The sequence below is a fragment of the Choloepus didactylus genome, chromosome 5 (genome assembly GCF_015220235.1).
Source record: "Choloepus didactylus isolate mChoDid1 chromosome 5, mChoDid1.pri, whole genome shotgun sequence".
In the NCBI taxonomy this organism is placed as follows: domain Eukaryota; kingdom Metazoa; phylum Chordata; class Mammalia; order Pilosa; family Megalonychidae; genus Choloepus; species Choloepus didactylus.
Window position 1 is genome coordinate 81879429 of NC_051311.1, and position 72089 is coordinate 81951517.

At 38.8% G+C, this 72089-nt stretch overlaps 2 protein-coding genes across 3 annotated transcripts; both read right to left on the minus strand.

Moving 5' to 3' along the window:
- Nucleotides 1-12853: 12853 nt before the first annotated feature.
- On the minus strand, nt 12854-25484 carry LSMEM1 (leucine rich single-pass membrane protein 1). 2 transcript variants are annotated; one of them, XM_037836349.1, is made up of 4 exons: nt 25331-25484; nt 19048-19179; nt 17212-17340; nt 12854-13685 (listed from the first exon to the last, which is right to left on the minus strand). In XM_037836349.1, the coding sequence occupies exons 1-4, from the start codon at nt 25347-25349 to the stop codon at nt 13555-13557; spliced, it is 411 nt and encodes a 136-aa protein (XP_037692277.1). In that variant the 5' UTR covers nt 25350-25484; the 3' UTR covers nt 12854-13554. The 2 variants fall into 2 exon arrangements, with proteins under 2 accessions (XP_037692277.1, XP_037692278.1); XM_037836350.1 differs by lacking the exon at nt 25331-25484 and adding an exon at nt 21933-22433.
- On the minus strand, nt 24094-53336 carry IFRD1 (interferon related developmental regulator 1). The gene is made up of 12 exons (XM_037836351.1): nt 53007-53336; nt 49008-49112; nt 48328-48412; nt 47464-47588; nt 45274-45431; nt 33742-33791; nt 33479-33658; nt 33284-33392; nt 30854-30988; nt 27919-28047; nt 27395-27490; nt 24094-25579 (listed from the first exon to the last, which is right to left on the minus strand). Exons 1-12 carry the CDS (start codon nt 53098-53100, stop codon nt 25490-25492), a joined length of 1356 nt encoding a protein of 451 aa, XP_037692279.1. The 5' UTR covers nt 53101-53336; the 3' UTR covers nt 24094-25489.
- Between the last annotated feature and the right edge of the window lie 18753 nt (nt 53337-72089).

Genomic DNA, 72089 nt, shown 5'->3' on the forward strand with positions numbered 1-72089 from the left:
GAGAGGAGTGGAAGCTAGTTAATCCCCCTGGAACAACAAATAAACAACCAGGAACAACTAGTAAATAATCTGGAATAACCGCTGGGGGACAACCGTGACTGTCCACACATCATACACCAACCTGGATTGGGAGGAATGCCCAAGATTGCAGCATAAAATCTGTAAGTAAAAACTGCGGCCCCAAGCCGAGAGTCCCCTCTCCCCATGGCAGCCCAAACTGCAAAGCCTTGCTGTGCTAGAGAGCAGCACTCTCTGAACAAGAGCATATACCTTAGCTCAGCTCCAGCTGAGGTTTCAATTAACAAATGTTCACCGCTCAATACAAACTGTGAATTCCCAACAAGCAGACAGAGGCTTTTGATGATGACTGACCTTGGAGAGCTGGAGGACCTCTTTTTGAGGGAGAGGTCATTCAGAGGACCAGGTGCTATCTCTGGCCAATGAGTGAAACTGAAATGGCCCTGAATGGCCCTGAATGGGGGTTTTCTGTCCCTTTTTTGGCTCAGTGGAGCAAGCCTCAGCCATTTTCAGTTCCCAGTGCTCTGACCCAGACAAGGGTGGAGATAGCAGAGTCTGAGAGACTATTCAAATGCAAATGATATCTCCCTAGGGGGTGTATCTTCCCTAAGAGGAAAGAGTTGGTGCCAAGCTCTACTGCCCACCTTCCATTCAGAACCAGACCTCAGAGCCTGGGGGAAAACAGCCATGGGCCACATCTCCTTCCACCAGTCTGGAGCTACAAGCTGACAGGCACCTCTTGCTGGGCAGGAAAGCACAGTGGCTCAAGGCCTCACAGGGTGTATCAATCTTCTAAGACACACCCTCAGGGAAACCTGATACTATTGCCTCCTTCTGAAACCTGAGCCCATTCTGGTCTGGGAAAACCCAATTGGGGTAACCAAGGAAACCAGATGCCTAGACAACAGAAAACTACAACCTACACTAAGAAAAATGAAGTTATGACCCAGTCAAAGGAACAAACTTACACTTCAACTGAGATACAGGAATTGAAACAACTAATATTAAATCAATTCAAAAAGTTTAGGGAAGATATGGCAAAAGAGATGAAGCACATAATGAAAACACTGGGCACACATAAGGTAGAAATTGAAAGTTTGAAAAAACAACTGGCAGAATCTACAGAAATGAAAGGCACAACATGAGATGAAAGACACAATGGAGACATACAACAGCAGATCTCAAGAGGCAGAAGAAAACACTCAGGAACTGGAGAACAAGATACCTGAAAGCCTACACACAAAAGAACAGATAGAGAAAAGAATGGAAAAATATGAGTGATATCTCCAAGAATTGAATGACAACACGAAATGCAGGAATGTACGTGTCATGTGTGTCCCAGAAGGAGAAGAGAAAGGAAAGGGGGCAGAAGCAATAATAGAGGAAATAATCAATGAAAATTTCCCATCTCTTATGAAAAACATAAAATTACAGATTCAAGAAGTGCAGCATACCCCAAACAGAATAGATCTGAAAAGGTCTATGCCAACATACTTAATAATCAGATTATCAAACATCAAAGATAAAGAGAGAATCCTGAAAGCAGCAATAGAAAAGAGATCCATCACATACAAAGGAAACTTGATAAGACTAGGTATGGATTTCTCAATAGAAACCATGCAGGCAAGAAGGAAATGGGGTGATATATTTAAGATACTAAAAGAGAAAAACCACCAACCAAGAACCCTATATCCAGTAAAACTGTCCTTCAAATATGAGGGAGAGCTTAAAATATTCTCTGTCAAACAGACAATGACAGAGTTTGTGAACAAGATACCTGCTCTACAGGAAACACTAAAGGGAGCACTACAGACAGGAAGGAAAAGACAGGAGTGAGAGGTTTGGAACACAATTTTAGGAGATAGTAGCTCTGCAATGTAAGTACACTGAACAAAGATGACTGTGAGTATGTTGGAAAGAGGAAGGTTAGGAGCATGTGGGACACCAGAAGGAAAGAGGAAAGATAAAGACTGGGGCTGTATAACTCAGTGAAACCTAGGGTGCTCAACAATTGTGATAAAAAGTACAAATATTTTTTTACGTGAGGTAGAACAAATGAATGTCAACATTGCAAGGTGTTAAAAATAGGATGGGATGGGGGGTAAAATACAATCAATGCAAACTAGAGACTATAATTAACAGAAACATTATATTATGCTTCCTTTAATGTAACAAAAGCAATAAACCAAAGCTAAATGCATATGGGGAGAGGATATAGGGGAGGGGTATGGGACTCTTGGCATTGGTGATGTTGTCTGACTCTTTATTCTACTTTGAATTAAGGTTATCTTTCCTTTTACTGCTTCTTAGCTCTCAGGTTTTTTTTTTTTTTCTTTCCTCTTTCTTTTTTCTTTTTCTTTTGTCTCTCTACCTTCTTTGACTCTTCCTTCTTCTTTGTGGAAGAAACGGAGATGATGGTGGTGAATACATAAATACGTGAATATACAGGGAACCATTGATTGTTTATTTAGGATGGAATGTATGGTGTGTCAACTAAACCATCTTAAAAAAAATGGGTTGATGAAGAAAGCTTGGGGGCATTATATTGAGTGAAATAAGTCAGACACATAAGGACAAATATTGCAGAGTCTCACTGATATGAACTAATTATAATATGTAAATTCATAGACATGAAATATAAGTTACCAGGATATAGAGCAAGGCTAAAGAATGGGGAGCAGTTGCTTATTATGAGCAGAATGTTCAACTAGGGTGAACTTAAATGTTTGGAAATGGACAGAGGTGATGGTAGCACATTGTGAGAATAACTAACAATGCTGAATGGTCTGTGAATGTGGTGGAAAGGGGAAGCTCAGAGTCACATATGTCACCAGAAGGAAAGCTGGAGGTTAAAACAGTGTATAAAACAGTGAATCCTGTGGTGGACAATGTCTGTGATTAACTGTACAAATATCAGAAATCTCTCTCATGAACTAGAACAAATGGATGACACTGTAACTAGAAGTTAATGATAGAGGGGAATATAGGAAAAAATATGTACCTATTGCAAACTATATACTACAGTCAGTAGTATTTTAACATTCTTTCATCAACAATAACAAATGTACTATACCAATACTATGAATTAATAATGGAGGGGGGTAGTTAGGGATATGGGACAACTTGCATTTCCTTTTTTGTCTTTATTTATTTATGGAGTAATAAAAACGTTATAAAAATTGAAAAAATTAATTTTGGTGATGCATGCACAGCTGTATGATGGTACGATGGACAATTGATTATACACTTTGGATCTTTGGATAGTTGTATGATATGTGAACAATATCAATTAAAAAAAAGGTCCCCCTCTGTGTCAGTCACTGCTAGGCATGGAGGATTCAGAGATGAATAAGACAGATATGATCTCTGCCCCCAAGGTGATTACATCCAGTGGATGCTGACTGTGTGCCTGAAGCTGTGCTAAGGGATGGAGAGATTAGAAAGGCTGCCCCAAACAGATGGTACACTGTGAGCAAAGGCACTGCAGTGAGCTACAAAGCAGAATTTGGGAACTACTGACAAGTTTTGACCAGAGAGGGGATGGATTTACATCTTTAGAAAGATTATTCTAATGACCTTGTAGAATGAGGACTTGAAAGAGACAAACTGGAGCCTGGGAGACCAGTCAGAACACCAATGCGATCATTCAGGCAAAAGACAACAATGGCCATAAGTAAGGCAGGGATGATTGGGATAGGGAGGAGGAGATGAAATTGAGAAGTGTTTTAGAAGGCAAAATCAAAAAGCCATGGTGACGAGTTGGATGTGGTAGGTAAGGGAAAGGAAGTAGTCAAAGGTGACTCCCAAGTTTCTGACTTGGATAATCGGGCAAATGGTGGTGTTCCCAACTGAGCCAAAGAATACAGGAAGAGAAATAAAGTAGTGGGGAAAGGCGATTAGTTTCATATTGTATATGTTGAGTTAAATGCTAATGTAGGAGATCCAAGTCCAGATATTGAACAGGGCATTAGTTCTGTCTGATGCACAGTAGAAATATTTGCACTGAAGAAATAAATGTCAGATTCATCTATATATAAATGGTATTTGAAACCATTAAATGGATGAACTAACCCAGAAAGAGTATATAGAGATAGAAGAGCAGTGGGCAAAGCCCTGGGGAACAGCAATATTTAAGAGGCAGGCAGAGCAAGAGGAGCCCTAGAAGGAAACAAAATAGAAACCCTAGAATTGCAGAAGGAAAATCAGGAGAGGTCAAGTGAGTGAAGAGTTTCACGTAGGGAATGATCAGCAGTGTCAAATGCAACAAAAAGTTTGACATATAAATCTGACCATATCACCCCCTCTTATAACCCTCCAGTGGTTTCCCGTGGCACTCAGAATAAAACCCAAACTCCTTTCCAGAGCCTGCAAGCCCTCCCTCGTCAGGCCACTACTATCTCTCTACTGTGATTTAGCCACCTTCGTCTTGCTGACTGTGATGATCAGTTTTATGTGTCAACTTGGCTACAGTCCCCAGTTATTCAATCAAGCACCAATCTAGTTGTTGTAAAGGTATTTTATAAATGTGATTAAAGTCCATAATCAGTTGCCTTTAATTAAGATATATTAGGTAATCTGAGTGGGACTGATAAAATCAATTGAAGGGCTTTAAGAGCAGAGCTGAGGCTTACTGAAGATGACAAAATTCCATGTGTGTACATCAGCTTCTCTCCATGCCCAAGAGCTCCAGCCTGCCGTCTGAATTTCGGACTTGCCTAGCCAGACCCCACAAATGTGTTGGCCAATTCTTTGCAATAAATCTCTTAATATCCATCAAAAGAAGACAAGAGAAAGAAAAGAAAAAGTTTGAGAAATGACCATTATAACTAGCAAAGAGGTCATCAGTTATAATCTTAGCAAGGACAGTTTCAGTAGACAGGTGGGGGTGGGTGTCAGATTGCAGCAGAGTTTGAAGAATGAGTGTGAGGTTAAACAATAAGAGATAGTGAAAAAAAACCTATTTTGAGAAATCCAGAAAGGAAGGAAGGGAAAGGAAAAGATGGTGCTAGAGGGGTAATGAGATGACGGTTTATCAAGGTCAGAGAGACTTGAATAGGTATCAACAGGAAAAGGAGCTAATGGAAAGGGCCAGATTGACTGGATGGAACATTGTTCCATGTTAAGAAAAGGAGGCTGGGATCAAGATGAGAGGGCAGGTCTCTAACAGGTAGTCAACGTTGATCTGAGCCTTGTGGAAAAGCCGTAAGTTGAGATTGCAGGTGAGTCTATAGAGAGGGAAGGTGGATATAAAGAAGAAACCCACCTGATGGCCAACCTTCCCAGTTAGCCAGGGACTGAGGAATTCCCAGATGGTTGGTCAGCCTATTGCCTGCTAAATGAAATGCCCTCCCACTTAACCATGCCTGATGATTCATTTTGCCATTGCATGCTAACCTAGTCTCCCCATGTAGGGGTGATCACCAGGAGAGAAGCATATCTGTGGGCAGCATGGTGTAAAGACACTGGAGCTTTATAAACTCCTATTGCTTCACCCCAAGATATTTCCCAGAAGAGGTCTGAAAATAAGGTTCCCTGGTGCAGACTTTCCTAAAAGTGGGATCAGAGAGGATTCTTCCAAAGAAATTCCTGTACTCACCAAAGGAACTATCAGCTCCACATCCCAGCCAGGAGGAAACCTCTCCTTGGCTTCACACCCTGCTCACCCTTTCTTTCTGTGAATAACAATAATTGAGTGCTTACCGGCTGCTAGGCATCATCTTGGTCAATTGTTGCAGCAACCCAGTGAGGTAGATATTATTCCCATTTTATAGATGAGAAGAGCAAGACTCAGAAAATGTAAGTAGCTTACCCAAGGTCAGAGAGCTTGTGAGCAGCAGAGCCAGATTCAAATGCAGGTCCTTCAACTCCAAAGCACACAGTCTTCACTGTCTATGTGGCCTTGCAGCCTGGTGTTCCCCAGGTACAGCCCCCAGATTACCTGTGCCTGATGCAATATTCGTTTTCCCTCCAGCATCACGTACACTAGCTGTATTTTTTCTCTTCCCTTCTTTCTTCCTTTCAAATTGACCTCAACCCCTGAAATAACCAACAGCCACCAGGTGTCCCTCCTCTCCTGTTAGTGAGCATGACTTGCCTCTTCTAATTTCAAACCAGAGGCAATGCAGGCAACCTGGAAACTCTTCCCAGTTTAATTCAACTAAACAAATTCACATTATTGGGCAAGGTAGTATACCCTGGGGATGCCTAGACAAGAAAGTCATAAAGGGTACAACACAAACACACAATTAGAAGGCAAAATAGGAGAGGCTCAAATGAAAATCTGTGCTCCAAAGAAGAGTAGATTGCATCAGGTTGGTGAGAGAAACTATTATGAAAGATTCCCTTGTGACTTCTACCAGTAATATGGAAAAAACCTTGATTTCCTATCATCTATACTGAATGAAATGAAAGTATATAAGATAGTAGAATTACATTAAAGGCTGCCTCATATCTTATCCATCAGTGTTTTTTCTGAGTTTGTAAGAAACTGTTTTTGAGTCCCTAAATGAATTTACAGTAAATCAGAATTGACCTAAATCCATAAATTTGAAAGAAGTTTGCTAGGTATGGGAGGAAAAGGAGAATTCTAAGTTAGTTCATTTGTGGCAATATTTTAAAATCATTTTTGGATATGAGAAATTAGACATCTTTAGTACTTGAGGAGCCACACAAATTATTAACTGGTTTTTAAGTTGACATGCTCCATTTGTTCAGCAGATAATAAATGCTCTTTGGCAGCAGCACTCCACATTCAGGGAGGATATCCCTGATGGAATGAGCTTGTTACAGTCTATTTCTTTGTGGATTCATGCATGAATAACGAATCATGTTTCTAAATTTAAAAGGAGACATGAGAGTCAGTAGAGGCCAGAAAACAAAGAAAAATTAGTATCATATCTTCCGTTCCCTTAAATTCAGTTTTGTTTCTAAAAGCCCATTCATTCTTCATCTACCCAGGAAGACATGAAATATTATCTGTCTTCCTCCATCTGGGAAGATTTCAAATGCTGCAGCCTTACGGGAAGGCTCTGTTTCAAGCAGCCATAGCTTCTTTCTCTGCCTTGACTCACCTTCACATCCTACTCCCCACTTTGCTGGCCTAAAAGCAAATGTCTGCAGAGAAGCCCCTGCCTATTCTATTGGAAGCATCAGCTTGAAAGAAAAAAATGAAGAGTGGAAGAGGGAATGGAGCAAAAGTAAACACTTCCTTGAATTTCTTTCTGACCATTTATGTGACTTCTTACAGGTCCAAATTGATTTCTATCAGGTGTTGCATATAATTCAGATGTAACACAAGTTTTAACCAAATTGATTCTTTTGAAAAGACAGAAAATTCAACTAAATTTGACATGTTTTGTTCTCTTTGCAGTTTTTATGAGTTGCACTGCACTGGCTGATAGCCGAGTCACTGCTTGTTTTAATCATATTTTGTCTCATTGATGATTTCCATTGATTATTGAATATTTTGATTTTGCTTGGGTTTTATTTCTTTACTCCAGTAACTCTGAGGAGTTGTTGTTTCTATGTTACCTATGACTATTATATCAAAGAGGAGGGACATCTGATCATTTGTAGACATTCTTCTCAATTTCCAGGGAAGTTAATATTTTCTTGTCAAAGGAACTACATATAAAATATCTTCAGATGAAGACCTTCAGGACAGGAGGTTTCCACTCAAAACAAAGACCTGGTGGACTGTGATGTAATTGATGTGAGCCAGGCTCAGTGGGGTTGGTTCTAATGTGCAGTCAGGCAGGGCTCTGGGTAGCACTACTTTTCTCAACCTGCCTCTCCCAGGCTACCTTTTCTGGCTGCTCCTCAAATCCCTTACCCTTCCACATTCCCCAGGTTCTCGCGCTTACCTGTTGCTGTCAGAATTGCCCTCAATGGTCCTTCAGAAAAATTGAATCTCCCCTTAAACTGGGGCCCAAGCCAAGGACAGTTGAAGCGGATGGGACACGTGGGAGAGGAGGTAAGAGATGAGATAGGAATGAAGAGAAAAGTAAGGTAATTGAAGGAGGAAGTGGAATGTTCCTCTGAAGACAGTTTATGGGACCTATGACAAGAGACTATTAGTATTCCCTGGGGATTAAAAATAATGTCTACGAATAGCCAGATGTCCCCTGTCTTTAGCAAGATGTCCCCCGTCTTTAATAGACAATGTATAAACCCTGCAGGGCTTCCTTTCAACTTCCCTAGTCTCACCCTCCCATGTTACAAAGGAAAGTCCTGAAAGTCAGGGAGGTTAAGGAACATGCTCAAGGCCGCACCATTACCCACCCATAGACCAGGATCCCAGCCCAAGTTGATTCCAAATCCATCCTCTGTCCAGCCACTGAACAGGCTGTGCATCAGAATCTCTGCAGCAGCTTTGTAAAACTATGCATTCTCATGCCTGCTAAATCAGAATCATTGAGGCAGGGGTCAGGAATCTGTTTTTATGTTTGCTTGCTTTTTGTTTTTGTTTAAGCCTCCCAGTTGAGCCTTAGAATGGCCTTTGGGGAACTGCTGGCTCCCATTCATGGCTACAGGCCATTACTGGTTCTTCACAAGTCTTCCTTGCACCACCAGATGGGAAGCCCCTTTGGAGAAGGGACGATGCCTTAGCCTCCCCTTGGATCCTCTGTAGCGTGCAGCAGAGAGCCGGGCACGGCATGTTGAATTGTTTGTTCTGAATTATTTTTCATCACTTTTAAAAAAATGTTTTTGTCTTCATAAAAAGTGTAATTACATCTTAGAATGGTTTTCCATATGTCAAAAAAAATAAAAATAAAAATAAAAAACAACTGAGAAGCTTTTCTCTTCAACAAGTTAGTGGAAACATAGCATCCAATAAGAAAACTTTCATTTTTCCCTTTTTTTTAAATACACTTCCTTACCTCTGTGGAAAGATAGCCAACAGTCCTAATGTTCCTTTTCCTGACCATGACTTCTTTTGAGCAAAATCATTCACAGAGGAGTTAGATTACCAGTGTCTTCTGATGGTTTTGTTTTGTTTTGTTTTGTTTTGTTTTGTTTTTTAGCTCATCCCTTCTCTTCTGAATATAAATTGGGTCATTATTTTCAGCCGGAATAAATTAGTTGATATACTCTGACTCAGAAAGATCTTGTTTCCATTAAAATTTCTGAGCAATTAGAAATGGTAATAACATGATGGCTTGTGCAATATTTTCCAAGACACTTCGAGTAGTCCGAATAACATGCACACCAAAATCGTTCACTTTACCATTGGCTATTGTTAGCAAGAACAAAGCAATTGTTTTTATGTTATTTTTAAACCTGCTGCTTTGCTTGTTCTTGCCCAAAAGCCTTGCTTTGGAGATTGGAGTCCACTGACCTAGAGTCAAGGCCAGGTGGCCCTGGTTTATTCCCAAGGTCTAAGTCTCTTGTGCCCCTAAACTGCAGCTCAGTAGCAAGACCACCACACTGCCCAATGACCTCCAGGTGTCACCACAGCATGTGGCGGACAGGGCTGGGCCAGGCTCCCCTGCAGGTGGTTGCCAAGACAAAACAATTGGAGGGGCTGTGACATTGCATCTGAGAAAGGAAGACGTGTGTAATCCTTGTATCATGGTGGCAACATCGAGAGAGGCATGCAGATAGGTCCATTGCCAGAAAAAAGCACCATCTTTTAACCCCTAGTGAACACATTCAAAGTCCAAAGAATGGTGCAAAACTTTCTTTTCTTTTCCTATCAGGACACATCTCAGTTCAGTAGTCCCTTCTATTCCTTTTTCTGGCTGTTCGCCTTACTCTTAGTGTCCTTCCGTTTCACCTCAAGGTTAAGGACAGATAAACAGGTTCCTGACTCCATCTCGAGTACGTAAATGTGTGGATCCTTACATTCTTTGTACTAGATCATTTGGAAAACAAATATTTCTGCTTATGTTGGTCACCTCTTATAATATGATGATTTTTTTTCCTAAAAGGTTCTCACCCCATCATCCTAGATCTTAAACAGAACAACAGAAAAATACTTTGGCCCTCGTGAATGGTGTAGTCTGCCGGGCAACCAGTGATCCTATAGTGTTTTTCCACCATTCACTACTCAATTGAATGAAATTCCAGAGGGTGGGGTTGTATATCTGAAACGTCTTGCCCATCCACTGAAGATGTCTCTGTTCACTGCATTTGGTCTGATTTTCTTTACTGCTGCTTCCCCTTTTTTTATTGACATCAATATTGTTTTTAAAGTTCAAATAAATAAATTTCTGGCTGTAGGTTCCTTCTTAGGGGAAAAAACAAAAGATGACTTTAGTACACATTCAGAGAAACTGGTTCAGTTCCAAAGCTGTGGTCATTCCAGCACTTCTAGGGATGGGTTATCTTGTCATTAAATATTGGCATCAGTTCTCTCCAGCTATGCCATGGTTCTCCTATGCTTCTGGATCTGCCTTTTGTTTGGTTCATGATGTTTGTGACTGACGCTCAGCCAAGGAGGCTGTGTGTGTTCTTGGCATACCGAGCCACATATTCTGAATGAGTCCACTGAGGCAGTGTGGGGCAACTCTGGAAAGACCCTTCTACCAGCCGTTTGTTTGTGCTCCACCAACTAAATTGCCTCTAGAATCTGTATTTATCCCTTTTTTAGTTCTTGCAGAAAAGCCTGAGTTAAAGGGTTTGTTGGAAATGGCATTTGACAACCAAGGATACTACTAGAGTGTTTGTGCTTTGATGTGTTCTGTGATGAATAGGAAATATAGAGTTCCAGAAAGCCAGCTGTGTGAATGTGAGATGGACTTAAAAACAAACAGATCCTCCAGGACAAGAAACTTCCAGTGTTAGAGAAAGACAGATCTGAGCTCTCTGGAAACCCCACTGACTCCCAGCCGTGCTTGCCACCAGGACCACAAGCATGTATTTGGCTACAGTGATCCTCCAGGTGCATTGGATCTGCTGTTCACCCATTTTCCACCCCTGCTTGGTGGCCACGAAGATGGTAGCAGTGTCCCCAGGTCCCTGTCGTGAGCATGTTAGGAAGCCTTGGAGTGGAAATTTCTATTAATGCTCTGTGTTGGCGACTTTCTTCCATTGTTTAAAGGGGATACTGTATTCTTAAGATTTTAGCCTCAGGCCTTGCATAGTAAAAAGGGTTTGGGGGTTTTTTGTTCTGTTTTTGAGAGTTTTTTGTTGTTGTTCCCTTTTGTTTTTGTTTATTTTGGCCTTTCCTCTTTGTCTTTTCATGTAGACCAGATACTTGAAAGGGCAGACGATGGCTAAAAGTGTAACGTGTAACTCGTTTATACATTATTTTTGGGAAACTTGGATGGGAAATGGAATCATGAGTTCTCCGGACCAGTGGTGGTACACTCACCCTTTGACCTTTCCCTCCGGTTCAGTACCTATTATTTCTCCTTTCAAATATGTGATTGTATTAGCTCTTTCCATATGAAAGAATTCTCCTTATTTAAATAAAAAAAAAAGTTAAAAAAAAAAATACTTTGGCCCTAAATTCCCACCAATAGAGGTTTAAATGTAGTGAGTTATTTCCACCAAGCCACACCAACCACTTTAAATAACAATAACAACTAGCATTTATTACTTACTTTGTTTCTGATACTGTTATAAACCCTTTACATTTATTACTCTTTTAAGCCTCACAATACTATAAAATAGATTCTATCACTATAGATTCTGTTTTACTGATAAAGAAGCCAAGCGGTTAATTCCCTCAAAGCTACAGTAAGTGGTGGTGCCAGGACTTGATCCAGGAGCTGGGTTCCCAAGTCCATGTTCTTAACCACTTATTTCTGCCTTCCATAACACGACATGAAGCCAACCAACATTTTAAAGCAGATTCAGTGGAACTAATTAATCTACGAATCCAGGCATCAGAAGCCGTATGCCTGTGATCCTCCAGGCTGAGTGACCAGTGGAAGGTCAGAGCTGTCACCATGCATCATAAAAGATGGACCCAAAACGACCCTTCAATCACTACTTCATGTTGTAAGATAATCTGTTTCTTGGAATAAAGCTCCTTTATTACTGTGTATGAAATACATCAGTTGTGTAGAAAGGGAGGGGAGCATAAGAGCAAGCAGAGTGAAAGTAATGAATGTTTTTCAAGAGTTCTTACATCAGATCCTCAGTGGTTTCTGAAACAATGTTACAACAAATCCTGATAATAAGTGATTTTGCCACAGCCCATCAACAGGTCAACAAGTATTCTCCAGTAAACACAAACTTCATGTTTTAAAAATGTTCTGCATGATATCTATCAATTTCTTTAAAATGAATATGCAGGTACAAATGTGTCTGAATGCAAAAATGGATAAGTAAAATGTCTCCTGCTTGCTTCTTTAAATATTTAGGGTTGTAAAATGAGTGCATATATGTATGTGTTTAATTTTTGGGTAACCCCAAATGTTTTTGAACTAAAATGAAAGAATCACAGTATATTCTTCAGCTGGCTTGCACGATAGATCTGTATTGAATAAAAGATTTTCTAAGACTCATGCTGCTTTTAAAACTCATGTATTTTGCACCATATCTTATACCATGTACCATGTACCTTTTGTATTAAAATAAGTCAGGTTCCCAAATACTCCAAATAAACAATCTCCTACTGTAGTTTAGTATAGTCCACAAATGGGTCAGATTTCTTCAAAATTAATCAGTAAGTACTGAAGGATTCTTTTTTCATGAGGAACAAAGTAAACAAAACTCACATAATTATACTATTAAAATAAAATGCACATCTGCCCTTTAAGGCCTAGTTCAAAAGCCATTTCCTCATGAGGTCCTCCCTTATCCCTCAACCCCAGCCCACCCCCCAGCCAGAATTCTCTCCTCTGAACTCCTAGTGCAGTTTCTTGACCCCTTTCTTAAAGCATTTACCATTTTAATCTCATATTTTATTTATGTACATTTCCTTTTTTCCCTACTTGAACTTCCTCTAGAGTAGGATGGTTTGCACAAAATAGGAGCTCAATAAACATTAGTTAAATCAATTAACTAAGCTTTCTCTTTTGACTCCTCCCTTTCCACCACCACACATCTATTTCTGCCAGCAAACACCATGTGACAACTAGCTCTGAAGTCCACCAGTCCCCTGTCCCTGGGAAAATAAGTGCCAAAGTCCATTCACCTGAACAGAATCCCTTTTATTAAAGAGAATGATCATCTAAGTCTAATTAGAAATATTCATTGGGTTTTCACAGGAATCTGTGAAGGTGCACAAGGCATCATAAACGTGATTGACACAGTGATGTTCTAATAACAAAGCTCCTTCTGTAAGAGAAGTTGTAATTATGCAGCCACTCTTTTGCATACTACCGATTCCCCTCCATGCCAGCCACTTGTTCACACCACCCACATTTAGCCCCATTAAAGCTGCAGGACCATACCATTAAATGAGGCTGCTATCCCCAAACCCCCATGTCTTGAAGTTGCTCCCATCCCTGCAGCGGTAAGTAGGCCCCAGAGCTGGGTTCACTATCCAGAAAATCTGCTGCCCGGGCAAATGCACTTTCTCAGTTCTTAACCCTGTACAGACACAGTTAACATGTTAGCAGTTACTCTTGAAAGAGAATTTCTCTAGTTCTGTTCAGAGTCCAGTTGGTTGAGTCGCATCAAGATCATGCTGTTGATTTTCTTAAGATCGTCTATGTCCTTTCCCTCAGCTGTTAATCTTCTTGACACATCTTCCATCTTGCTTCCAGTTTGAACTTCAAAATGCAAAACAGATCGTGTTACAAAATTTCCAGCGTGCCCCATCAGGACTTGTCAGAACCCTGTGTTGGTGCTTATTCCCTGCCCCAATATCCCATACGGCCCAGAAGCCCAGGGGAGAAATGGCTGAAGGCTGAAGTTACCGATCAAGTGAATTATTTTTACAACCTCTTGCTGCAAGCCTAGACTATCTTTGGCAGCTCTACACAGATCTTGGCTGAGAAGACAAAGCGACGAGCAACCAAAGGAAACTGCCAGCATGTCCAATTGTCCCCCAGAAGTGATCATTACGTTGTCTCATTTCAGGACCCATTCTCAGGAAAGGATTTCCGTGCTTCATTTAGGCACTGACATAGTTTGGGTTGTAGGCTATTTTGACAGAGTTCTGCTGTTTCTGAATTACCAGCCATTAATGAATGAATCTGAGAGCAAAGGCACAATATTTTCAAAATAAACAGAACCCCTGGCAGTCCAGTAACCTAGGGAATGGAACACTGAAGTCTGTGTACCAGAGATAAAATTTCCAAGAAATGCAGCACAAAATCAGTGCTTCGTATTTGAGTTCCTTATCGTTTCCATTTCAGGCAGGATTTTTCAAAGACATCTTTCAGGAACGAATGATGTGGTTTAAGATGCTACTGGGCTTAGCTGATAAAGTAACATGGAAAGGTAAACTAGATGTTAACATTTTACCTGCTAGCCTTGGGACAAATTGCTGCCAAGCAGTTGCTTCTCCCTAGTGTCTGAAAAATTATGTTGGCTGGATTAGGGTCCAAAACATGACAGAAGAGTTTAATTGAGCCTTGCTGCAGAGCTAGGCAGAACTACAACTTGCTTCTGGGGAAAAGTAGGAAACAAGTAAATCCATGCCATGTGGCATCCTTTTTCCTCTTGGAAACTCCCACATCAAACAAAAGAAGGAAGAACCAGCCGTGTTTTCCTAAATGTGTTTCTAATACACTGGCCCCAAAATAAATTCCATGAAAAGCAAAAGCATCCCACATGCAATTTATTAAGAGATAAATTATATGCTAACCCAGAAAAACCTAGAGCATTATCTAACCCAGCAACTCCCAAACTCATCTGACCAGAAAGTTGTTTTTTCTTCCTTAAGGTAACACTTAATGACATCCCAAGGAACTAACATTCTCTTTAATACACTGCTTTACCACTCAAAACTGCCACCAGGGCAGATATCCATCCACAGTAATTTATTCTTGCTGTCCATTACCCATCTTCAGGGCAAAGATTGTGGCAAAAACATGAAGTCCTAGCAATTTAATAAGATTGTAATCTAATACCAAATTAGGCTTATTTCTATTGAAGAAAAATACTAGACTTTCAAAGAAAACAAGTTTTTGCACTCCAGTTAAAAGAATACAAGTTTGCACCGAATCCCACTGTTAGTGAAAAGGTTTCCTTGTTAAAGATGAGCACAGGCCAAGTTCTTTTACAGGCGCCTGTGCCAACTCTGGCCTTAAGCTTGGCTAAGGGTTGTCTGAAAACCACAGGGAGGCTTTACTGTTGCTTCAGCGGAGGTAGTGGAGCACAGGGGAGCTCTGGCACCGAGCCCCAGGTTTGAATTCCAGCTCTGCCTCTTATTAGCTAGGTAAAATTGGAAAGGTAAACTCTCTGGGCCCTAGTATTTCATGAGTAAAATAAAGATATTACACACTACCTGGAGGGTTAAAGTAAGGAATGGAGATAATGAATGTAATATGTCTGGAGTAGAGTAATTGTCCAATTCACATCTTCCTTCTGTTTGTTAGTTACTACAACTTTGTCCTCAATACAACTGATACAGATAAATATAAAATAAATCCAATATACACAAGAGGAGTATAATAAAAGTGTGTGCCTTTGATGTCAGGCAGGAGAGTCTTCATGCCCGGATTCTGCACTTAATGAGCTGTGTGACCTTGGGCACGTTAAATGATATCTCTGAGCCTCAGTCCTCAGCATTGGTAAAATCAGAATAGTGACTCCTACACTATAGAGCTGATATGAGATTGTGAGCAACATAAATCAAGCACTTAGAATGGTGACTGGGACAGAGTAAGCACTCCCTATATAGCATTTATTATTATCATTACCCTTAATCGTACTACTTATCATCCCACATATATGGAGACAGAGAGGCATGAGAATTTCCTTTGGGCTGCTCACATTTCTGAAGGCATACCTAGAATTTCCCAGTAGTTAAACTTGGTTATTACCTCATGTGGGTGTGGCAGGGTACTACGTGGAGGATTCATTATGTTGGAGTGATATTTCAGAATAGTAACACATGTGCTCCTTCCAGCCCTGCAGGTTCAGCTGCCAACCCTATCCCAATTGATGGCCAGATGCAAGAGCATCATTATTGTCAGGACAGTTCACATTTTAGCTTCTAAGTGCAAAAGGCCATCATCTGGATGTGAGAAGAGATTAAGCATCACTGCTCACCAACCCCCAAACCTCAGCCCCCAGACTAGATAAAGACCTTCAAGCTGGTAGGAGGAAGGGGTCTTTGGGGAAGAAAAGGGGTTAGAAGCAGTGAAAGGATACTGTGCCCTGCTCACCCCTCCCCTCCCACCATCATCACCAGCTCTACCTCCTCTAATCTGGAATTAAATTAAAGGCATTCCAAAGATATGGGCTCCACTTCTCATTTAGAATTTTTGGACGCTACATGGCCTGAAAAGCATGAGAGAGCAGAAGAAATGATGGTGTGGTGGATCTAGGCAGGAGAAGGAGCCTGGGGAGGGGGCTAATCTTAAATGGTGTGGGAGGGAATCGAAGTCCAAGGAGGGTACACAGGGTTGAGCTGAGAGAAAACTGGTGGGTTTGATGGGAAGGAGGGGATATCATCAGCAAGTTTATAGCACCCCCTCTTCATCTCCCTCAAGCAGAGAGAGGGTGAAACTGAAACCTGGGGCACCTTTTGGCTGAAGAACTTCTGTGGGAAAGCCTGGGTGGCCACTCCAGGCCAAGAGCTGACAGGGTAGGTTATATCAAGAGCAAGAGTCAGGGCAGTATCAAACAGGAAATAAGCTGTCCTCTTCACATCCGCAACACTGCTCCTTGGGCCTTAAACAAGCCCTCAGGTGCTTCTAATTAATTTCTGGGACTGTGTGGATGTGAAAACACCAGGGAGTTTTAAACCCAAATGTGACAAAGTCATAGATCTGAATGAATGGAGAAATCAATGTTTCAGGTTGAGAAGACCTGGAATTGGCTAGACTATGCTGCCTAACGTTTGGCAGCTGAGGGCTCCAACTGAGAAACTCTAAAGTGTTATAGAAATATTTAATGCTTGTGTTTGTTCAACTGAGTTTGTGAACTTCTGACGCTGTGGGCTTATGCAGTGGCTCATGCTGCAAAGACCTTGTCCCAGAGCCACCGGGTCCGCGAGAGGTGTTTGCTCTCCCTGTCGATCCATTTAAGCATGCATTCCCAGAAAGCATTTACAGCAGCAAAGTTAAACAATTAGCTATGAAGTAAGTGCACACAAGAAGTGAAAAACATGTCGGTATTACTTACTTATTAGAAATATCACGAAGGAAACCAGTGCCAGGCTGACAATCAGCATAATTATCAGCCCCACGAAGAACAGACTGCAGCTTCCATTTCCCGAGTTAGTGCCGAGGACTGGGATTTTCTCCTCTAGAGCTAGCGTGAAACAAACAAACAACAATAACAGCAAAAACTCCTCAGCAATACAACCTTTCAGCAGGACTGAACAGTACTCCTCTATTAGATGGATACACTAATTAAATGGATACACCCATTTTTCCCTCTAATCGGCTTGGAAAGTGACCTGTGTTTTAGGAATGTCTTCGAGCCAGGAGCTCTTCATGAGTTGTTTACCTTCTTCTATATTGGCATTCAGAGAATAAGCAGGGGTTAAGCTGTCTCCTTAGACCTGTTCAGAAAATTTCTTTGGCGACTGTGTTAGCACTGAAGTAGCAGGACATGGATATTTCCTTTGGGAGGCAATAAAGACGTTAAGGGTTAAGAGTGACGGAGGCTCTCTTGCCTTTTTCCCAAGGTGACCCAGGAGTAAAACAGAACTAGCCATGCGACACCTGCTCTGGGTGGAAGGCTGAACACTAACACTGGATATCTTCCTGGGAACTTTTTTAATAGGAATAATGTTAAATCTACATCACTTTTTAAAAATGGGCCTGATATCGTTTGGTTTCTTAAAGCTGTTTTCAGAATGGAGGTGCTCTGGAAGTGAGGTTCTTGAAACATTTTGCAATTGAGCTGAGAATGCAATCATCCTTAGGCAACAGCTTGGTTCACCCAAACCATAAATTGTCGCATTTGGTCACCGTTGTGTAAGGCTCAGTTGCCTAATAACACCCAGACTAAACTGAATAAGAAAAATGGAAACCCAGGAAAGTGCAGGTCACTGAACTGACTTTGTTGTATTCTCTCTTAATTTGCATCAATTCTACAAACTGTGCTACTTGATTATGGATAGGTGGGGGGCTAATGCCCCATGGCTTGTCCTATGTCAACCCCTCCAAGCAAGGCATAGGCTGGTACCCAAACATCTACTTTTCACTGAGAGTGAGTATAATAAAAACAGGTGAAAATCAGAACACATTAAAATGAAGGAAAAAACAAGAACTCAGGAAGAATTTAGAAGCGAAATGATAGCTATAAAGCAGAGACAATAGAGTTTAGAGTGCATATGAAACAAACGTCAAGTCGGCAATTAACACGTGTCTGAATGTTAGCGTTTACACTAGAAAAATGGGGGCTCAGAATGATCTGGTGGAGCTCATTGATAATATTTAGGGGATAAGATACACACTTAGTATTGAGTAGGATTTTGTTTTGCTTTTTTTCCCTTTTTCTAACTCTTTAATTAGGGCATTTTGTTAGGTAGAAAATGAAGTTGACTTTTTGCCTAACAAAATTTTCATTTTGTTTTAGAAACTAGGTGAATGTGTTGAGCATTTTTCTCAGCAATCCACTATGATATAAGACTCCTCTAGAAAAATGGGCATCATTGGTGACCTGGCTGTGGTCACTAGAAGGTACAATAGCCAAGAAGGGTGTGCAAGGCTCTGGGAGACCAGCTCTGCAGCCTCCACCCCCTTCCAAGGACATAAACACCACAAGGCCTTCTAAAAACTTTTGAAGACAAGAGTTCAAATCTTGCTCAGGAGCCAAGAAAGCCCATAATCCTGCCAAGTATTTGGAGAACAAAAGCAAAAATTGCCTAATAATGGATAGCATGTTGAGTGCCAAGTTATTCCTAATGCTACGCCCGGCCCCACACCCCCACATTCAGGTTAGCCATTTGCTGTTTTCCAGTGGCCTAGAAACCAAGCAGGGGAGCCAGGCCGTCGTGGGCAGACGTACGGAACACAGGCTGCAATCCAGCAGGACACAGGTTTAGTTTGTTCAAGTCATTTATGGAATCCACAACATAAAGCTTCCCGTCTTCCTGAAAGCCACGAGAGTCAGTGTCCTGGGAAGAACGATTCATTGTCCCTGAAAAGAAAACACGGACATTAAACACAGAGGTTTGATCTGGGAGCTCAACTTCACAAGAGCCGCAGACAATAGGAAAGGAAGCTGAGCCTAAAGGTCTAGAAAAGCTTTGCTTGTCTGGAAGAAATCATTTGCTTTTATGGACAACTCTATCACCATTCTTTTTGCTTTGCTTGCTAGGAAGCTCAGATTTAAATGTGTGGCCCTGTTTTAAGACCTGTGCGGCACTTTATTCTTTCTGCACGTGCTCTCTCCTCCTCAGATTCTCCATTCTGCCTATATTTTTCCCAGGCCTGCTTTTTATTTTGTAATTGATCTTTAAATTTTTGTGTTTTATCACTTTGCTTGTATTTTGGTGAGACGCCTCAAATCCTTTGTGCAAGAAGACTATGTATAAATAAATAATGATAAAATTTAGCTTGTCAGGCTGTGGCCACATAAATTCTGAGTAGAAAATATTACTGTGGACCATTCCAATCGCATGAGGCTTTAAAACAGAACTGTGATTTTTATATTCTCCCTCCATATGATATGAGTCCCCGTCCTAAAAGGTATCTCCTGTTTCTCTTTGGGCCGTTGCTGGATCCCGTACATTTTTCTATCAGAGCATCTGTAATATTTCATTGCATCTATTTGCTTACATCTTTGACTTCCCCAATAGACTTAAAAACTCCTGAAGGCAGACACCAATCCTATTCTTCAAATGCCTAGGATCTGGTTTAGAAACCAGCTAGCTTATGTTGTTAGAACACCTAACATTTTCATTTGTTCAGGATTTAAATCTCATGATTTTCAAAAGAATTTGAGGCAGTTAGTAAGTACATGGAAATAATATTGAGGGTAACAATTCTTTCTGTGAGGTCAATCTCGACTCTAGCACAATGAGTACAATAAACTTTGAGCCTATAGGGGGCAACATACTATTTACTTTCTGCTGCCATTTTTAGTGCCTTTAATACCCAGCTACAAATGTAAAGAAATATGATTAGAGCTAAACACACACACACACACACACACACACCCTAAATTCAGAAAAAAAAAATTAGTATGTCTTTAGAAGACCTGAAAAGTATCAGTTATTTTACTGAACAGTTTAAGTTGCAGTCTAAAATTAAAGTAAAACCCAGCAATTACACACTATTTAAAACATACTACCACTCATTAAAAATTTGTTCCCAGAAACCTAAGAAAAATAGTGAGTTTGAAAATCCGTGGACTAATTAAATTTTTTTTCAACTAGAGTTAAAACTTAAGTGTTTCAGTTATCCAGAAATATTAACTAACAAGAACATACAGTTTCCTGAGTATTTTTGATGTTACTACTACAGCATTTTAGACACCGAAATGACTCAATTTCAAATATGCTTCATGGAGGGTTTCTAAGGGAATGATTTGAAGTGGCAATTTACAAAAAGCAACAAAGGCGGCAGCAGCAGTAAACAGATTAGAAGGGTCTTGGAGATAGATCGAATCTTATTCTTTTACAGACAAAAGCAAAGCCCAAACATAACAAATTCCTAAACTATTCTTTTAGAAAGTTTTATATAGAATCATCTCTTTATACTGTATTTTCCCAAATACTAATATTTGACAAGAAATAAAGATTGTATGTGTCACATAATAGGATCATCCTTCCAAACTCGGATTCTATTTTAGGTTTGGGGTCTGACACATGGTTCATTTTTGGATCTCTGACTTAATACCCTTGAGCCTTAGCTTCCCCTTCAGGAACATAAGCGCTTTTGCTTAAATCTCATATTGAGATTCAATCAGTGTTTACAAAGAAGATTAGCTAGAAAATCATAGCTACAGAAACTGACTTTATGAGAAATATAGCTAATAAAATCTGCAAATTACTGGCCTTGCTGCTTATTCAGAAAGTGACTTAATGCAACATCAAATCCGAAAGAATGAAGACAAGAGGCTAGAGTGAGCTGTGAAGGACTCTGAAAGAAAATTTCTTCATTGGGGTGTAGCCACAATGTAAATAGATGCTATTTCAATATGCTTTCTTAATCAACTGCAACTCACGAATGTAAAATAAAGAACTAATAGAGGAAAATGAGTTGGGTGTGGTTCGTGGTGGCCAAGAGCCTACATATGACTCTGCTGCTAGTAAATGGATACAAGATCACATGGCCCTAAAACTGGGACGCACAGCTATTTGACACCCATTGTTGCTATCTTGGGTATCTCCATATGAAAGCATCAGGGAGCAACCACCCAGGCTGGAGAAGCCAAAGTCTCCACTGCAAATTTGCTCACTAAGAATGACTGAAGCAGCACTCTTTAATCAGAACCTTTCTAATACCTTGAGCTGAAATGTGTAAGCAATTCCATTTTCCTCCTGTTTAGATCAACGCTAATAGTTGATTCTTTCTGTCATTGAAGAATCTGTTGACTACCTACCAATAAATATTCTGACAAAAATAGCTATGAAAAATTGCATTGCTCTTAATTTTTTCCCACAGGTGCTTGATATCAAACTACAGAAATAACAAACCAGTATCATTTACCACAAAAATAGGAATTTTTGGACTAGGGCTTAATTTAAAGTTAATAGGAAGCTTCACTGAGTGAGTTATGGTAATTTCTTTTTTAATTCCATTTCAAAGAAGTAAATTCAGGAAGTAAATTTTCAAATCAAGTCTAATAATTTCTATTAAAAGTTAAAAGCACATGCAACAGAAACTTCCCAGCCTTAAGAACCATAAATGTAGTTTCAGTAGAGTAATAGCATGCAAATTACTTACAAAAATGTGAGCTTTGACTGCTAGGTTACTATTCAGTAGCAACTACAACGAAACTCGGTACAAATTCTGCAGTTTTTTGCCTTCCTTCAGCGCACGGGTGCTCCAATAAGGTCCACAAACCCCAGCATGAAATTGTTGGTCAACATTTAGTGCTCATTTTAGCCAAGTAGTATAAGATTCCAAATACTATTTAAATAATGTCTAAGGTTTTTACTAAATACATTCCTGAAACGATTCTTTAAAAGAAATCCTCCATGCCCTGATTCAGTTGGTAACTGATGAGGTTCTCATTGGACTGAAGTTCATGCCCTTATTTGGCTGAAGCTACTATGTAAGCCGACACCACATTTCCAGCACTTCTGCCATGGTCCCATATATGAATATCCTGCAGCAGGATGGAGCTGTCACTATGACAACTAACTTGCACAGGACTCCAGATTGACCAGAGAACTGCAATTAACAGGGACAGAATAAGGTCGTAACTAGGGTGATGGCAGGTCGGAGGACTCCTAGGGCTTTCGGCAGATACAAAACAGTTCGTGAATAGGAAGATCACCTGGCTACAGACCCATCCACTCCAGGTGAGGGAAGCCCTTTGTCTCGTTAACTTCCTTTCCTTTTCTAAGGCTTTATTCTGTGAGCTTTTGTGCATCCTTTCTCAGGAATGTCATTTCTTTCTCTTGTGCAATTCCCTCACATACAAGCCAAGGAGCTTCTGCCCTCTGGTGTGCATAAAAGATGCTACACTGAGATCTGGGATCCCATCCCAGCAGGATGCTAAAGGTTAGGTTTGTAAATCCTTTGTAATCCTATCTCCTATTGCCACTAGACACTTTTCACTTCAGTCAGAAAATGTTTGCTCCACAAAATGTCCTTTACACCTATATTCGGTATGGACCTTACACTCCTTTTGGGGAAAGGGAATGTCACTTTCTTGTCAGATCTATACCCCAGGACCAATTCAAGAAGACAACATAACCAGCAAATATTTTCTCAGAAGCACATTATACATTAAAGAGCTATGCCAAATTTCTCTGAAAAATGAAAATGTTCATTTTAGCTATTATTTCAATGATTCATGGCCAGTTAAAAAAAAAAAATCTCTCAACTACCTGAGATCTGTCTTAAAACATCTATCCTTTGAAGCAATATTAGAATAGCCTTGTTTTCAGCATTTACTAAGTGTTTTCTCTCTCCTGTAATCTTACAACCCTGTGAAGTATTAATCTCTTCTTCAGGGATGAGGAAAATGGGGCCTAAGAAATTTAATTATCTGAAGATACATAGGTAGTTTACGTAGAAGAGCTGAATTCACCACTTTTATGCCATAAGGGGCATGAAATTGCTTATAGTTTGTGACTAGTTAGCCATCTAGAAAACACACCTAAGATCAAAGCAAGATAATATACCTCATTTTAGCTATTATGTATTCAATAGGGTTTGCGGTCACAAAGAGAAAAATAATATTCTCACATGAATTGCTTAATCTGGGGACATCTTCAAGTATTTCTTACATTGTATTTCACTATGTCTAGATTCAACTCCCAGGAAATTCAGCAAATGCCATCAAAGACTTGAGTCACAAATGCTGACTGCTTCAAAATTAATGCTTGACCCTCAAAATAAAAAACTTCTGAAGGGACCATTTTAAATTCCTTCAAGCCAGCAAGATTAACCAAGAATCAAGCAAACTGATCTATACACACCATTTTACTACTTTCAAGAAAACGCATTTTTTTTTCAAGCATTCTTACACACTGTAACCTTTGTCCTCAATAATCTTTGTCTTACAACTATACAGTTTTGTGAATAAAAAGGCACACTTACATTTAATATGCAGATTTTAGAGTTGCAGATTAAGACATCTATCTCTTCTGCTTCCCAAAACCCCAGTAAAAAGGCAGAGTAGGAATAAAAATTACAAAACCACAAGAATGAAAATAGGAAATACTGAAAAAATTTCAACAAATGTATTGAATATGGAAAAAAATAAAAAACTGGTAATTGACTTGGAAGACTTCCAGAGGATTACTACTTAGTGAGTGAGCTCACTGAATTCAAGCACGTTCAGGACTTGGAGGCATGGGACGGGAATAAAGAATGGGAAAAGATGGGCAGGGGGCTATTATATAAGCCTTGAAGTACTACTAAACCACATGTATCATAATAATAAAAATTCATTTTTATTTAAAAATATGTATACATATACGAAACTAAAAATTTAGAAAAACACTTCGCAATTCCTTTTCCATGGTTCTAACCTACTTGGAACACAAGGAGGTGGTTAACACACAAACTCAAGCCAGAAATTCCAAATCAGTTTTCCATTCCTTTATACTGAAAGATATACCAGCAACAGTGACTCGATAAGCCAGCCAATGACTTTCAACCAGGGAGCACATCAGACCTTCCAGAAGTTAGGAATATGGGATAGTAAGTAAATTAGTTTGGAAAATATCTTAGCTACTCCTATCTAGAGGGTACATATTTCTCCACCCCTCACTCCTTCCCTATCACTGTTTTCTGCAGTAAGAATATCAAAGAAACAGTCAATGAATTCTCAACTGCAGATATTTCTGGTGCTATAGAATTTTCATCAAAATTTTAACCAAAAGTAGTAATAATAATTAATGTATTGTCAAAATGCTTACAACTTTCCATAAAATGAGGAAAATACCGCACGGGGCAACCCAAGCAGCATTATCCTTCAAAGTCAGTGAGTTTAATACCAATTACATATTGCTACATCTTTTCAGCTATTTTAATGTGTTTCCAGATATACAAATGAAGCTTTGTCTTACCCCCTCCCTACTTGGCTTAATCATTTTGAATTCTCTACCTTAAATGCATAAATAATAAAATTCTTTTTTTATAAAAGCACTTCAAGTGTGAAAACATCTTTTATTTAAAGTAAAGAGCACAAGGTCTTGCACGGCAGATAAAATTAGTGTTATTGCTTTTGGAGATTAAGGTTAGCAGTCTTCCTGGCATATGCTAATTCATCATGAACTTGCAATAGCTGAACTGAACTCCCTTTAAGTGCAGCTGAGAGATCTCATGGTATAATTCCTTTTGTCAAGCCCAGTGACAAAATTAAAATTAAAAAATAGCTATGTTCCATTTAAAATTTAAAATACAGCAGCTTCCTCAAAGGAACGATCTCCCATAAATTGTATCTAGAACTCATTTGTCCAAGAACATAATTTTATACCTTGTATACTTCATCATAATCAATATTTTTGACAACCAGATTAAAAAATTTAACCTTGCGTTAAGTTTTCATCATGAAAAATCAAGATTCTTTCTCTTCACAAACAGAACATGACCAAACATTACAAACACTTTATTCATGTTTACTGATTCTATTTACAAGACAATACTCAATAATCAGAACTCACCATTTGCAATACTGTGCATTAAATTATAATATAAGCCCTACTACAAAAGTTATCTATGTTTATCCCAAGATAAAAACTGTTTCTAGAGTTTAATTACATTAGAAATTACAAAAAAAAATTTTAAAGGAAATTAGAAAGTAGTCTTCAAGTGCTGAAAATCTAGAAGAATTCTCCAACATCTGCTCTCTTATCTCGACATTTGCTTCGAGCTTTTGTTCGAGCTTTGAAGGCTGCAGAGTTATATAAATGCTGAAATGCAGAAAAGAAAATACGTGTGAGTCACTAAGGCTTATATACTCTTATAAAAAGGGGGAAAAAATCACAAAGGAGAGAAACAAACTAATTTGACCCTACAAAAATTTTAAATGCTCTTTCTGGCCATCCTTCCATGCCCCCATAATGGTGTGCATAAACAGTCTGGCCAACGCTCTCAAGAGAAGTAACGATGCCAAGATGAGAGGCAAACTCCAGGTTCTTAGGCTGTGCTCCTAAGTCACTGTCCGGTTTCTGAGTGTGACGATGAAGCACGATTACATTGGCAACTTTGAAATCACTGATGATCACAGAGCTGGGAAAATTGTTGTGAACCTCACAGGTAGGTTAAATGAGTGTGGAGCAATTAGTCTCAGATTTAATGTGCAACTCAGAGTTCTATAAAAATGGCAGAATAATCTGCTCCCATTCCGTCAGTTTGGTTTCACTGTACCGACAACCTCAGCTGGCTTCACAGACCACAAGGAAGCAAGATGAAAACAGAGGAGGGAAAATCCCGAGATACTTTTTCTAGTGATATAACACATACATGCATGAATAAAGTGCCTCAGAGGGAAAAAAAAATTAAATGCTTGTAAAATATACAAAAGAGGAACAAAATGAAGGGGGAAATTAAAAAACATATAATAATTAATAGCTCTCCCATATTAAGAAAAATAATCAAATTTGTAAAACCCCAACTAGAATGGTTAGAATAAAAAGAAAAAATTTTTTAATGGAAAATAACAAGTGTTGGAGATGATGCAGAGAAATGAGAATCCTTGTACCTTGCCGGTAGGAAAGCAAAATGGTGCAGATAAATAGAATTACCATAATCCAGCAATACCACTCCTAGGTGTTTACCCAAAGGATTGAAAACAGTTATTCAAATAAAAACTTGTTCTCAAATGTTTACAGCAGTGCTATTCACAATCACCAAAATGTGGGAACAATGCAAATGTCCCATCAACTGATGAATGGATACACAAAATGTGGACTAGCCACACAATGGAATACTAGCCACAAAAAGGAATGAAGTAATGATACATGATAGAATATGGATGAGCCTCAAAAACATTATGCTAAGTGGACAACACTAGACACAAAAGGTCATGAATTGTGTGATTCCATTTAATACCAAATATCCAGAATAGGTAAATTCAGAGGCAGAAAGCAGATTAGTGGTTGCTGGGGGCTGGGGCAGGATGGAATGGGGAGTGACTGCTGATGAGTACAGGGTTTCCTTTGAGGTAATAAAAATATTTTGGAAAGAGATAAAGGTAATGGTTGCACAATACTAAATGCCACTAAACTGTACACTTTAAAATGGCTAATTTTGTTACGTGAATACTGCCTCAATAAGAAAACAAAAACACAAATACGATTAAGAGGTTTTGGAATATTAAGTGAAAATATGTTAATTACTATTTAATGTTACAAACTTTGACCACTTAGTGAGTACCAGACCCATTTTAGAAATGAAGATACTAAGTAGGCTCGGTATCTGATAAGAAAGAAACACTATATAAATACTTATTTTAAAATACCGAAACTCCACAGAATGAAAGGGAACAAAAAACGAAAAATAATTTCTATGTTAAATAGCAGAAGTGTGCGGAAATTTTTTTTCATTAAAAACCTGCCACAATCTAAATGCTTCTATACTTTCAGTACAGCCAATCTGTGTTTAACATGAAAAACTAAAACTCGTATGAACAGACCACTAAATGCCTATCACCTGGCAGAATCGAAGCTTTGGTTCCACTTTTCTTTGGTGCATTTAGTTCTGTCAAAAACAAAAACAAAACCTACCCTTTCAAAACGAGAAATCTTCATCGTTTTAAGAGCTGCAGCATCAAGCATCACGGGGGGTCCAAGTTCAAATACATTGCGAAGGAATTCATTTGACTTATGTAAAAGAGAAAAACCTTATTTAATACTAAGGTTCAGTATTAAATATCATGGAGCTTTTCACTAAAGAAAGAGAATCTGATTCATAGAAGTTATGTGGAACCTACAAATGTGAATTTAGGTCACTTGTTTTCTGTTTCTCAGTATGGGATCAAATTGTTTCTCAATGCCTTGAATCCAAAAAAGCTACACCAAGCTACTTGATTTTACATAAAAACATCAATAATAGAGGTCTAAATTAAAACATACTCCATTAAATTTATGCAATAATTTAAAAAAAATCCTCACTCTTATATATTTATTCAATTTTACTTTCGAAAATGGATTTACTGTTCTGTATCATGCTGAAGGCATTCAGGATATTCAAAAGCCAAACTGCTTCCTAATTTAAAAGCAAACAAATAGAAACTATGTCACCCACTTACCTGCAAGTGGTACTGCATCCCCGACCCAAGAACCTCCTTAAAGGTATCATAGGTATGCTTTTTGACCCAGCAATCAATATACATGCGTTCAGGACCAAATTTAACAGTTTCTGTTGGAAAATCTCGGTCCTAGTCAACAAAAAATACAAAATTATAAGAAACACTAAAATGGCCTAAAGAGACCTGAGGTAAACACAATTTCTAAATAGACATATAAATGTTAAGATAAATAAACAACAAGGTTTCTACTGAAACCACCAGACCTGAGATATGAACAGACTTAAAGGTACTATCCTATATAAGAGTATGGAATTTGTCTGGTTTTGGTGGACTTTAAGGCACAACTGAGTTTGGATAAACAGTTATGGCAAAACCATATTATTGCAACTTAAAAAAAAAAATTTTCAACAGCACACAACAAACTTTAAAAAGAGTGAGACGGGGCATTCCAGGACAAGTCAGGAAGACAAGTTGCCACAAGGTAGTAATTGAATTGATGGGCAGTGGGGATCAAGGTAAAGGAGTGAAGATAAATGGGATTAATAGACTAAGCAAAAAGGAGAAGCCCAGCAACTAGAAAGCTCCAAGAGGTCAAAGAGTAAGCTTATTAAGAAAAAGATGTCGCATCTGAGATTTAAGATTTCAGAGATGGAAGAAATTCTGCCAGAAGACAATTTCTAAGGTCTAACTATGGGAGCATGGTCCAACTGAAATGGAAGTGAAAGTTTCTTGAACAAATAGAGGGTAGAGTTTTCCAATCCAGAATGGTGGCAGAACTTGGTATGAAAAGAAAACGGGCTGCTCAATTCTTTGATGAATCATGAATATGGAAGAGTAACCAGAAAGGGAGTAGCCAAAAGCCACAGAGACAACAGAAAGGTGATGGAGCTTGAAGGGGCAAGGCCACCCCACATCAACCCAGCCCTCTTCTCTCCCATTAGACGCAGTATATAATGATCGGAAAGAACATGAGTTCTAGAATTACATGGATATGCCACTCACTGGCATAACATAACATCTTTGAGTCTGTTCCACTGCCTGTAAAATGAGGATATCTATAACTATACCTCTACTGCACAGCTTTATGAGAAGTATAATGTCTGTGAAGCACATATAGCACATGGAGTTTAACAGCAGTTCAATTATTATATTCTTTTATTACAACCTTACACATTTCACAAAGCACTGAGATACCAGGGAAGAACTATTTCCCAACCACTCTTTATAAACTCATCTGCATCCTTACTCATTCTTCCCTCCCATACCGTATAGATCCCCGAGTCCCATTCAAAGCTGATTCTTAATCTTTAACCACATAATCTTTCCAAACTTTAGCTTATAGTTTCAAATGCTCTTTTCTCCATTGATTCCTTCTTCCACATGCTGTCTCTAACGCCTCCCACAGTCTAGACCATACTCCAGCTATCAACTCTGTTCCCCTGCCCGTTACAGACAGGCTTCTTTAGAGTGGTTGACACACACTATTCTCTACATCTTCACTTCCCATTCACTCTTCAATCCACTTTAATCTGGCTTTTTTCCCATTACGCTAGTGAAGCGGCTATTATAAAGGTCAACAATAACCTCTTGAAAAATCCAACAGACATTTTTTACTCTCTTACTTGATCTATCTATAGCACTTGGCCCTGTTGAAAAACAGCATAGTACAGTGGGTTCAAATTTCAGCTTTGCTACTTACTACTTTTTAACTACTTCTTTTGTCCCCATTTTTCCTTTAAAAGACAGTTTTACTGCTTAAGAGCTATCATGGAATTGAAATAAGAAAACTATATATCAAAGCACCTAAATTTGTCAATACTTGCTGATTTGAGGAATGCATGAACTTCAAGAGGGGTTTCTAGATGAAAACAAATGGTGCGGCAGCAACAAGCAAAAGCTAAAATGTGTACTTCTCTGTCTCAGCTGAACAACCTTCATTTAAAAGATCCATGAAAGTAGGATCCTCCAAGAAAGCTAGGTTTTAGTAAAAGGAAAGAGACAAGAACATTTAAAAACGCTCTGAAAATAAATGTTTCTTTGCCAGGTGAACTGAAGCAGAGGCTAGAGAAACAGTCAAAGGGCAGAAGAGGAACTTTAATCCTGGGACAGAGAGGAAGTGGTAGGTAAGGCTTGAGAAGGTAGTTCACTATAGGATTGGAGTATGAGGTGACCAGAGAGCTTTCATTTTCAGCAATGCCTGAATGGTTCAGGTACAAGAGGCCTGTTAAAGTTGTGGCAAGCTGAACTTTCACTTGTGTCTTTCTCAGACTAAGCCATGCTAAGTGCTGAGGCTGGCCTGGTCTAACAGGCTCACTGGGGTCTATCAGGTCCTGTTCACCCTTCATCCTGAGCTCACTGCAGCCATATATTTTATTCCCCGAAGGTTTCTAAATCAATTTATTGCCATGCAGATTCCAGCAGAGGTTGACGGGCTTTAGAAAGGATTCAAGTATCAGATGACTTTAAGTGACCTTGTAAAGATGTGGGATTTTGTTATTTCAGTTTTTAGCACCCGGCCTTCACAGGGAGATGACAAAGCTCTCTGTTTAAAGGTAAGGTTGAACTACAGACTGAGGGGTAAGCAATAATTTATTACATTTACACACACACACAAAAACACTGTACTAAGTATGTGTGTGTTGAACACCATTGCTTATATGACGTTAAATACACCAAGGGGAAATATATTTGTATCACTATATATCTTTATTTTTTCAAACCTAAAAAAAGTACCTCTATACAACAGTATTAAATTTGCTTTTGTTTAAAAAATAGAACATTTTCATTTATCTTGTTAAAAACCTGCTCAGCCTTAAATGAGAAAATTATTTTGACCAAGGTAAAGTTCAATCAACAAAATGATCTATATATCAAGTTTAGCCTGAAACAATCTAGTATCAAAATGAGCAGCTATCAAAATATTTAAGAGGCCTACCTCCACCGCCCTCAGAACATCTCTGAAGACTGACCGCTGCTTTCTTTTGTCCACTTTGGCCCGGTGCTTATTTCCATCTGTAGCCAAAGCCCTAAGCATCTGAGTCAAAGACTCCATGTCTTCATAAAAAAAATCCTGGTCAAGAAAAACAAGTTTGTTTGGTTTGCTGTATTTCTTTCCAATCTCTTTTAGAGCTACTAAAGAACAGTCTTCTACCTTGGAAGATATCCAGTACTCCATAGAGTAACATGAATATTCAAGCTGTGGGAAATCTTGGCACATATAATTACATTTTATTATCATACTATAATTTCATCCAGAAATGCTGACTGCATGAAATACCACCACAAAAACAATTAGCATTTTCCCTCCAAGTATATAAAGATGCATTCAACAAATACATACTGTACCCCTACCATATTTAAGACATTACTGAAATTTCACACAATTTTAAAACAGCTTCTATCCCCTGGCTCCTCAGTCCTCAAGCCACGCATCCCAGAATACCAATTATCTGTACTGCCAAAAGTTTTAAATTAAAAGAAGTGTTTTTGAAAGTACCTAATTACTAATTTACTGGCCATATGTCAAATAAGCAATAAGGTATTTACATCAAGTACACAATTAGGGTAATTATTAACAGTGAGAAGATAATTTAATCCTTTTTGGAGGGGAGTTATAAAACGTATTACTACCACTTGATAAGTTGACTATGGGCTTCCCTGTTACAGTTTAAGTAGCTACCCATTCAAGAGGTATCTTTATTCCGGGTGTTTTATCATCTAACTATACTTTTCAACCACATTAAGAACTATTTAATAACTGACCAAAACCCAAAACAGCAACAATAGTGCTGAGGCTGAGAAACCCACTGCAATTTGATCTTAGAAATGGATAAAACTCAAATCTAGTTTACTGTCTGTGAATCAATGTAGTACTAAAACTTGAAAAAATATGTTAAATATTTCAGAAGAAGTCTCCATAAAGTGGTTGAGCATTAAAAAAAAAAAAAAGGAAAAAAGAAAATTTAAGATACAACAAAGTAATCCATCAATAGTATCCAAAAGCCAATTTCTTGAAGTTTACAACTATATAGTAAAACTGTACACACTAGACAAATGAAAAATAGGTTTCCAGAGATAGAAATAAACCTTTAATTCTTATCAATAATGAAAAGAAAATTGTTTGGTCATTACTACACAGCAGGGTCAAAATCCTAGATTAGAATCTCAAATCTACTACTCACTATAACAAGCTTTAAAAATTATGAATCTCTCTCATTATCTGTAAAAAGAAGAGCATATCCACCCTTCCACATGATGGTTATAAGGACTAAAGATAATAAATATAAATTGCCCAATAAATTATGAAACATAAACTATTGTATTAATATTCTAGATTTAGAGGAATTTATGTAGAACTTTACAGATTCTTAAGAACTTCCATTTCAAAAATCAGTGTAGCAATCACACCTATAGGAGGCAGCTTAACATCACATACAAAACATGTTTTGCAGTCAGAAGAACTAGGTTTGAATCCCAGCATCTACCACTTAGAGCTAGATAGCATTAGGCATTAGCAATCTGTCCCAGGTTCCTCTTATGTAAAATAGGGATAATTAATACCATTCACATCTCAGTGGTTTAAATATCAGCATACTATCTGGATCATACATGTAAAAAACAAATACTAACCTGTTTCCCCACCCCCAAGCTCCAAGATGTAAGTCATTCCTTTCATTCAGCAATCCCTAGTTGCTTACTCAAGTGATCAACCGCCCCAGAGGGGTTTCCTGGAACACAGGATTTTCAGTGCTAAAATGAACAGCACAAGGCAAACCAGGACAGTTGATCACCCTACCACCAATTCAAATACCTTCAAGAGCCAAGCAAGTGGGTAACTAACATCAGTGAATGGAAGGAGATGGGGAAAGGCAAAGCGCATGGCGCAATCTGAGTCTAATGGGCCATGTTTTCCATCTTTGGCTTAGAAAAATTAAACTTTACAGTACCTGTATTCACCTGATCCCAAACCTATGCCGACTTAACATTTCACCCAACTGTCTGATATTTAATATAAAGCATCCATGCCTTAATTACTTTAATGTGTGCTGTGTCTGAAAATCCAAGCAAATCCATATAGATTATACTATACACAACTCTTTCCATCAATAGTAGAGAGCATTTCTAAACTTCAGTTCTACAACATAATTAAGTTCATTATAATGAACCATACTCAAACATTGATCTATTAACCCCTACTGGCTTAAGCTTTCAACAGTATTATATTATCACTGCCAAGGGCAATCAATCCCTAGGTTCTCAAGCTGACCACACTCCAAAGTTATCACCCACTTCTTAATTATGCAGGTAATGATGGAATAATGGTCCCTGTGACTCAAACTTTTCCCTCTGCCAATTAGATACTTACACTATCCATTCCTCTGGCCAATTCAAACAGAAGTGCCAAAGATTCACCAGCAGCAATTCTCATATTTACATCATCACAAGAGAGTAGGCTTGGAAGTTTACGTAAATGCCTAGAAAAAAGTTAGTCATTACTATATGAACAAAACCAAATATGTCACTGAATATTTTTATAAAATATGAAACTAAAAATACATACATCTCAAGCTTTTTCTTCACTTCATTGATTGGGCATATGGTCAGTAATAATGTCCAGGCGAGAAGTGAGCTGATATGAAGCACCATATTAGGAGTGCTACAAATACCATTAGTGTCTTTCTCTTTGAGATATGACTTGGTGAAGATATTTTCCAAGGATTCCAGAGTTGAATTACAGCTCCTAATGCATATGAATATAAAGTAAATAAACCATCTTAAATGACAAATATGCAAATAACTGGAATCAAAAATTTTATACTTACTGTAATGTCATCTGTGGCAATAAAACAGCAAACACCAAAGCAAGTTGCACACTAAAAGAAACAAGAAAATACAGCTATGTTTACAACTCTATTTCTTATTAATTCTACATTTTCCTGCTTTTAGAGTTCAATTGTGAATTTTTCTCAACTACTAGGTCTCAAGCAAAGTTTTAAAAAGAAAAGAGAATACTGGACCAAGAATCAAGAGAAGGGGGTTTCAGCCCAGGCTCTGCTACCAAACTCATGACTTCAGGCAAATTATTCCATTTCGTTGGGGCTTTCCTTTATTATAAAATCAGCATGTGCAAACTGAATTACATAATTTCTAAATCCATCCCAGGTCCATATTCTAGGATTTAGATTACTGAATTACATTTCTTACTCAATAGAAGTAAAGCAGTCTGAAAGGGTAGATTAACTCTCTCTCTCAGTATTTCCTTTTCATATGCAGTACAAATGCCTAACAGATCAATTCAAACTTCAACTTGGCCTCAAAGATCAAGTTTGGACATTTGAGATAAAGAAGCCTATTCTCTCTTTTAAAACCTTTAAATACATTAAATTTGTTGTATGTTTTTAAGCCCTTAAGCCATTTATATTCATTTTTGCTTTTATTTAGACTTCAATATGAAACCTTCCAAAATAATTAAGACCACACAGGCGAAGAAATCTCATAAAATTTAAATAATTATCCTCAAACATTCCATAATTTCATTAACGCAGCCTTCACTCATTTGGAGGTTGGTCTTTATTGGCAAAAAAAGAACTAAACAGAGGCGGGGCAAGATGGCGGACTGGTGAGCTGTATGTTTTAGTGACTCCTCCAGGAAAGTAGGTAGAAAGCCAGGAACTTTGTGGACTGGACACCACAGAGCAATCTGACTTTGGGCATACTTCATACAACACTCATGAACACGTCGAACTGCTGAGATCAGCGAAATCTGTAAGTTTTTGTGGCCAGGGGACCCACACCCCTCCCTGCCAGGATCAGTCCCCCGGGAGGAGGGGCTGTCAGCTCCAGGAAGCAGAAGGGAGAACTGCAGCGGCAGCCCTTATCGGAAACTCATTCTGCTGATCCAAACTCCAATAATAGATAGACTGAGACCAGGCACCAGAGAATCTGAGAGCAGCCAGCCCAGCACAGAGGAGACAGACATAGAAAAAAACAACACGAAAAACTCCAAAATAAAAGCGGAGGATTTTTGGAGTTCTGGTGAACATAGAAAGGGAAGGGCAGAGCTCAGGCCCCTCAGGCTCATATGCAAATCCCGAAGAAAAGCTGCTCTCTCTACCCTGTGGACCTTTCCTTAATGGCTCCCTAATTGCTTGTCTCTTAGAATTTCAATAATCCATAGATCTGTGAGGAGGGCCCCCCTCCTTTTTTTTTTAAATCCCTTTTTTCTTTTCTAAAACAATTACTCTAAGAAGCATCAATACAGAAAGCTTCAAAGACTTGCAATTTGGGCAGGTCAAGACAAGAGCAGAACTAAGAGAGCTCTGAGAACACAAGGGCAATAATCCAGTGGCTGAGAAAATGCACTAAACACCACAACTTCCCAAGAAAAGGGGGGTGTCCGCTCACAGCCATCATCCTGGTGGACAGGAAACACTCCTGCCCATCACCAGCCCCATAGCCCACAGCTGCCCCAGACAACCCAGTGTGACGGAAGTGCTTCAAATAACAGGCACACACCACAAAACTGGGCGTGGACATTAGCCTTCCCTGCAACCTCAGCTGATTGTCCCAGAGTTGGGAAGGTGGAGCAGTGCGAATTAACAAAGCCCCATTCAGTCATCATTGCAGCAGACTGGGAGCCTCCCTACACAGCCCAGCGGCCCAGAACCACCCTGGGGGGTCGGCACTCACCTGTGACATAGCACAGTCATCCCTCAACAGAGGACCAGGGGGTGCACGGCCTGGAAGAGGGACCCACTTGCAAGTCTCAGGAGCCATACGCCAATACCAATGACTTGTGGGTCAGTGGCAGAGACAAACTGTGGCAGGACTGAACTGAAGGATTAGACTATTGCAGCAGCTCTAAAACTCCAGGATCAACAGGGAGATTTGATTGTTAGAGCCACCCCCACTCCCTCACTGCCCAGAAACATGCCCCATATACAGGGCGGGCAACACGAACTACACACGCAAGCTTGGTACACCAATAGGACCCCACAAGACTCACTCCCCCACTCACCACAAAGGCAAAGCAGGGGAGAACTGGCTTGTGGAGAACAGGTGGCTCGTGCACACCACCTGCTGGTTAGTTAGAGAAAGTGTACTCCACGAAGCTGTAGCTCTGATAAATTAGAGCTAAGGACTTCAATTGGTCTACAAATCCTAAAAAACCCTATCAAGTTCAGCAAATGCCAAGAGGCCAAAAACAACAGAAAATTATAAAGCATATGAAAAAACCAGATGATATGGATAACCCAAGCCCAGGCACCCAAATCAAAAGATCAGAAGAGACACAGCACCTAGAGCAGCTACTCAAAGAACTAAAGATGAACAATGAGACCATAGTATGGGATACAAAGAATATCAAGAAGACCCTAGAAGAGCATAAAGAACACATTGCAAGACTAAATAAAAAAATAGATGATCTAATGGAAATTAAAGAAACTGTTGACCAAATTAAAAAGATTCTGGACACTCATAGTACAAGACTAGAGAAACCTGAACAACGAATCAGTGACCTGGAAGATGACAGAATGGAAAGTGAAAGCATAAAAGAAAGAATGGGGAAAAAAATTGAAAAAATTGAAACGGACCTCAGGGATATGATAGATAATATAAAACGTCCGAATATAAGACTCATTGGTGTTCCAGAAGGGGAAGAAAAGGGTAAAGGTCTAGAAGAGTATTCAAAGAAATTGTTGGGGAAAACTTCCCAAATCTTCTAAACAACATAAATACACAAATCATAAATGCTCAGCGATCTCCAAATAGAATAAATCCAAATAAACCCACTCCGAGACATATTCTGATCACACTGTCAAACACGGAAGAGAAGGAGCAAGTTCTGAAAGCAGCAAGAGAAAAGCAATTCACCACATACAAAGGAAACAGCATAAGACTAAGTAGTGACTACTCAGCAGCCACCATGGAGGCAAGAAGGCAGTGGCACGATATATTTAAAATTCTGAGTGAGAAAAATTTCCAACCAAGAATACTTTGTCCAGCAAAGTTCTTCAAATTTGAAGGAGAGCTTAAATTTTTCACAGACAAACAAATGCTGAGAGAATTTGCTAACAAGAGACCTGCCCTACTGGAGTTACTAAAGGGAGCCCTACAGACAGAGAAACAAAGAAAGGAGACAGAGACTTGGAGAAAGGTTCAGTACTAAAGAGATTCGGTATGGCTACAATAACGGATATTAATAGAGAGAGGGGAAAAATATATATGACAAACATAAACCAAAGGATAAGATGGCTGATTCAACAAATGCCTTCACGGTTATAACGTTGAATGTAAATGGATTAAACTCCCCAATTAAAAGATATAGATTCGCAGAATGGATTAAAAAAAAAATGAACCATCAATATGTTGCATACAAGAGACTCATCTTAGACACAGGGACACAAAGAAATTGAAACGATGGAAAAAAATATTTCATGCACGCTACAGCCAAAAGAAAGCAGGTATAGCAAAGTTAATCTCAGATAAAATAGACTTTAAATGCAAGGATGTTTTGAGAGACAAAGAAGGCTGCTACATACTAATAAAAGGGGCAATTCAGCAAGAAGAAATAACAATCATAAATGTTTATGCACCCAATCAAGGTGCCACAAAATACATGAGAGAAACACTGGCAAAACAAAAGGAAGTAATTGATGTTTCCACAATAATGCTGGGAGACTTCAACACATCACTCTCTCCTATAGATAGATCAACCAGACAGAAGACCAATAAGGAAATTGAAAACCTAAACAATCTGATAAATGAATTAGATTTAACACACATATGTAGAACATTACATCCCAAATCACCAGGATACACATACTTCTCTAGTGCTCACGGAACTCTCTCCAGAATAGATCATATGCTGGGACATAAAACAAGGCTCAATAAATTAAAAAAGATTGAAATTATTCAAAGCACATTCTCTGACCACAATGGAATACAATTAGAAGTCAATAACCATCAGAGACTTAGAAAATTCACAAATACCTGGAGGTTAAACAACACACTCCTAAACAATCAGTGGGTTAAAGAAGAAATAGCAAGGGAAATTGCTAAATACGTAGAGACGAATGAAAATGAGAACACAACATACCAAAACCTATGGGATGCAGCAAAAGCAGTACTGAGAGGGAAATTTATAGCATTAAACGCATATTTTAAAAAGGAAGAAAGCTCCAAAATCAAAGAACTAATGGATCAACTGAAGAAGCTAGAAAATGAACAGCAAACCAATCCTAAACCAAGTAGAAGAAAAGAAATAACAAGGATTAAAGCAGAAATAAATGACATAGAGAACAAAAAAACAATAGAGAGGATAAATATTACCAAAAGTTGGTTCTTTGAGAAGATCAACAAGATTGACAAGCCTCTAGCCAGACTGACAAAATCAAAAACAGAGAAGACCCATATAAACAAAATAATGAATGAAAAAGGTGACATAACTGCAGATCCTGAAGAAATTAAAAAAATTATAAGAGGATACTATGAACAACTGTGTGGCAACAAACTGGATAATGCAGAGGAAATGGACAATTTCCTGGAAACTTATGAACAACCTAGACTGACCAGAGAAGAAATAGAAGACCTCAACCAACCCATCACAAGTAAAGAGATTCAATCAGTCACCAAAACTCTTCCCACAAATAAATGCCCAGGGCCAGATGGCTTCACAGGGGAATTCTACCAAACTTTCTAGAAAGAATTGACACCAATCTTATTTAAACTCTTTCAAAACATTGGAGAAAATGGAACACTACCTAACTCATTTTATGAAGCTAACATCAATCTAATAACAAAACCAGGCAAAGATGCTACAAAAAAGGAAAACTATAGGTCCATCTCCCTAATGAATATAGACGCAAAAATCCTCAACAAAATACTTGCAAATCGAATCCAAAGACACATTAAAAAAATCATACACCATGACCAAGTGGGGTTCATTCCAGGCATGCAAGGATGGTTCAGCATAAGAAAATCAATCAATGTATTACAACACATTAACAATTCAAAAGGGAAAAATCAAATGATCATCTCAATAGATGCTGAAAAAGCATTTGACAAAATCCAACATCCGTTTTTGATAAAAACACTTCAAAAGGTAGGAATTGAAGGAAACTTCCTCAATATGATAAGGAGCACATATGAAAAACCCACAGCCAGCATAGTACTCAATGGTGAGAGACTGAACGCCTTCCCCCTAAGATCAGGAACAAGACAAGGATGCCCGCTGTGACCACTGTTATTCAACATTGTGCTGGAAGTGCTAGCCAGCGCAATCTGGCAAGACAAAGAAACGAAAGGCATCCAAATTGGAAACAAAGAAGTAAAACTGTCATGGTTTGCAGATGATATGATCTTATATCTGGAAAACCCTGAGAAATCGACGATACAGCTACTAGAGCTAATAAACAAATTTAGCAAAGTAGCGGGATACAAGATTAATACACATAAGTCAGTAATGTTTCTATATGCTAGAAATGAACAAGCCAAAGAGACACTCAAGAAAAACATACCATTTTCAATAGCAGCTAAAAAAATCAAGTACCTAGGAATAAACTTAACCAAAGATGTAAAAGACCTATACAAAGAAAACTACATAACTCTACTAAAAGAAATAGAAGGGGACCTTAAAAGATGGAAAAATATTCCATGTTTATGGATAGGAAGGCTAAATGTCATTAAGGTGTCAATTCTACCCAAACTCATCTACAGATTCAATGCAATCCCAATCAAAATTCCAACAACCTACTTTGCAGACTTGGAAAAGCTAGTTATCAAATTTATTTGGAAAGGGAAGATGCCTCGAATTGCTAAAGACACTCTAAAAAAGAAAAAGCAAGTGGGTGGACTTACATTCCCTGACTTTGAAGCTTATTATAAAGCCACAGTTGTCAAAACAGCATGGTACTGGCACAAAGATAGACATATAGATCAATGGAATTGAATTGAGAATTCAGAGATAGACCCTCAGATCTATGGCCGACTGATCTTTGATAAGGCCCCCAAAGTCACTGAACCGACTCATAATGGTCTTTTCAACAAATGGGGCTGGGAGAGTTGGATATCCATATCCAAAAGAATGAAAGAGGACCCCTACCTCACACCCTACACAAAAATTAACTCAAAATGGATGAAAGATCTCAATATAAAAGAAAGTACCATAAAACTCCTAGAAGATAATGTAGGAAAACATCTTCAAGACCTTGTATTAGGCGGCCACTTCCTAGACTTTACACCCAAAGCATAAGCAACAAAAGAAAAAATAGGTAAATGGGGACTCCTCAAGCTTAGAAGTTTCTGTAACTCAAAGGAATTTCTCAAAAAGGTAAAGAGAAGGCCAACTCAATGGGAAAAAATTTTTGGAAACCAAGTATCTGACAAAAGACTGATATCTTGCATATATAAAGAAATCCTACAACTCAATGACAGTAGTACAGACAGCCCAATTATAAAATGGGCAAAAGATATGAAAAGACAGTTCTCTGAAGAGGAAATACAAATGGCCAAGAAACACATGAAAGAATGTTCAGCTTCACTAGCTATTAGAGAGATGCAAATTAAGACAACAATGAGATACCATCTAACACCGATCAGAGTGGCTGCCATTAAACAAACAGGAAACTACAAATGCTGGAGGGGATGTGGAGAAATTGGAACTCTTATTCATTGTTGGTGGGACTGTATAATGGTTCAGCCACTCGAGAAGTCAGTCTGGCAGTTCCTTAGAAAACTAGATATAGAGTTACCATTCGATCCAGCGATTGCACTTCTCGGTATATACCAGGAAGATCGGAAAGCAGTGACACGAACAGATATCTGCACGCCAATGTTCACAGCAGCATTATTCACAATTGCCAAGAGATGGAAACAACCCAAATGTCCTTCAACAGATGAGTGGATAAATAAAATGTGGTATATACACACGATGGAATACTACACGGCAGTAAGAAGGAACGATCTTGTGAAACATATGACAACATGGATGAACCTTGAAGACATAATGCTGAGCGAAATAAGCCAGGCATGTGAACTTTGAAAAATGTAAAACAAATGGTTTATAATGTAGAATGTAGGGGAACTAGCAATAGAGAGCAATTAAGGAAGGGGGACCAATAATCCAAGAAGAACAGATAAGCTATTTAACGTTCTGGGGATGCCCAGGAATGACTATGGTCTGTTAACTTCTGATGGATATAGTAGGAACAAGTTCACAGAAATGTTGCTATATTAGGTAACTTTCTTGGGGTAAAGTAGGAATAGGTTGGAAGTAAAGCAGTTATCTTAGGTTAATTGTCTTTTTCTTACTCTCCTGTTATGGTCTCTTTGAAATGTTCTTTTATTGTATGTTTTGTTTTGTTTTGTTTTTAATTTTTTTTTTCCATACAGTTGATTTAAAAAAGAAGTTAAAAAAAAAAAAAAAGGAAAAAAATATGTAGTGCCCCCTTGAGGAGCCTGTGGAGAATGCAGGGGTATTGGCCTACCCAACCTCGATGGTTGCTAACATGACCACAGACACAGGGGACTGGTGGTTTGATGGGCTGAGCCCTCTACCATAGGTTTTACCCTTGGGAAGACGGTTGCTGCAAAGGAGAGGCTAGGCCTCCCTATAATTGTGCCTAAGAGCCTCCTCCCGAATGCCTCTTTGTTGCTCAGATGTGGCCCTCTCTCTCTAGCTAAGCCAACTTGAAAGGTAAAATCACTGCCCTCCCCTCTATGTGGGATCAGACACCCAGGGGAGTGAATCTCCCTGGCAACGTGGAATATGACTCCCGGGGAGGAATGCAGACTTGGCATCGTGGGACGGAGAACATCTTCTTAACCAAAAGGGGGATGTGAAAGGGAATGAAATAAGCTTCAGTGGCAGAGAGATTCCAAAAGGAGCCGAGAGGTCACTCTGGTGGGCACTCTTATGCACAATTTAGACAACCCTTTTTAGGTTCTAAAGAATTGGGGTAGCTGGTGGTGGATACCTGAAACTATCAAACTACAACCCAGAACCCATGAATCTCGAAGACAGTTGTATAAAAATGTAGCTTATGAAGGGTGACAATGGGATTGGGAAAGCCATAAGGACCACACTCCACTTTGCCTAGTTTATGAATGGATGAGTAGAAAAATAGGGGAAGGAAACAAACAAACAAACAGACAAAGGTACCCAGTGTTCTTTTTTACTTCAATTGCTTTTTTTCATTTTAATTATTATTCTTGTTATTTTTGTGTGTGTGCTAATGAAGGTGTCAGGGATTGATTTAGGTGATGAATGTACAACTATGTAATGGTACTGCGAACAATCGAATGTACGATTTGTTTTGTATGACTGCATGGTATGTGAATATATCTCAATAAAATGAAGATAAAAAAAAAAAAAGAACTAAATAGTGAGTATGCCACAAGATTACAAAAATAATGCTTACCTAATAGAACAGACCCAGAAAACAATACTAATATACAAATAATCCGCTTGCAACAAACAGGAACCATCAATTCTGAGAATATTGTTTTAACAAATTAACCATACTAAAAACAGAAATTTTATCAGGGTTAATTTTAATGGGTTGGCATAGTCTCATCATCTACATGTACCTGTAAATTTTTTTTAAGTATCATCCCCAATCCTAATTTGTCAGAATTTGTAAACTGGTTAGATTCCATTTGCCTTTGAGAAAATACAGCAAGAGATATATCTTGTCATGAAAGTTCCCTGATGTTTCAAGAACCAGTAAAGCTTTAAATCTTTAAAGTCATCATTCACATATCCACTTTCAGCTAGTTCTGTTCCAATACTATGAGGACACATGATTTTAATCTGCTTGGTGTCATTTTATTTTCAGTATGTCATCCTAGTAAACACTGAACACTGGATATAAAAAAATATACCCATAGTCCTACATGACTTAAAAGATGCCAAGAAACTATACCCAAAGGGGAACAGAAGGTAAATAACAATAGCCAATTAAATATTTTAGGACTAGTAACTACTAGAGGCCACAGATATAAGTATCAGACCCCTATGTTTTCTTTCCAGGGAAAGCTATACTATTCCCAGCCTCTACACAGCTGGGTATGCCAGGAGAATGGCCACAGAAGTGACGTGCTCTGGCCTGAGCCTCTATTCTCTCACTGTCCCCATCTAGCTGCTGTATGGAAAGGACCCAGAATGGGGACAGAGCCACAGGATGGAGGCCTGGGCCTCTGCCAACAGGCACTGGGCAGTGATATGAGCAAGAATTAAACTTTGCGTTAAGCCACTGACAGATTAAGTGGTTCATCTGATACCTGAGATTAAGTGTTCATCTGATACAAAGATTAAGGTCAAAAGTCACTTTAATGCTAAAAGAGGAGGCTAATTTGAACAATCAGTATTAAGAATATTAAAAAGTTTCAAAATTCAATTGGTTCACATTGGGAATAGCTCAGAAGTCACATATTAGATCTCCGAATCCACTAAGACCACCTCAAATACTTCTGCAATGCAGCAAAACATGTTCATGTGATCATTTAAATCACTTATTAGCTCACTAAAACCAAAACAAAAGACAAACCAAAAAAATAAAAAACCCTATAATCTAAAGCCAAGTGTTAAAGAATGGTAAATATCAAACTTTTAGAGAATTAAACCTTTCTCAAACCCCAAAACTAGGTGTTTCACAAGTCAGAATTTCCTATGTTCTACCTAAATCCATCCATGTAAAAATAGCATTTAGCTTTCTGATAAGACTACTAATCCATGGAGACAAAAAAAGTTTGTCACTAATCAAGAAAATTTCCATTTAACCAATTTCTATACTCCTCCGTCACATTTCTTAGAATAAAAAACAAGCACCCAATAAATATTAAATGTCTAGACTGTTTCTTCAAGCTCCAATCAAAATTATTCTACAATCATTCTAAATAACTCAAATATATATGATCTTCAACTTCAAAGATCTAGAAATTTGTTCTATATGGAATGCTCTACGCGGTCTCAGAAAATTTAACAATTGTCATATTAAGTATGCTCACTGTGCTGGTTTAAAGATGCTATGTACCCCAGAAAAGGCCATGTTCTTTTATTCCATCCCTGTGGGTGCAGACCAATTGTGGGTGGGACCTTTTGATTAAGTTGTGTGCCAGTGTGAATGTATTATGTCCCCCCAAACTCCATTATCTTTGCTGTAATCCTGTGTGGACAGACCTATCAGTGTTAATTAGATTGTAATTCTTTGAGTGTTTCCATGGAGATGTGTCCCATCCAACTGTGGGTGATGACTCTGACTGGATAATTTCCATGGGGGTGTTGGCCCTCCCATTCAGAGTAGGTCTGAATTAAATTACTGGAGCAGTATATAAGAGAAGGAACAAGTTGCTACAGCCAAGAGGAACACTTTGAAGAAAGCACAGGAGCTGCAGATGATAGACAGTTTGAAGAGGGCCACTGAAAGCAGACTCTTGCTCCAGAGAAGCTGAGAGGACAAATATCCCAAGTGCAACTAAAAGTGACATTTTTGAGGAACTGCAGCCTAGCAAGGAATGTCCTAGGAGAAAACCATTTTGAAACCAGAACTTTGGAGCAGACGCCAGTCACATGCCTTCCCAGCTAACAGAGGTTTTCTGGACACCATTGGCCATCCTCCAGTGAAGGTACTCGATTGCTGATGTGTTACCTCAGACACTTTATGGCCTTAAGACTGTAACTGTGTAACCAAATAAACCCCCTTTATAAAAGCCAATCCATTTCTGGTGTTTTGCATTCTGGCAGCATTAGCAAACTAGAACAAGTTGTTTCAACTGAGATGTGATCCACCCAATTCAAGGTGGGTCTTAATCCCTTACTGGAGTCCTATATAAGAGGATAAAAGGCACAGAAAAGCTCTGAAGAGCTCAGAGAGAGAAAATACCTGGAGAGAAAGCTCGAAGAGAGAAAAGCCCTGAAGATGCTAAGACAGGACCCAGAGAAGCGCAGAGAAGAGACAACCGGAACCAGGAATTGAAGGCCACGAAAGTTGGGAGCAGAGGATCAGCAGACGCTGGCCATGTGCCTTGCTAGCTATCTGACAGAGGAACCCCGGATGCCAATGGCCTTTCTTCAGAGAAGGTATTGTCCTGTTGATGCCTTAATTGGGACATTTTCATGGACATAGAACCGTAAATTTGTAAACTAATAAATCCCCGTTGTAAAGGCCAACCCATTTCTCGTAAATTGATTTCTGGCAGCCTTAGCAAACCAAAACACTCACTAAAACTAAGAGACAAATGAGAATAAAACACCAATAAAAACCCACTATTTAACAAATGCTATTTTCCTAAATTTTAACTGAAATGTCTGGATGCCATACCTAAATAGATTTATAAATTTAAAAATCTTATACTTACAGTTTGCCTAGCCTGGATATTAGCTGTTCCATCACAAATTATTTTCTTTAGGATTGGTCCAAGTGTTTTTAAAATCTCTTCACTTTCAATTCCGGGGCCCAATTGAATACAAAGAACACATGCTAATGATGCAGCTGCACGTTGCTCTTCACTCTTACCTATAAAAGAAGCCAAGATGCAACTGTGACAAGTTCTTTTCTGTACTATTCAAAATAGCACATACCATTTATGAAACCCTTACTATACCCTAACCTTAACATAAGCTATAATCCCAGTGGGGTTAAGAGTTCAAACAGTAGAAACAGACTTCATTCAAATCCTAGATCTGCCACTTACTAGCCAAATGAACGTCTATTTATTACACTCTTGCTCTCTAAACCAGTTTCCTTATCTATAAAATGGAGATCAAAACAATCTTAAGGAAGTACTGAAAGAGTTCAACAAAATTATGTGTTTCAAGCCAATTTCTACCTTCCAACTCTTTAATGTATTCATATGAATAATGCTCAACTAGCCCTTGAATTGATCTTCCAAGCATTTCAGATGTGTACAGTCTATGAGGTAACGCTTTCAGGGCTTCTTCCCTAAAAATTTTTTAATAAATAAGGGATTCTTTAAAATTGTAGAAAACACATTTATAAAGAGGTGAATGTAAATTAACCCTTTTGAGAACTGTATACACCGAAAAGTTTGGGCAAATACTAAATTTAAACTATTACCTGATAAATGATAAAATATGCAGGTTAGAGTGGAATTTTTTAAAGTCATCTAGTCCAATTTTTGGATGCTGGGGTGTTGGAATGGCTGGAAGGAGGCTAAATAACATGGTGGAACTGTTGCCTATAGCATCCTTGGGATTTGCTCCACAGTTGCTCGTTGAATTGTGCCTTGAAGGTCTTCACCTTTCTATATATACCTTGTATTGCATAATAAGGAAAGAACTGAAACTGGGGAACAGTAACCCATAACAATTTTTGAAATTACCTATATGCTTGTCAGGCTGTATATAGAGATGTCACCTTTCTGTATGTATATTTTACAATAACAGAAATGGCTGAAATTATGGAACTGTGACCCATGATTTACTTTGAAATTTGCTCTCTAACTACTTGTGAAACCGTACTTTGAAAGTTATTGTTAGGTATATATGTTAAAATTCACACACACAAAAAATAATAATTAAAAAAAAAAGTCATCTAGTCCAACTACCTATTCATTGTAGGAGACAGTTTGAATGTAAAACACCTTCAACAAAATCATTACAATATCCTCCCCAAAAAGTTGGCTCTGCTATGAACCATACACTACTGACTACTTATGCAACCTTAAACCAGTAGTCTCTTCTCCTAGGCCTTCCCTTAATCTGCACAATGATAAGGGTAGATTGGATTATGGGTTTCCAAACACCCATTCATGACAAAGTTTTCACCTAGAGTAAAATGAAAAAATAAAAACGTTAAAGATAAGCTAATACAATTTAAAGGAATACACGTGCTTCCTACATTTTTGGTGCTAAAAACATTTCTTTAATAAAGTGATAATGAGAGAAGCTTTTATTTTCAAATGCCCTTACTTGGCAAAATAAAATAAGCCAGCAGCCTCAAATCTTTTCCATTTTAGTGGCTCCTAAATTTTACAAGTCTGTAACAAGTCATTCCTTATTCTTAAAAGTTCTGATTATAACAATATGAATTCTAGAATTTCTATTATGAAGTTCTACATTTCAAATATGCCAAGGGAGATTCCGTAAATAATGTCATCCACAGGCAGGATCAATGTTTAAAATAATTGCAAAGGAAAATGAGATAGATGATTATGCCTTTTTTTTTTTCAATTTTAGAAAAATGAAGGATAGTTTTTTTAAAAACACCTTTTGTTAACATTTGACACACACTTTCAAGCCTTTCTGATATATAACAAGATGGCAATCATCTCTTTTGATACAGCAACACATGACAATCCACCCCAACCTTTCCTAGTTTCAAGCTGTTTATTACATAAACAAAACCAAAGTTTCTAACAAGTCTCATTCTGAGCTATATATAACACATGAATCATGTATTCTTTGACTATTATAAATTCTAAGAGTGGGACAGTGTTTTAGTACCATTAACAAATATTATTGCAAGGAAAGGAAACAAATTCCTTATAATTAGTTCTGTGACTGTGAATAAAAAATAAGAGCATTACCTTTTTTCAGGCAGCGTTCAATGCTATCGGTTATAGTCATTCTTCTTTCCAGAATAAATTCATAAAGCATTTTTGAAGTCATTGCATTTTTAATACCTTCAAGAGCTGCCTGTCTTGTCTTCGCACTGTTTAAAACAAAATGTAGGAGAATGAAGATCCACTTGGAGTTAGCTTATTTTCTTCTAAATATTTCAATCTATAGATTCCTTATCTATCATGAGGCGCTAACAATTTTTCAATCATGCAATTTAATTTTCAACTACAACTCACCTTATTACACAAAATATTTGAAGCTACACTATATCACAGCATTTTTCTATTTGTTTAATAGCTACAAATTTAAGTGACTGGTATAATTTTCTAAAGTTTCAATGTATAAGCCATGTTCTCCTATATTACACATTTAAATTAACCCACATTTTTAAAGACTAAAAACATCTAGGATTCATATTTGCGTCTTCTGGGCTTCTTAATTCCATTTGTTTAAAGTCAATTCTAGAGCTACTGTGAGGTCAAAAGAATTTTTTGGCATTTTTCATTTTGTAACAAAATTAGTGGGCAGGAGGCTTAAAGCAAAATTTAGTCATCCTTTCTAGTTGAAAATTAACGTTTATTCCAACAAATCCATTTCAATTATAATCAAATACAGTTACGTATGTGCTACTATGTTAGAACAATGACTAAATTGAGTCAATTAATCTAGGAGCTCACTTTCCTGCCTCACATTAAAAGAACAAAGGCACAGAAAATTGTAAAACAAAACCAAGCTTAGGAAAAACATATTGTTACATCAGAGAACTGCAAATACTAATATGTAAGTAAAGGATTAGAATCCTTCAGAAGGCAGTTTCCAGTATTTCCTACCTCTTATCCAGAGTCAGGTCAATGAAGCCCTTTAACTTGTACTCTAAGTCTTCTTGAGTTCCTTCCTCACCAAGGACTTCTGGTCCTAAAGAATAAGATAAACCAACCATTGTAATTTAAATAGAAAAAAAAGCAGATAGGACACAAGAATAGTATTACTTTAGCTACAAGAATTCCTTCAGCTACATCCTTTTATCTAAAGTTGCAAATAATTTTAATGCAGTTTTATTGAGACATATTCACACACCATACAAACCATCCAAAGTGTACAATCACTGGCTCACAGTATCATCACATCGTTGTGCATACAACCCCATGATCAATTTTAGAACATTTTCATTATTCCAGAAAACAAATAAAAAAGGAAACCGAAATGCTCCCATATGTACCCCTATTACTGACCCATAGTATTGGTGTAGTACAATTGTTACTACTGATGAAAAAGTATTAAAATATTACTGTTAACTATAGTCCATAGTTTGCAATAGGCACATTTTTTCCCATATACCCCTCTATTATTAACTCGCTGTAATAGTGCCATACATTTGTTCTAGTTCATGAAAGAACTTATTAATATTTGTACAGTTAACCACGAATATTGTTTTATCACAAGATCCAGTGTGTTATACGTTCCTATGTTTTAATCTCCAATAAGGCTGCAAATAATTTTTAAATCATACCATCTTCAGCAAAACTGGAAGGATCACTGAAACCACTGCAATGGCTCATTGTTTCAATTGATGCATCTTCATCACTGAAAGGTTGAACATTTCGATGCTGGCCACCTGGTAGGAAAAAAAAAGAGGAAAGAGGTAGATGATTTTGTTGACATTTATGCAAAAATTTAACTTGGGAATTTAAAAATTTACTTTAGAGAAACGTAAATAATAAAACTCAAATTTATTTTTTAAAAGGGATGGTTATACTACAAAAGAGCATACTTAAATATTCCTAAAATATGAGCCAATTCACCTAACATGTATTTCAGGGCACCAACTAGTGACAATACATGTCAACTTCAGAAATATGTCAATCACAGATGGCACTAGTTTTTGATGATAATCTGTAAGAAAAATGGAACAATTACTTCAACCCACAACTTCAATTCACAAAGACAATGAAGATCAATCCAGAAGACATATATAAAAAAATCTTTTTTAAAACTATAAACTGAATCTTCATTAATTTAAGATATAAATGCATAATCACTGTTATTTTGCAGGCACATTTGTTGGGATTTTAAACAAAGGCTTGCGCAGTCATGAGTTATATTGAGCAATGAGTTAAAGTCCCAAATTCTGCACCTAAAGTGACCTTGACCAAGTCAGCTGATTTACCTCTGAACCCAAGTGCCCTCATCAATAAAAAGACTGCGTCACATTATCACTAAGTCCCTATGTTCAAAAATTTGTGATATTTACTGTCTTAAGATGAGCTTTTTAAAAATCCTCTAAGTTTAAGCCTGTTAGCTGTTTCAAGAGTTCGCGACAGTTTCTATGGAATGGTCGATACTCATCTTTTACTAACATTAGTAAAAGTAGTCAACTTTTACTAACATTTATACTCAGTCTACTTCTACACTATTCTTACGTCAGCTCTTACTCAGCAACCTTCTCCTAACTAATCCATTTCAATGGTTTCTTTCCAAAACTCAAAGAAAGGAAGGATTATAAAAATTTTAAAAAAAAATCAAGAAAGAATCCTGTATGAATGACTGAAACTCATCCTCCTTGTGAACCTAAGTAGTATCAATGAGTTAGTACTCCACACATAACATCTGTTTCTGGAGGGCTTACTAGCATGTTCTTACTCTTCACTTAAAATGCTCATTTGCAAATGTAATTAAGTGCTGCGACAGAGGTTATGTGTAAGAGGCCAAAGAGCTCCAAAGAGGAAATTAAATCAGATCAGGACGTCAGGAGGTTTCTTTGAGATAAATTTTGGTCACAAGTTTTGGATGAATGAGAACAATTAGGGGATGGACCATCCTAGTCAGAGGAAACAGGAAAAGTCCAAAAGGTTTCATGGTCAGACTATTAACTTGTGTAAGAGGTGAATTTTATTGGCTTGTTAGAACCTTCCATTACCTTAAAAGAAAAAGAGTTTAAATGGAAAACCCACTGAAGTGATAAAGAGAAGGGAGTTATCTTTTTGGCTGTATATTTGGCAATCTCATTTGAATCCTATTTCTACTAAATGTCATTTTAAAATACCAACAAAAGTGGATGGTAAGCAAGCACATGTATGGAACAATTTTCCATCTCTTATACTCAATTTTATTTATTCAAATAAGTAAATACATTCACACAGAACCAAATTAAAATTACAAAAAAAATAAATCTCACTACCATACGTTTTCCCAGTTCCACTCACCAGAGGCAACCACGGTTAGCAGATTCTAGTATAAACTTCAAAGATATTCAAAGCATGTATAGTTTTATAAACTAATCAAAGAATGCTTTTCCATTTGCCTCTTATATGGCAAAATTCAGTGTTTACTGAATTATACACTTTGGAGTAGTTGAGATGGGAAATTTTGTGTTTCATATACGTTATCACCATTTAAAAGAGACAGACTAAAGCGATAATGGCACTTAAGTGCAATGGGTGCTCCTGGACTGAATCTAACAATGGAGAAGGAAATGCCCAAAAGGGTATTATTGGAACAAGTGAAAAAATTGGAATTTGAACTGTATACTTTATATCAATGTTAGATTTCTTGAACTTGATAACTGTCCTTAAGGTAGTTAGATAAATGAGTGTCCTTGTTCTCTGGAAATGTATATGAAAGTATTATGTTTTAGAGAAGCATGACGAATGCAACGTTCTTCTTAAATGTTTAGAAAACAGGGACAGAATGATGTAACAAATGTGGCAAAAGACTAATAGTTGGTAAATCTAGGCATGGGGGGGTACAGAGTTCTATGTATTGCTTCTTATTTTTGCAACTTTCTTCTAAGTTTGAAATTATTTCAAAATAAAGTTGAAAAAAATACAGTGACTAAGTGCATCTTTTCTACTTAAAATAAAACGGAAAAGATAGTGGTATAGGCCATGAATGAGCCTTGAAGTAAAATTTGAAAGCCAATCACCCACCCTGGCAGGAGGCATATGAATACAAGGAAGGAAGGTGGCTTGACAGGATGGGATTAAAGGTTTGTTTGTTTGAAGAAAGCCATTAGTAACATCACTACCAGTTTCAAAATGACTTTAGCTTGCTTCTCCATTGTTACTATTTCGGCAACGAAAGGTAAGTTTAAAGCAGGAAAAAAAAAAAAAAAAAAAAAGGATCTTCGGGATAGAATTCCAAAACAAACTATTTATTTGTTTTACATCTTGATCAAAAATGAACTTCAGAAACATTGAGAGCATTCAGTCGAAATAAAGAGCAATATAACAAAAAGGAAAAAACTGCTTTTCCTTCTTCCTACCTCCAAGCATTTACAATAATCTATTCTTATAGCCAATTATTAAATGTTTAGCACATAATCACAACTTCTAGTGCTGCTAAAAATCCTATAGGAAACCTTTTCCAAACGCCAGTTTCCAATCATCTTTAACAAGAAAAAAGGCCTATTTACTTTCTAATGAACAATGGCATATCACTCTGGGGGTCGAAAAGTGACAACTGTGTCAACAAATAAATACCTAATGGCTAATATTTGCTACCCGATGTGGTAATACTTGAGAATATTCCATTATTTAGCTCCATAGTCTCAACAACACAATTACTAAATGAGTTGATTGTACCTACTTTACTTTAAAACTCAATTTGAGTTTACTGGAATGTTCGTAAAAGGACTTTCTGCTTGTTTCTTAACTGTATGGTTGGTTAGTAAGCAGAAAACCTTAAATTCAGTCAAGCAGGCCCCATCCAGTGTGAGGAAAGAAAAATCCCTAAACTTTTAGCCAATTGCGTTCTGAACTCCTCACCACCCGGGCCTATCCTGGACTCACGCAGAGAACCTATAGGACGCAACACAAAGGAGAGAGCGGTTTCTGCCCTGGAGAGTAGGAGAGCGCGCCTAATGGTGGTAATCGGGCCGGGTCTCGGGGCTCCCGCGAGTAATGTAAGGGCAGAATCTAAGAAGGGGCCTTGGCCCGGACTCCGCGGCCTGCGCACCCAGCCAAGTGGACACGCGGAACACCGAGGCGGCGGCGCGACACATGCCGGGAGGGCGCCTCTGCATCACACCGGCCCCACAGCACAAAGTCCAGGCCGCGTGACGCAAGTGTCCGTCCAAACAGGCCCGACATTCCTAAACGCGCGGGGCGGGTGACAGTCCCGAAAACTCCATGTTGGAGTCAGCGGTCATAGGCGGACAGTGACAGCATACTATCGGAGGGCTTGGCTCATACCAGCCTCTCAGGGCAGCTCCTACCCAACCCGGCTCCGTCACACCCAAAGCCGATCCCTTCTCTGGCCCAGGACCCATTCGCTTCCTCCCCTCTCCCCCCCCCACCCGGGCCGGTGCCCAAGTCTGGGTCGCACGCCAGGTCCAAATAAAGCGAGCACGGCCCCCAGGGCACGCTGGGACTTGTGGTTCACCAGCCAAGCCAGGAAACCTCGAGATACAAACGCCTGAGGAAAAGGACTACAACTCCCACGGTGCTCAACGCTGAGACGCTCGCTAGCGCGGCCGGCAACCGGGATGCCGGCGGCGGGGATATCCCCTTACCTGCTGCCGCTGTCGTCGCTGCAACTGCACCTGCGCCGCCGCCACCACCACTGCCACCGCGGTGGGGAGTGTTCCGCTTCTTATTCTTCGGCATCGTGGGACGCCCGGTGCCGTCCAAACTCGGAGATTAGCGAAGATCAGCCAATGGAACTGCACTTTTTACTCGTGCGTCTGTGCGGCGGGCGGCTGAGAGGCGAGTCTTCGGCTAACAACAGAGGCGAGAAGCGACGGGGGTAAGAGTGGGCAGTGGCGGTAGCAGAAATCCCCGTGAAGAGCTGTGATCGGAAACGACACATGTTTCTCTCTAGCGCGGGAGCTAAGGCGGGGCGGGCGAGGCCACGACGCCTTAAGTACCAAGACTGCCGCCTGTCGTCACTATATGTGGGTGGGACTCGAGCCTCATTAGCCAATCCCTGTAGATCGCCCCACCAGAGTTCTACTTCGGACGGCCCATGGATCCTGACTACCAATCCCATGCCGCAAGTTTTCCATCAGTGCCCAGAACCAAATCTTCCTTGCCGCACTGAATGCTGGGAAATGTTGTAGGCATCGGGGCATCGTCTCCCTGTTCCAACTGACTGTTCGGCCCACTCGCTTCCCTTTTCGTGACCCCTCCCCCGTCTAGGGGCGGTGGCTCCCTTGGAATTGACTGAGGTAGTCACGGGAGATGAGCAATGGGGCAGGTATGCGTGATGACGAGGGCCGCTTCCAGCTGGGAGCTACGCAATCAGCTTTGCTCATCTTTCTTTAGCCTTACGCGTTCTCTTTAACCTTTCCCCTACTTACCCGCTGTCTCCGCCAAGGCTCAGCCATACCCTCCTGGAGAACATTTCCACGGTTTTAGTTGTGGGATTGGTTTAGCGATCATCAATCTCTATAATCTGATTTTGATTCAGGGCTATATGCTCAACCTTTCCCCTCTCCCCCCGCCCCCAGAAACAAAGTGTGCGTTAATTTACTTACTTGTGCAGATTATGTATTTCTCCTATTCTACACTAGAAATAACTGGCGATTCAGTGTTACAGGTTTCTATATAAGAATGTGTCCTTTGTTTGTTCAAACACCACAATTGCATGGAACTTTGAATAGGAAGTGAGATACGGTAGGTTAGTATAGGCTGGAGTGAAATAGTGACACATCCCAGAGTAATTTGGGCAGATAATAAAAAATATATTTACAGCCTCCCCCTCCCCAGCCTCGAGGATCTGGGGGAAGGTGCGGATGTGTTGGACATCCTCACCTGGACTGGTGTTGATGTTGTCACAAACATTGGGACTGGCGGTTTGATGTGCTGAGCCCTCGATCATGGTACTTGCCTTTATGAAGCTCATTACCGCAAAGGAGAGTCTAAACTTGCATGTAATGGTGCCTAAGAGTCTCCCCCTGAGTACCTCTTTGTTGCTCAGATGTGGCCCTCTCTCTCTCTAACTGAGCCATCTCGACAGGTGAACTCGCTGCCCTCCCCCCTACGTGGGACCCGACTCCCAGGGGTGTAAATCTCCCTGGCAATGCAGAATATGACTCCTGGGAATGAATGTGGACCTGGCATCGTGGGACTGAGAGTATCTTCTTGACCAAAAGGGGGATGCAAAATGAGACGAAATAGTTTCAGTGGCTGAGAGATTTCAAATGGAGTCAAGAGGTCATTCTGATGGACATTCTTATGCACTATATAGATAACACCTCTTAGGTTTTAATGTATTGGAATAGCTAGAAGTAAATACCTGAAAATACCAAACTCCAACCCAGCAGTCTGGACTCCCGAAGACAATTATGTAATAATGTAGATTACAAGGGGTGACAGTGTGATTGTGAAGACCTTGTGGATTACACCCCCTTTATCTAGTGTATGGATGAGTAGAAAAATGGGGATAAAAACTAAAGGACAAATGGGGTGGGATGGGGGGATGATTTGGGTATTCTTTTTTCCCTTTTATTTTTTATTCTTGTTCTGGTTCTTTCTGATGTACGGAAAATGTTCAGAGATAGATTGTGGTGATGAATGCATAGCTATGTTACCATACTGTGGACAGTGGATTGTATACCATGGATGATTGTATGGTGTGTGAATGTATTCCAATAAAACTGAATTTAATTAAAAAAAAAAAAAGAATGTGTCCTTTGACAATTCTATCTTCCAATTAGAAGGTCAATTTGGAATAAGGGTTGGTTTCTGAGAATGTAACAGCTGGTAAAGCAAACATGAACTAAAAATACATATAATCGCAGTGTTGTTTTTTTGTTTTTTTGCTTTTCTGAATCTCCCTGTTTTCCTTGTTACAACATTTGTCATATATTTAGGGCCTGTTATTATGGTCATGTGTAATGTTTATGACAGACCCAAATTGCTGAGTCACCTCTCTCCTGAACTCCACTCTTAAGAATTTCAACTGTTGTTAGCACATTTCCACCCGAATGTCCCACCAGCACCTTAATTCAATATAGCTAAAAATAAATAGTTTCCCTCAAGTTACTGCCTCTTCCTGACTTCCCTATGTATGTTCACAATGCTACCACCATTCTCCCATATGTCCAAATTAAAAAAACTCAAATTCATAAATGATTTCCTCTCACTCTCTTTTGTGGCCCCAAACCAATCGGTTTTACAATAATACTCTTAAATTCATCTCCTATTCTCCAGTCACACATGACCTCATGCCTTGGCATTTTAATGAATGTCCCAGTCCTTTTACCTATGTTTCTTTCATCATAATACTGCCAGATATATCTAATCTCCTGCTTTAATAGTTGCTCAGAAACACTCTATGGATCCCATTACCAACAAATTAAATGTCAACCCTCTTAGCCTGGCTCTGACTCCCTTCCTATTATCGTCTTTCACTGCTTCCCCATATATGCCCTGTTCTTTAGCCAAACTGGACTGCTCTCCATTTCCAATACATAGCTCTGCTCTTCTGCCTCCATTTCATCACTCACATTGTTCCAAGTTCTTGTAAAGCCCTTCCTAACATCTTTACCTGAAGAAAATTAATCCATCTTTGAAGATCTAGCTCACATGCCACCTCCTTCTTGAAAACTTCAGCCAGAATTATCTTCCTTCTTACAACTCTTAACACTTTGTAATGTGCTCTAATGGCACCTATTATTGTCCCCACAGGCCACATAGCCTATTCAAGGATGCTGAGACTGGGCAACATTTCAGGGTTGCTTTTACTTTGTTTAATCCTGAAGCAGCAAGTAAACTGCCCAGAGCACATAAACCAGGTAAGGATACAGACTGGTGGACACATCTCCCACTGATTCTCTTGTATCTGGCAGAAGCACATCTGAAGTTCAGTGGTCTTGACAACCCACGTGGAGTGAGATGTCCCCCAGCTTAGAAGAGCAGAGAACTGTAACCATTTACATCTCTAGGCTCTTCAGCATCCAGAAACAACTTATTCTACTCATAAGGAAATAATTTTGCTACTCTGTGAATCATATCACTCAGGCCTAACTAAAGTCTGGATTCCATGCCTTGAAACATCTGCTTTGCCTACATTTGGGACATGCTCCTTTTATCTGCATCCATTCATGTGCTATTAGAGGCTTTTCTTGCCAGGCCTAGTCATGGCTTACCACATCATGTACATACTTGTTTTAAATCTATTTATGAACACATCTGTCATCCTGTGAAATCATCACTTCCCCAAGAAAAACACCTTGTTTTATCACTGCTATATCCCTCACTGCACATCAAAAAGTGTTATCTTTGTAATTGTAGATAGTCAGTATATATGTTGAATGAATGTTTAAAAAATAATTGTTGGGTTTTCTGGATCAAGAAAAAGGAAAAACTACATATCATTACTTATCTGGAGATGTGGTTGAACTTTCTCAAAAATGAACATTGGGAAATAATTTTGATAAAATCAGCTTATTGTATTTTTATGTCTACAGTTTAGCTTCAGATCAATACAAGTATCAGAAAGATTTAGCTATAGTTCTCATGGGACAGTAATCTTCATCTCAACATGTTGGATTTGCAACATATTTTAAGAAATTAGAAGACTCCAAAGAGCATTGAGTTACCAAATAACTACAAATACCAGAAGGAAAGGAGAATAGGACTAAGGGGCTTTCTCCTAACCAGGTTTTGCCTTTTTATTTGGGGAAGAGCACTCTCCTTAGGGACTTATGCCTACATCTCTTTGGTCAGAATTGTGTCTAGAATTTGACAAATGAATTTGACAAATGAATTTGAAATTCAGTTAATAAGAATGAAGGGGAGATCATGGATATATGGTAGGCAATTAGCAGTGTCTGCCTCACATATTATGAGGCAAAGTTCTCCCATGTTTTAATAAGCATATATTTGTTACCAGTTTAACATTATGCACTGCCTCCTACCTCTTACTCATAGTAAGATGTACCTTCCTCCTATGTAACACAACCTTCTGAGTTTAACATTCCATTGTCTTACAGCTATCACCATCATGGTAATTAAACTCAAATGTTGCAAAAATAAATTTTACATTAACTAGAATTTGGGGGCACACCTGAGAAGACGTCTCAGTTCTCATGGGATCTTTGTGTTGAGGACTTTAGTCTAAGAACGAGTAACACAAATAAGACTTAGTGTTCAAACTTTCCTTGAAGGCACAAACATGAAAGCTTTTCATTGAATGACTTAAATCGATTCCTTGGAATTCTTTGCACAGTTTTCGGCAGAAGTCAGTTTCCCAGCTCCTCATGTAAGACTTGTCATAATCTGGTTCCTGTCTGCCTCTCCCAACTCACCTCTCATCACCTAACAACACAGTCCCTTCCTTTCAGCCATAACAAAGTCCTAGCAAGTCTCCACATGCACCATGCTCAAGCTTCTGGGCCTCACTCAAGTTTGGCACCCGCCTAACCTCTCGATCAAATCTCCTGTACCTCTTCTCACCCACTACAGTCCAGCCATACTGGTCTTCTTTGGGTACTCAAAAAAACATCAAGTCCACTTCCCCTTAAGACTTCTCTACCAATCCCTCCAACCTACATCCTAAACCCAGCTTTCTAAATGTGTGATAGCACCAATCTTCTGACCAAACAAGCAGCGGGTCTTAACGTTGAAAAAGATTTTAGAGGTGATCTAGTTCAAACTCCTGTTTCATCTAGGAAATCCTTTGGCAACATGAGTAAGATCTAGGGCTCTATCTCCATCTTCCAGGGTTCAAATCCTGGCTACACATCTTGCAGTGGAGTCTTGAGCAAATCACTTAGCAATTTTGTGCCTTGGTTTCAATGAGAATGAAAATAATACCTATCTCGTGGAGTTGGAATGAGTAATACATGAAGCAATGCATATAAAGCACGTAGTTTCATGCCCAGCACATAGTAAACACTCAATCAATGTTAGCCATTAATATTAGCAAGCAGATATTTATCCACCTTAAACTTTTCCAGTGCTAAGAATCACACAACTTTTCAAGGCAGCCCATTCCAACATTAGATGGTTACTTTTAAAAAAGTACTATAATTTGTCCACAAACATTCAAGTGTTCACTATGAACCAGGAACTGTGACAGAACCTGAGAACAAAAAGAGGAATGGGAACAGGTCATCTGGCCTCATGAAACACCCCTCACCCAGTATAGGAAGAGAGCTCTGCACCAGGTGGCCTGACTGTCCTGCCTTCTCACCCCACTTGGAGGTGATACTTCTGTTTCTCTCCTGACTGATCAACCTCCATTGCCCACCTTTCCCAGGGATGTGACCCAGGAGGTGCTTCCTCTACTCCTAAGTGACGTCCACAGACTCCCCAGGGAGTTCGGTACTTTCCTTTGGAGCCAGTCACCTTTCCCCTGTGGACCTCTCTCTCCTCATCTTTAAAAGGGGAAAAAATAATTCCTGCCCTGTCACTGGGTTGTCATAAAAATAAAATGAGATCATCATGTGAAGTTCTTTGTAACCTGCCAAACACTCTATAAAGATGAGATCCTCCTTGTATTAAGCCAAAAGAAGAAATCATTCTCTTACTGATAGAATTTTAGGAATCAGTAAGAAGTAAGATCTTTCAGCTGGGAGTTGATAGAGGAAGTGAGAGGGGAAACTACCAAGACCACCAAATCAAAGTTACTTACAAAGACACACTGGACTGAATCAACAAGGCATCCAGCACTTCTCCTGAAAATCTTGTTGGTGGCCATGTATTTTGTCAGAAAGTCGCCAGGTTTTACATCCAGACAGACCTAGGTTCAATATGCCTTATCTGTCACTTATTAATTGGGTGACCTTGTGCAAGTTACTTAATCTAAGCCTCAGTTTTCTCATTTGTAAATCAGATTCTTTCTCCTAGGAATTCAGAATCAGATCTAAGAGACATTCAGAGTCTAGACTAATCTGTTGACTAGAGGATCTGTAATATCAATGAATAAAAAGTGACTATTCTGTGCCCACCATGGGCATGAAAAAATGAGAAAGCCAGTTTGCAGAGAGAAAAAAGAACAGAATAAGACTGCAGAGAAAGAACCAGAGACCAGAGTTGGAACTGCCCTGCTCTTGTTGGGGTACAACTTCCAGCTAGCAGATGCCTTGGTCTGCTGAATTTCTGTCCTAGGATGCCAGGAGAAATCCCTGAACTTTAAAAATAAACTCTTTTCTTTATGCTTAAGTTGGTTGAGTCAGTTTCTATTTATTGCAAGCCAGAGTAATTGATAATTTTGTTCTTGGCTCTCCCCTGTTTTCTTGAGTCTAGTGTCTCTTGCAGTCCCAAAACCTGTCTAGACAGTTGCAGGTGAGACTTGCAAAGCCTATCTTTTGTGCTCAGATTGAAGGCAGTAGGAAGTAGAAACAGATTCTCCTGCTCTTTGGAAGCAGGTTAGCATTTTGAATTATGGAGAATGAGTGGACTGCCAAATTTCATTCATCATCGGTGATGTTGTGAACCAGCCCAGCCAAAAGAATGCTTAAAAGGCAATTAAAAACCTAAGCCAAACTAAACTGACCATACTAGATTTATTACATTGAGATATTTACATTTAATGTTACTAAAATTACAATTATTTTAATTTTTTTATTAAGAGCAAGAGAGAAAATTGGCCAAAGAACAAATTGGCCCATGGCCAATCAAAGGAGGCTAGATTATCTGGACAAAATTGGGGTTCTGTGAGTAAGGAAGGTAGGATGGATTTGGAGTAAGCAATCAATGGTGTCTGCTACAAATTACAAAATCTTTTCTTCAATGAAGGAAAAATATTTACTAAATTAATCTTATTAATAAGTTTATCAGTCTCTTAGCAATTTGTTCAACCTGGCCTTCCAGTTAGTCTGGACCTAGCCTCAGTTCTAGGAGTTGGGTCCTGATTGGTCCTCATGATCAATTTCTCTAATGATTGGTTTCATCCTGGGCATGCAACACAATTCTGGCCAATGAGATTTAAGAGTAAATCAGCTGAGGGATTTCTGGGTAAAGTCCCTTCTTTCCAAGAGAAACACAAATGAAGAGATGGTCTTGTCTTCCTCTGTAAGCAGTCATGTCTACATTCTACGCCTAGAACTTCTGTAGCCATCTGTAACCAAGTAAGCAGACAAAGCTAACACACCAAGAATGGCAAAAAAGTCTTTGAACCACTGAATTAATCAATCATCCCCGTCTACCACCTCCGTACTACTTAGTATGTGAAATAATAAATGCCCTTAATATTTAAGTCCATTTGAAATGGAGATTTTTGTGACTTAGGGCTGAAAGCATCCCAACAGATACTATGATATCTAATAAGTTCTTTAAAATAATGGTAACATTTGGAAATTTTTAACATTCCTATATGTTTAAAAAATGACGAGTAAAAAAAATCCCCCAAATAACCTCCTACTATTCTTAAAAGTTCCATATGTTCCAAGAAAGAAAATGACTTTGAAATCCTCACTCCCCATCTCCTGTATTGTACATAGAATGTAGCAGCATAGTGTCACGGCCCACTTCATGCTGCCTCCACAGAATTCTGCCCAAAGACACTCTGTTAAATCTCTTTATTTGGAGAATTTCTTTTTTTCCACTCCCACGATAACCATGTGTGAGTGTTTTGTGGGCTTTTTTCTCTCTCTGTTCTTTCTCCATCTTTGATATTATTAATTAAGAGTTTTCATTTCTCTTAATGGTCCTTAATAGGATCATTTGTTGTTGTCAGTTGGCATCAGAATTTTTTAACAGAATTATCTTTCAATGGAAGGAATCATTTTTTCCTTCAATGATATCCCAGGTGGCTAAATTTTGTTGGGCTAAGGTTGATGATTCAGTGAAATAGCAGTTTTCCTTCTAAACAAGGGCTGTTAGGATGGGTAGTGCCAGAACAATGGCATCTTCTCTAGATTCCAAAGATTGGGAAATAAAATGTACTCCACCCACATGATAATAGATTAAAATTTGGCTTTAGTGCATAGGTCATGACAGTTATTTCTATGATGGTTGTTTATTTGTTGGCTTGATTTCCATAGCCTAGTCTTTTTTTGCGAAGGAGCTATCTTCTAGTCATAAATTATTTCCATTCATTCATCTATCCACTATCAAATAAATTTGCCTTTGTCCTCTAGTTCTGTTTCTTAAGATGCATCTCTACCCCTGCCCTACTCCTTTCAGTTTCACCTTTGCCATTATGAATCATTATGAATCATAGTAAATGTCCCTACCATCTACCTCAACATCCAAGCAAAAAACCTAACCTCATCCATCACACTAAACCATTTCATGTTTAAATTACCTCTGGCCTCAATCCTCTCCTCCTCTTCCCACTGATACTACCGGCTAACTAACCTTCCTGCTTCTAGTCTTGCCCATCTCCAAACTGTCAAAGAGTTCTTTTTTAATGCAAATTCCATCACCATCTCTGTGAAGACTTTCCAATCCCTACCTCTGCCCCAGCAGAATGGATTGTCTTTTCTAGTGTGGGCACTGATGATCTGGACCGATTCTCATCATGGGGAAGCAGCATAGAAATTTCTCCAAAGAGGAAATACAAATGGCTAAAACACATATGAAAAGATGCTCAACATCGCTAGCTGTTAGGGAAACGTAAATCAAAGCCACAATGACATATCATTTCACACTTAGTAGAATGGCCACTATTAAACAGAAAACTACAAGTGTTGGGGAGAATGTGGTGAAATGGAAACACTTATTATTCACTGCTGGTGGGAATGTAAATTGGTACAGCTGCTGTGGAAGACAGTTTGGCAGTTCCTGAGAGAGCTAAGTATAGAACTGCCATATTCAGTTCAGCAATATTCAAGTATATACTCAGAAGAATGGAAAACAGGGACACAGACATTTGCATACCAGTTGCCAACAGATGGAAAAAACCCAAGTATCTATCAGTCAATGAATGGGTGAACAAAATGTGGTATATACATACAATGGGATATTATTCAGCTGTAAGAAGAAATGAAGTCCTGATGCATGCAACAACACTGATGAACCTTGAGGACATTATGTTGAGTAAAAAAAGCAAGACAGAAAAGGACAAATATCGTATGATCTCACTAATATGAACTAAATATAATAAGCAAACTTATGGAGTTAATATCTAGAATATAACTCATCAGAAAATAGAATGAGGGTAGAGTATGGAGAGCTGAATTTGTGCAGAATTTTTAATAAGGTCAATTGTAAATGTTTGGGAATAGAGGTGGCAGTACATTATTGTGAGTGTAATTAGCAGTGCTGAATCATGTGTATGATTGTGGTTGACAGGGGAAGTTTAGGGTCATGTGTGTCCCTAGAAGGAAAGCTAGAGGATAAAACATGGGACTGTATAACATAGTAAACCATGTGAATAAAGGTGATTAATAGTACAAATATAAGAATGTTCTTCCCTGAACTAGAACAAATGTATGTCACTATTACAAGCTATTAATAATAGGGTGGTATATGGGAAAAAATACACCTAATGCAATCCATGGGCTATAGTTAACAATAATATTATAATATTTTTCCATCAACTGTAACAATGGTCCCACACCAGTGTTAATTGTCAATAAATATTCTTCCATCAACTGTAAAAATGGTCCCACACCAAAGTTAATTGTCAATAATAGGGGGGTAAAAGGAGTAAGGGGTTTTTCTTTTGGGAGCATTGAAAATGTTCTAAAATTGATTGTGGTGATGAAAGCACAACTCTGTGATTATACCAGTAGCCACTGATCATACACATTGGATGGATTGTATGTGTGTGAATAAAACTCCTTTAAAAAAAAAAAGTGCATGTGCTAGAGTCAGACTATTATTAGGATTTGAGTCCTGGCTCCACTACTTACCAGGGGCAAGTTAACAAATCTCCATGCTTCAGGTTTCCCTTCTATAAAACAGTACTAATAAATAATGCTTCTTTGGGTTTTGGAGAGGATTAGACAAGATAATGCATGTAAGTACTTAGCACATGCCTGGCAAGTAGTAAACACTCAACAAATGTGATTATTTTTATTATCATCATCATCATCATTACCAAAAATCTATCACTTTCATGGTAATTAATTGTTTATATTTTTCTTCACTGGGCATTGGGTACCTTGTGTCTAGTTCATCTTTGTAGCCTCAGCACCTAGCTCTGGCCTGAAAAGTAGCAGACACTCCATAAACAATTTTTAATTGTTTATGACTACGTCACTGCCTGGCTTATAAGCCTTCATTGGCTTCTGATTGCCTATAGTATAAAATCCATACCTTTTAGCATGGTTTACAAGACCTCTGAAATATGGCTGCTAGCCAATCTATTCAACTTCATTTTCTTCTATACTCCAGCTGAGCAAGATCACTTGCAGTTCCCCAAACACATTTCCTAGGACCAGGAATGTCTTTCCAGACCTTTTCCCAAACCCACTAGTGAACTTCTAGTGATATCCAAGACCCAAATCAGGTATCTTTTCCTTAAAGTCTTTCCTAACCCTTTTATGTGTGGCTACCAAGTCTAGAAACACAGATAAATGGTTTGTTGGTGTTACAATACAGGATGTGTATATATCCATATTTCCAGACTTTAAGTCCACCTTGTACCTAGAACTAATCCCTCTCTCCTTTATGCTCCCACAATAGCCATTGCAGCTTTTATGAAGCATTGATTACCCAGGACACAGCACACAGAGGTTCTGCCTTATTCTTCTTTGTATCCCAAGCACCAACACTGTCACTGGCACAGATGAGGCACTCAACAAATATTTGTTGAATGAATGAAATGTCAACAAATATTTATGGGTCATCTATATGCAAGGCGAGAAAACTGCCTCCCATTTAATCTCTAACAGTGAGTATCCCTAATATACAAATTCCTCTGCAATCACTGTCATCCCTGCTGCTCTGGGTGGTAAAGCAAAATGTTTGGCATGTGCCTTGGTGATCTTATACTGCATTTATTGCATTCAGCTTTCATTCATGGTTAAAACATGTTTGTTTGAACAAATTTTCTCATTTTTGAGAAAGGAAAAATTTAAGGAATATGATCTAATCAGTCAACATTGATTCCTGGCTCCATTACTTTAAGAAAAAAAATATTGGTAGAGACTAAGATAAATAAAACATTTGAAAATTAATGATACAAGTAACTATGAGTATTCATGATAATAGAAACCAATTAAAACTTTATAAAAGCTATTATCAAAACTAATCGGAAAAATATATTGTTTTTAAGGTCAACTTTAATTAATATTGGCTGACTGAGCTAATGTATGTGATTGTAGCAAGATCATGTGGCATTTTCAACTAGTTCTCCCCATTCTACCCCACCTCAGATTTTCTCTGGTTCCCGTTTGGACTGGTAAATCCTAAACCAGTCTTTTCGGCAAAGTCTCCAAGAAATATTATTTCTTAAAGATGACATTTGGCCAGAAAAATAAATGCTTAACATGACAGTTTTCATGACACAGTCTATGAAATGGAAGACAGCCTCTGGTTAGTGATGATAACCACATTGTCAGGATCCATGTTTTACAGCCACACACTGGCTGGGCTAATGAGGGAACCATTTAGAGGTGCTCTCTGCCTTGTGCCTCAAATAATGACTCACTGTTCTGGGAAACTTCACTTTCAGTGTGAATGAGCCCTGGAGTAGCTTATAAATTGATGGTCACTATGACATCTATAAACACTCTGGAACAGCACAAAGATTATGTGTTGGATCTGATTTTGAGGGAGTGTTGAGGTTTGCGATGGGGAGGTAATGCCACTGTCATTGCAGTAAATCTCACCGAAATCTAATGTAAAATTATTGTCATACTATAAGGTATTACTCTATTTATCACTAATCCAGCCAATAAAAGGCACCTTGCAAAGTGAGCCATAATAAATATGTATTCATGACACAACAGCACCCATATTAGGAGTGACAAGTTGACATTTAAAACCTCTCATAGGAAGTTGTTAAATGATATAACGTGATTTTTAAAAAATTGAACACTTCCAAAATGTATTTCTCAGGTAATGAGCTTTGAAGTATATAGCTATAGAGACAGTGTAAGTTTTGACAACATGCTCATATTTAAGTGTTTAGTTCTTTTTTAAATCATTCTGTACAACAGTATGGGTATGCTAATCTGAGGCACAAAAATTGTAAATAGGATTCAAATGGTCATGAAACTCCTGAAAATATGGTGTAGTTGAGAGTTGAAGTTACTTAATTCTATTCCACATTATAATTTGTCTATAGGTAATAACATGGTATCAATAACATTTTTCATTCACCGATTTTACAATGATGTTACTGATTACTTAATTATTGAGTTAGTCTTAAATGTGATTTAGAATTTAATAAACTTCAGTGTTTGAAGGTCTATAGTAGACATACAAAAAGTATGTTATTATATTAAGTACACTGTAACCTTGGCTGCTGTGGCACCACTATCATGGTTCTCGCTATGGGGCCCACTGCCACTATTAGTCCATGGAGAATCATTTTCTAATTTATGTAAATTAGAAGAAGGCACTAAGTTGCCTTTCCTCTTGGTGGGATGGTGGCAGACATGCAGTGGGGAGCTTTGTTTGGCAAGGGGAATGAAGGCTGGAATTCAGCCCCTTCTCAGTCCCCCAGCCGGCCACCTTTTTTGTATAGTGTACAAATTATACAACTGTACTCAGCAGTTCCCCTGGGATCCCAATGAATGTGAGAATGTATAATGACTTTTAATCACTTTCTCTAATTAAAATACCTTGAATAGAGACCAGTATAGACTTGTAACAATTAAAAAAAATAGTATTTGATTCTAATTTTTTAACAATTTAACATCTGTGAAGTTGAAATGTGCCTTCTAGTGCTATGCACATCCAGCACTCAATAAATTTTACATAATTAATGTATTTATTGAGAAAAAAAGACTAAAGTGAAATAATCCCTAACTTCTACTTATGTCTTCACTCAGAACAACAGTGTATTTCCTATTTAAAAGATAATACCCTGTAGATCTATCAAACAGAGCACATTCCCTTGTCCTCTACTTTCAGTGACTCCTTAGCCTGAAATGACCTCAACCCAAAGCATTTTGTTCATACTCTCCTTGTGACCTTTTTATATAATGCTTTTACTGAATTCTATTTTATTTCTCTCCTCTGCTGACGTTTAAGTTCCGGTGGAGCAGGGCCTGTGCACCTTTGTCTTTTCTGAATGCTGGGCAGCAGTGTGGTCAAGTGCAAGCAGCCTAGACTCTGGAGCCAGGCAGCCCTGCATCCAGATGTTAGGCCTGCCATTTACTACCTCCATAATCTTGAGCAAGTTATGTAACCTCTCTGAGTCTCATTTCCTCCTTTGCAAAATGAGGATAATAGCACATTAACACGTGGGATTGGTTTGAAGGTTTAAAAAGTAAAGTTGTAAAGGATTGGCACTTAGCAGATTCTTTGTGACTATCACTATTTTTCAGAGGCAGCATGAGTTTTGGAATCAGATATATTCAAATTCTGGCTTGGTCACTTCATGTGTCCCCTAACTAACAAGTTATTTATTTCTCTAAGTCTTGGCTTCTAAGCACCATGAAAGTCAGGATCTCGACTGTCTTGCTCACTGTTTTATCCTGAGCACCTAACACAGAGGAGCCTGGTATACCATTGTTGAATGAACCAGTGAATGAATGAATGTAAAATGGAGATAATTCTTTGACACTATTGTGAGAATTGAGTATATATAAAGTTCCAGTTAGTTACAGTGCCTGACAAATAGTAGGTCACAATAACTGATTTTTGATTGTCTAAACAAATGGATACCAAAAGTAGGGTGTGAAAGATGCTGTGGGCATTCAGATCCATGTATTTATCATCAGATTATGGGAATAGACAATAAGAGGACTTGGCTAATGGCTGGCATCACGACTAAGTTCTTCTAGTATTAAATTGTGCTCATGCTGCCAACACAACACTATTCTAGGCAGTAAGAATCACTTGTTCATTTAGTAAATATTTATTGAGCACTTAGGATGTAGAGTAAACCAAAAGAGATAAAATATCTATGAACAAGTACATCTAAGTGAGGGACAGAACATGGAGGTGCTTGCTTTCCGAGAATCTTATAAAAGAGATTCAAAACAAATCATAATGAACAAATAGGATATGGGGAAGCCCCTTTCCTCTCTTTACTTCAAATATTGCTTTCATAACTTGACCTTTCTGTTCCCACCCATTCAGGCAGAGGGAGGTAATCCCTCTGACTTTTGGTCATAAATGCAGATAGTATAGAAACACAGATTATGAAGGTCAAGACAAGGGAGTCTCCTACTGCCCTGGATACTACCCTCCCATTATTACAACACTATGGAAGGAGGACTATGTAGAGGAATGGGCACTGGGAGGGGAAGCCACAGCTGTGTGTCTAAATTTAAATGGCAACACCTAATGAGGTTTCCAGGTGATTTCACCAGAAACATTCCAAACTCATGCGTGTCATTCTTGTTCTCCAAGATAGGTCAAAAATTAGACTCCATAAGCTGTGCTGGGCTCATATTTATCAAAGAAGAGTTATGCTGAAATATCAATTTGATTTTTATTGCCATATATTTATATATTGAGAGTAATCAATCATCAATCAAAATATATATTACAAATAGCCAGAACAATGTTGTATGTCCTCATACCATGATTTCTAAGCAAAAGTTCTAATTAGTAACCTCCAGGCCTAGTCTTAAGCTTGTTCAGCTCTCTTAGTGCCTTCTAACTCACTGATGGTGGAAGCACATTTCTGGCCACAATAGGGAATGCAAGACACTGGTAGTCACAACAACACTCCTTGAGAAAGGAGCAGAAAATGTTGTAGCACCTGATCTGGCACAAGCAAGAAAGAAGAGAGGATGGAAAGAAGATAGGAGGAAGGAGGGAAGAAGAGGTAAGAGAGAAGGAAGAGAAAGAGGAAAAAAATAAACTAACAAGCTCCATCTATCTCAAGGATTAATTATGCGAAACACTGAGCTGAAGCAGCAGGAGCTCTAAGGAATGGTCCTTCCACCCCCACTGGCCTTTGGGGCGCATCTGCATCATTCAGCTGGGGAACACTTATGAAATGGGGTACTGGGAGAATCTTCTCTTTCAGGCAGCAGTCTACATCAATGAGACTTCAAACTATAAGGATGTGGTGAAAGGTCTTTGACATCCTCCTGGCTCCCTTTATATAAAATACCCTCTAGTCTTCCCCCTCCTACTTAGTCAACCCCAAATGGAACAGAGCCAGAAGGGTCATGAAAGGTAGCAAGGGGTGAGTATGTGTGTGTGTGTGTCAGGGAGATGGTGAATTAGCCTGCTTCCTGGACATGGGTTCATCAGTGTTTATTCCAGGTAGGCCAGATATTAAAGGGCACACAGATATATGCGTGACACAAAGAAAGTTGAAGTTTAGTCTTTTACCACGTTCTCCTTCCCAGGTATTTCTGAGGATCCTCAAGGAATTCTCAGCAGCCCTGCACATCTGCCCTGGCTGCTTGTTGTCCCCTCAGCCAGCAGCCTGAAGCCAGGCCACTGCTCAGCTCTTAAGCAGGTCAGCCCTTGCTGTCTCATCGCCACCTTCCCCAGGCTGCTCTCAGGCCTCCCGTTCTGCTTTAATCCAAGTGCCAACACATGCCCATCCTGAATTCCTCAAAGCACCACAAAGATCAGAAGAGGGCTGAAGGCTGGGATAACAAAAGACAGTTAACTATATAGAAGACAGTATCTCTCCAAAAAAGAATCAGGTTCCCAAATCTTCCGCCTACCCCAGGTTACATCTGCTCTATGTTGCTTAGGATTGTCAGTTTTTGCTTTCCTTGGCTCACTCGCTGCTTTCTGTGGAACAACAGAGCCATGTCCTTTTATCCAAGAGAAGTCCTTGGAGTTCTGCAAGTTCCATCAACCTCACTGCACCTCTGATTAGTATCTGCCAAGGTATAATAAAGTTTCTCTGGGGGAGACTAAAGAAGCCCCAAAGCAGCTTTGAAGAAAGGAGATGAGAAAGATCTGGAATAAAACATCAGTGCTGAAATATCAGCTCTGTGCTTTATGGTTCCCAAGTTTTTTCTAATAGTAACAATCTATCTTTATTTTATTTATATAACATGTTTATTTTTTCAAAATAAGTTATCCTCTTACAAGAAAAACTGAAAGATTGGCATTTACCCTATCTGCAATTTTTGTAACATGAGCCCACACAGTATGTTCTGTTTTAGAAAAATGGTAGGGCTGCTCTTATCCCTAAAGAAAAAAAGAACATGGTGAGACTGTCTTGTTTACTGAGATTGTTCAGATAATAAATTTGATATTATAAGTCCCACTTTAGTGTGTCTGAGTGAGAATCTGTTGCAGCAGATAAGACATTATTGAAAAAAAGTATGGAAAGTGAAATTAGATTTTTTCAAACACATAATAGCAGAAAAATCCTCAGAAGTAATTTATCAGGAGGCAAGGCAGTGAACAACAGTGAAGACAACTCTTTTCAGAAGAAAGAGTGGTCCAGGATAGGCCTGTGGCTGCAGATGTGACAGGATATTATATTCTAAATATTGGAACTATTGAATAACTCACATACAGTTTCAGACCAAATATTCTAGAGTGCAAATTGTCTTTGACTCAACATTGTCAAAAACAGAATTTTAAAATATAATCAAATGTTGGATGTGCCCCATGGCCATAATATATAATGAAGTTTGCTTATGCCAGATGCTTTCTCTAGGTTCAGCCTTCCCAAACTAGCAGTCACCACTGATTGGCCAAATCTGAGATTAGACAAGTGTTTCAAGGTAGAAAAGCCACAATTAGTATAAAAAACAAAGCAAGAAGATAGCAGTAAACAAAAAAGTTCAACAGTAATTGTAACTAAAGCAGCTCTACTAGCAGATAGGTCCTAAAGGACCAAAGCCTTTAAAGATTTGTAAATCTTACAGGTCAAAGTTATTTTTTCTGAAAACATAAGCATATGTTTGAGATGATGTTAGAGAGAGAAGGTGAAGGACAACCCCAAGGTACAATTGTCAAGTAAATAAAAGGCTTTTGAGACAGCTTTTGAAAGAGGGTTGACACAATGACAATTTTTTAGGAAGGTTAATCTAGTGGTAAGGAGAAAAATAAATTTAAAGGGGACAGGCAGAGGTGGATTCAGCTTTTGTAGTGTCCGAAGCTAATACAAGCTTAAACGGGTGTGGGCTCTCTTTACAAGAAAGAATACCAATTTGAGAGTACAAAATTGGTAGGGCCCCTCCCAGATCCCTTTGAATGGGCTCATGCAAGGAAGGGAGTCTGAAGGTTAAGCTTCTTACCTTCGTGATAAACCATCTTTTGAGTCTAATAACACTGTTACCTTCAACTACCCAAGCCAGAAAGCAAGGGGCCATCTTTGATGCTTCCTCTTATTTCCTCTCCAGTCACCAAGTCCTGCACTTTTTTTCCCATAAATATTTTCAAATTCACTTCCCCTTCTTCATTCCTAATACCTCTATGTTTGTTCTAGCCATCACCCCCTCTTGTCTATTCCATTGTAAATGGCCTCCTAGCTGGTTCCCAGGCTCCGCTCTTGTTTATCTCCCTCAAATCTACCCTTCTCCCAGAATACTCAGTCTATCAAAAAGGCAGAACTGATTAGTCATGCTTGGCTTAGTACTCTTCTTTACAGCCTCACCAGGATAAAGTCCCAAGCTTCCTTGGCCTGACATCAAAGCCTCCATGACCTTCGTACCTCCCTGCCATCAACACCATACTGCCTGTAGTTCTTGCAAACACCTTAGAAGTTTTATAACCGGGAAATTAGGATTTAGGGGATGATTATGATTACTGAATCATTAGATAGATATTACTTTTTACTTTCTGGTATATTAGAATAAACAGATGGAAATACCAGAAATCTCTGAACTATAATCCAGCTGCCTTGATCTCTGATAATGATTGTATAACTATATAGCCTTTATCTCGTGATTGTAAAACCCTTGTGCCTGACCCTCACTTGTACTCCTTTATCTGGTTTTTCCACTTTAGAGTCTTATGGTCACTGTGCTGGTTTGAATGTATTATGTCCCCCAGAGAAAGCCATATTCTTTGATGCAATCTTGTGGGGCAGACATAATAGTGGGGATTAAGTTGGAAAGTTTGGATTAGGTTGTTTGCATGGAGATGCGCCCCACCCAACTGTAGAGGATAACTGATGGGATATTTCCATGGAGGCATGGCCCCACACATTCAGGGTGGGCCTTGATCAGTGGAGCCATATAAACGTGCTGACTCAGGGAGATGGAACGGAGTGCAGCTGTGAGTGATGTTTTGAAGAAGAGCAAGCTTGCTAGAGAGGAATGTCCTGGGAGAAAGCCATTTTGAAACCAGAACTTTGGAGCAGACGCCAGCCACGTGCCTTCCCAGCTAACAGAGGTTTTCTGGACGCCATTTGCCATCCTCCAGTGAAGGTACCCGATTACTGATGTGTTACTTTGGATACTTTATGGCCTTAAGACTGTAACTGTATAGCCAAATAAACCCCCTTTTTGTAAAAGCCAATCCATCTCTGGTGTTTTGCATTCTGCAGCATTAGCAAACTAAAACAGTCACTAAAGACAGCCCCTAATGTTTATTAATGAAGGGCCTTAAGTCAACTTGTAACTAACTAATCCACCCCAATTCCAAGGCTATCTTGATAGATGAAGCTGGATCTAACCAAAATGGTCCTGCCTGACATGCACAGTAAC

Bases quoted from the DNA above. Each gene is read 5' to 3' on its own strand.
- LSMEM1 (XM_037836349.1), bottom strand. The intron at 17,341-19,047 runs GTACGTCTGCCC...GTTTCACGCTAG, and splicing joins TGGATTGCAGCCTGTGTTCC to CTCTAGAGGAGAAAATCCCA. The intron at 13,686-17,211 runs GTAAGTAATACC...TGCATTTTGAAG, and splicing joins CTTCGTGATATTTCTAATAA to TTCAAACTGGAAGCAAGATG.
- IFRD1 (XM_037836351.1), bottom strand. From the start codon at position 53,100: ATGCCGAAGAATAAGAAGCGGAACACTCCCCACCGCGGTGGCAGTGGT. The intron at 33,393-33,478 runs GTATGTATTTTT...ACTTTTTTCTAG, and splicing joins GTGAAGAAAAAGCTTGAGAT to GCATTTACGTAAACTTCCAA. The intron at 28,048-30,853 runs GTAGGCCTCTTA...TTTGTTGACTAG, and splicing joins ATGTTCTGAGGGCGGTGGAG to GACCGAGATTTTCCAACAGA.